At 39.0% G+C, this 55,714-nt stretch overlaps 2 protein-coding genes and 1 non-coding gene across 4 annotated transcripts; 2 read left to right on the forward strand and 1 right to left on the reverse strand.

Annotated features, from left to right (window-relative positions):
• Positions 1 to 1,658: 1,658 nt before the first annotated feature.
• LOC143888391 (uncharacterized) lies at positions 1,659 to 18,320 on the reverse strand. Its single transcript, XM_077392785.1, has 3 exons — positions 17,858 to 18,320; positions 3,689 to 4,201; positions 1,659 to 2,100 (listed from the first exon to the last, which is right to left on the reverse strand). The coding sequence occupies exons 1-3, from the start codon at positions 18,080 to 18,082 to the stop codon at positions 1,867 to 1,869; spliced, it is 972 nt and encodes a 323-aa protein (XP_077248900.1). The 5' UTR covers positions 18,083 to 18,320; the 3' UTR covers positions 1,659 to 1,866.
• Positions 18,321 to 22,384: 4,064 nt separating this feature from the next.
• LOC143888392 (putative ADP-ribosylation factor GTPase-activating protein AGD14) lies at positions 22,385 to 43,663 on the forward strand. Of its 2 annotated transcripts, none has more exons than XM_077392786.1 (12): positions 22,385 to 22,723; positions 35,152 to 35,213; positions 37,795 to 37,882; positions 37,963 to 38,024; positions 38,111 to 38,207; positions 39,211 to 39,882; positions 40,340 to 40,498; positions 40,578 to 40,697; positions 40,782 to 40,868; positions 42,643 to 42,769; positions 42,847 to 42,892; positions 42,979 to 43,663. In XM_077392786.1, the coding sequence occupies exons 1-12, from the start codon at positions 22,628 to 22,630 to the stop codon at positions 43,031 to 43,033; spliced, it is 1,671 nt and encodes a 556-aa protein (XP_077248901.1). In that variant the 5' UTR covers positions 22,385 to 22,627; the 3' UTR covers positions 43,034 to 43,663. The 2 variants fall into 2 exon arrangements, with proteins under 2 accessions (XP_077248901.1, XP_077248902.1); XM_077392787.1 differs by having other exon boundaries at positions 38,123 to 38,207.
• Positions 43,664 to 50,323: 6,660 nt separating this feature from the next.
• LOC143888987 (U1 spliceosomal RNA) lies at positions 50,324 to 50,484 on the forward strand. Its single transcript, XR_013254617.1, has one exon. It is a non-coding gene; the product is annotated as a U1 spliceosomal RNA (small nuclear RNA).
• The last annotated feature ends 5,230 nt before the right edge of the window (positions 50,485 to 55,714 follow it).

The raw sequence follows: 55,714 nt of genomic DNA on the forward strand, positions 1-55,714 counted from the left end.
TATTCATTTAATTCATCCGAGGTGGCTGCTCTCTCATGCAACATATCCTCAGCGAAATGCCTTCTGCAATGGAGGTTTTAAATGACATTGGATAGTATACTGTATAGACAGTTATAACATTTTTAATAGCTAAGGTAAAATCTACATTTATAAGTTATTTAATAGGTAAGTGAAAATTTACATTTATAAGGTTTTAAATGACCTTGGTAGCCTTTCATATTTTCCAATGATTTTTTATGAGCGTAGTGCAAGTTGAAACGAAAAACTTAAAGCCAGCATTTGGATTGTCTGAATCACGAATCAGAATCAAGTCATCAACACCATATTTCGATTCCTATCCAAATTCTCCCTTAGACGGAATGAAAAATAAATTAATTAAAATTTTAATTCCAAAAAATTCTCATATATATTCCATTCCAACAGGGGTGGAATCAGAATATTACCTTTTGGGGCGGAAACAGATTCCATTCTTTCCCCCATTTAATTCAGCCCGGGTGGCGGGGCCCTCATGATTCTTCTTTTTTTAGCCAAAAATCGTAATCGAGCGGAATAAGAATTGGGTGTCGATTCCAACACTTGATTCCGGCAAACCAGATACGACCAAAGAGCTACATGACTAAGAGGCCATCTTCCAAGGAGTTTCACGGTGGGTTTACCCAACAATACTAGTGGTTAAGGTTCTTAACATATAAGTTCACCCAGCTGAGGGTTCTTAAAAAGTTAAAATAAAGAGCATGTTTGGCAGCTAAGGTAAAAAAAATTAAGGAATCCCTTCTGACTTGTGTGAGAAACAGGCACACAGGGCAAGAGGAGAGATTTATGCTATGTTTGGCAGCCATGAGAACTTTTTCCATGAAATATTAGTTGAGGAGGGCATGAGTAAGGAGAGGATGAGAAGCAGCTGAAAATAAGGGATAAGAAAAAACTTTGCTCAAATAAAGTTTTTTCGCCTCAATTTTCAGCCACTTCACGGGGTCACCTGACTCATGCCCTCTCAATTCAAGGGATGGGGAGAGAGAAGCATGGTTTTAAATTTCGGCTGAAATCTGAAATTTTGGTTGAGACCGAAACCGAAATTTTGGTCATTTCGGCTGAAGTTTCGAGAATTCAAATTTTTTAAAATAATACGGTGTTTTTTGAAATTTCGGCTGAAATTTTGTGATGAATACAATATTGTTTTTTATTGTGTACCAGATTTCGGCCGAAATTTAAAACCATGGCGAGAAGAGCATGAGCTAGGGATGAAAAAAGGCAATTAGATGGAGTTCTGTACTCGGCAATTGGATGGACGTGTGATGAAAAAGATGAAATGCAAATAGACACATTCAAAATTTATATTGACTCCTTTTTCCAACATTTTTTGTCAATCTTTTCCTAAAAGTGACTGCATTTCAACCTTTTGTTTGGCTTTTCATCAAATGAAGTCATTTTCTGGAAAAGAAAAACCAAGAGAGGGTGAAAAATGCTTGGAAAGACCTATAGCAAAAGTACCATATACATCACCCAGCCTCCATGAACACTTCAATATTTTTAGCATCTTAGTAGGTATTATTTTCATCTCCCAACTTTATTCCATGCCTTTGACCATGAAGGTTTCATCCATTCCAAACATCATCTTTTCCGTCTCCTAGCCCTAGAATCACAAAAAGCACAGTAACTAAACAAGGGAACAACTCCACCTTTCTAAGTTTACAGTTACAATTGCTATCTCCTCCAACCCATTTCAAAACCCTCTGAGACAGAGTAAAATTTCACATAAGACAAGCACAGCCCCATGTACAACCACTGCTAACACTAGCACATTGACCATTGAAGCAAAATTGTTCTTAAAAAATTGAGTATAGGATTTTAAGATATCAACTATAACTAAATAGACTGACCACCTTCTTCAACACCACTCTCTTCACTGGACTCACCACCAACCTCTTCATCATCCTGCTGGCTTGCTTCTGTGGGCTTTGCAAGACCCGGGCCCGCTGATACCTTCACCATTGATGGGCGCAAGAGCCTGTCTCCAAGTTTGAACCCTTTGCGGAATTGTTGAAGTATAATACCTTCTTCAAACTCAGCAGACGACTCCTGCATGATCGCCTCATGAAGCTTTAGAAGCAAATGAAGGGTTGTTAGAAACTTAGGATGGAAAGTATATCAGCAACTCTCAGGACCTGTTTGTTTTAGATTATGGCAACCGATTGTGGACTCCCCAACCGATTATTGGACCTAAAATTGAGTGCAATCTTAGGTCCAATAATCGGTTGGGGAGTCCACAATCGGTTGTCATAATCTAAAACAAACAGGCCGTCAATGTATGACAAAAATGATAAGTAAAGATTAAAAAAGATAGGACTGCACACATATTATTACGAATGACACAATGGTCATAAAAGTCGAGTATATAGAACTCAGTGGCAAGTATATCAGTAACTCTCAATGTATGCAAAAAATGATAACTAAAGATTAAAAAAGATAGGGCTGCACTTAATATATTATTTCAAATGACACAATGGTCATAAAAGTCGAGTATATAAAACTCAGTGAAAAGACTTGACTCAATCAAAATACAACCGATAAAACCCAAGAAAACCTTTTTTTTTGTAGGAAAGCTGGGATTGAACATCAGTGATCAGACCTCTTGGTTGAAGAACAAAGCCTTTCACCAGTGAGCTAGAGGCTCAACCCGTGGAAAACCTGAGAAAACTTGGCCAAGCACACGAGGAATTAAAATTTTGATCAATTACTAAAAAAAAAAAAAAAACTGATAAAAAACTAGAAAGCTCCAAAAAAAAATAAGAATATGACATTCCTAAACACAAAACAATCATTTACTCAGTCAAGTTCCGAACTGAGTTCCGAATTGGAGTTGGGCAGTCATCCATTCTAGTTCAAGTTTCAAGGTTCTAGACCTTGCCACTTTGTATGACACAGGTAAGACATTAGTCACTCTGCCAATCAAGGGAATTACCACAATTGTTTTTTTGAAATGAAAACACCACAATTGTTTTTTCTTTCGAATGACTTAGTACCCTTAAATACACTATTTATAAGTAAAATATAAAATACTGTGCAATTATTTTCATGGTAGAGGAAGTATTAGGATCAATATAGGGAATTGACTCCACACTCCTTGTGTCAATAACATTAATCCAATCTTTACTTTATACCATTCTATTTTGCTTTTAAAGGCACCTACAATTCACAAGATGCTCTCAAAGGCCAATCAGGGAAGTGGTTAATAAATGTGGAGTGCCGTTATCGAAACAGGGAGTTTGAATACCATTTCTGTAAATATATGGTGCTTTGAAATGGGTTAGTCTGGTTGGAAAGGAACAAAAGGAGGTATTCCTGTATTTTTTAAAAGCACATGAAAATAACTATTTTCACATAAACCCCTTCAGTTCTTAGTGACAAAACAAAAATATAAACCAAACAAAGTAAATCTACACTAACCCAGCATTTACAAAAGAATAACTGGAGAATCTTTTTATGGTTGGGTATTCTTATTCTATGAAAAATCCTAGCAAGTTTGTCAAATTTGAAGTTCAAAGAAGTTAATCACATAGATACATATTTGGCATCCTAAAAAGTTGTGGAGGATCTCTGGATTTTATCTTTTAAAACTAGAGTTCTAATTCGAAACATACAACAGAATAATATCTACCAAACCTTGTAGGGAAACAGAAAAACTTACCAGTGGGTCAAATGCGTTGCCAACAGTCTCCACAGGGATGACGCCTAGTGAGCCCAGAATCTCAACGAACTGTTTATATATGCTTTGGTAGCTGTTATTGATTTTCTCTTCTCCCTCTGTCTCTACTTTAATCTGAGCCTTAGCTCTTTCAAAATTGTCCAACACAGGCAACAGACTCTCAACCACTTCTCCCTGCACATTTGTCACCAATGATAGCTTTTCTCTTTCGGTCCTTTTCCTGAAGTTATCAAAGTCTGCACTGATCCTAATAATGCGATCCCTTTCTGCTGATAATACGGCAGACAAAGTAGTGACTTTGTTTGCGAATGATTTCTTCTCATCTTCAATGGTTAGAAGAAAGGTCTCTATCTCACCAAGTGTGGATTTGTCATCATTTGCTAATGCCTCCTGATATGATTGTAATGAAGCCATTATTACTGAAACCGGTTTTTCTTCTGCATCAATAACTGCCCCATTGTTCACGTTGTCAGCAATTTCATCATCAGAACTTCCCTGTTAAACAGATTTATTAGCATCAAAAGGTCAGAGACATGATTCTCTATTTTTTATTTTTATTTATTTACTGGAAAAACATGATTCTCTAATACAAGCGCGGAAAATACATAAAAGTATAAAACACAAAAATAAAAATAACAACATTGTGGAGACGTGTTTCCGGAAGATGTTGTAAGCCCCCAATGTGATGAATCATGTAACAAAACAATTCATATATTGTTTTCGTTTCTTTCTTTTTTTGGAAGGAGAAAGGAGACACCCAGTAAAGTTTACTAAAAGGGAGAAAGACTGTCATAGGAAAAGTATATATGTCAAGCCAAATGCCCACTACAAGGCTTTGTTTGAGAAACCCGTATCCTTTAACTAAATTCCCTCCTCTCCTACTATCCCATTCTCCTTTTGTTACGATTTCTTTGTAAGAACGAAGTATAAAGAATTAGACAGTTGAAATAGATACAACCTGGGAAAGGTAGGATAACAAAAATCTAGGGATTGCAAACGAATGGTAGGGAGGAAGAGATGGCCATAGAAGGTCATCGCAAGACATAATGATCAGCTAATTTGCTCTAAATTGATGAACACAAAAGAGGACGTGGGGTGGGGGGTTACAAACTGGATGGAATAGAAAACTGAAAAATTATGCATTAGTGGAAAGTCACTGCAACGGAGAGGTGGGTCTCATAATCATATCAAGCATACCTACCATTAAACCCCTTTTGGTTCATTGTTACCTGCTTCTTAGAAAATCATATATTCTATATTTCTCCAGAAAAATACATAAAAGTAAAATATATCAGGAACTTTTGTTGGGGGACTGCCTATCTGACATCTCCTCTTCTCATTTCTAGTTATAGAATCGAGAATGATTGCAAGCAACATCTTTTACTTAGTTTATTTTTGTGAGAAAAGAAAAGATAGATAGACGGCAATGTTTTTCTTTACGCCTCAAAAGAAGAATTGCTCAAGCACACCAACAGCATGGTGAATGCTTCAACGGAAAACTCTTCCCAGGTCGTTCTGGAAACATACATGCTGAAGGAAATGAGACAAATATGATGATGTAAATGCAAATTTCAACAGCCTCCAAGAACTGTTAGTACTTGCATAAGAAGCTGCAGAAAAATTGGGCACAAATGGATTGTACTCATGGCATCATGGTAACCATCTACATCATCCAAACAGAGCCTAATTGAGCCCGCCCATGTCAAAAATTTCCAAAAACTTAACCCCCGTTATCATTTTGGTTAACATGAAATTGGTGAATTTTATGGGATTTTTAGAAATCATAGCCAACGCTTAGAAGTCAACTACGTTACTTATTTCGTTTAGATCACCGGAATGTATATGTGATTGGTTTTTTTTTTTTTTTTCTGAAATAAACTTCTTTTTTTTAATGGTGAAAATTTTATTAGAAAAAAGCAACGACCAAGACGGTCCAAAAAAGAACAACAAGAACTTAAAAAAGTACAGTGAGGAGCCCTCAGGACAAAGTAAGGAAAAATATTGAGGGAGGAAATCAAATATTTCCACTCCCTCCCTCTCAATACCCTCCTTGGCTAACCTATCGGCTACCTCATTGGCCGAACACCTGACATAATAATAGGAGATAATGGCATTACCAACACGATCTTGAGGTCCATCAAAGAATGGTGCAAACCACCAAGGAAAAGGGTGGTTTCCTTTGAGCCATCTAATCACATTTAGTGAGTCCCCCTCAACCACCACTTTATTAAGATCTACATTCTCAAGAAACTTTATTCCTTGATGAATGGCACGCACTTCGGCTTCATAGACATCTGCAAGGCCAATGGGGCCCCTGAATGCCCATCTCACTACCCTTGAACGCCAATGGGACAGGAATTTTCGGATTTGTATATGTGATTGTTCTAAATTGGAAAGGTTCCTGATTGAAAAGATGCATTTTTGGTTTGCAATAAGTAACTCGTACTCTTGCAGTAGGGGAAAGATCTCAAATTTGATGCAGAGAGTAGAAAGTCTAATTTCAGCAGTTTTGTGGAAAGTAGCTTGTCTAGAGTTCATACATGAGCATCCATCTACAGTTGTATGGTGTATACAAGTTCTGGGATAGAATTATTATAGGATTGTGCATATATACATTTTATGAGAGTGTATATAATTCAAAGGGATATAATTACCTTTATGCCCACTTGTAATTAAGTACAGCTGAGAAATGATTTTCAATTATTATATAACAAATAGAAGACAAGTCGCGAGGAGTGACTCGAACTTTTTCCCCACAACTACTCTCTATCACAGCAAGGTTCATCGTAAGTCGTAACAAAGATCTAAGCTGCTAGTTCATGAACAGGAAAAAAAAACTTTTAATGATAGATATCTTTTGTTAGTTAGAAATAATACACGCATGCAGTCGTGGGAATTTTTATCAGATCTGTTGCGTGTGGTTTAGATCTGGGAGTTGACTTCAGATCTATCCTTCGAGACTTTTTCACAACTAATTGTCGTGAGACACAAGGACTTTCCTCCATCTGTTCATAAGTTATGATCATAAAACCCTATGTCCAATTACATAACTTCTTCATGGAGTTTGGGGTTTGTTAAAGGTTGTCTTTGAGGATTACAACTCATCTTCGATCTGTTTATGATCGGATTCACATGCTTCTAATTCAAATACTCTAGGATTTATGAGAAGTCTTTTCGAAAAATGATCTTGTGACTGAAATTAGTATGATTTATGACCTATTGAGCACTTTATGAGATGTTTTTGAGGTCTTGATACAATCTATTGCGAAGGGATTTTGTTTGTCCCTTTGGAATTGTTAGTTTTTGACATAAATGGTTGTTTCTATTATAGTTTAGTGGTCTAGCATGGCTTTTGCAAGTGATAGATTTGATTCCATTACCATCAGGTTTGATGGAACTAACTATACCATGTGGGAATTCAATTTCCACATCTTCATAGAGAGAATATGACCGATAGGAATCTTTATATTGTGGGCAGCTGCTGCCCGTTGATGCAATTCTGTAGTGCAATTTTTCTGTTTCTAATAAAGTTATCTTTTAAAAACAGAAAGTAGTGGGTGCCTTGACGTGTGACCATAGTTAGCAAAACGTGTTTCGGCAAAAAAAGGGGACGGAAAAAATTTGACTTTAATACGTCATTGGTTCAAAAAAAAACGTAGTAAAAAAACAGAAACACAAGAAAATGAGTTTAGAATTTTGTCATTTACAAAATATGGTGGGGGTAAAATTGGAAAGTTGGAGTTTTAAACGGAGTTTTAAACAGCACACCATTAAAACGTGTTTTTTTGAAGAAAAAAACTCCGTTTAAAATGGAGTTTTGCTAACCATGCGCGTGACAAGCGGGCAACGGAACAAGGGCAATGCAAAATCTAGGTTAAGATACCATGGGTGCAATACAAAATCTAGGTCAAGATCCCATGTGATGGGATGCAAATCTAAGTCAAGCTAACTTCAAACATCTTAAACTTCTAAAGGGCATAACTTTGTGCCTAAGTATGCATTCTAAGCCATCTATATCTTGCTTAAGAGATGCCTTTGAAACCTAAAAATATTATTTCAACATATTTTCCATATTTAAACATATAAGCATCATTATTAGCTAGTAGAAGTTACCATGTTGAAGTTGTAAATACCCGAAAAAACCCCTAAACGAAAATTCATTTTCTCCTATTAAGAAGGGCGTTTTTTTCCTCTAGTGTTTGGCTTTGATTAGGGCTTCTTAAAGAAAGCCTATAAATACATCTTTTTGGAGTTTAATCAAACCCTAAACTCGTTTTGTTCAGCCCCAAGAGAGGATTATCGTGAGAAAGAAAGAGGAGATCGACTTTTGGAAGAAGAAAGCGAAGATCAAGGTAAGAACTATGTTCTTTATTGATTTATATTATTAGAAACCCCAAAACAAGAATTTTGTGATCTTAAAAAGATGAAAGCGAAGGTTTTATTTCGTTTAATATGTGCCTTAGAACTAATCTCGGTTTCCTTAGGATTCGCTTTGTTATGGAATCCCTAACGAGCCCAAGATCGGATCATTTTGTTTTTTAGAAAAGTTTATCCTGAACGGTCGAACCAAAAGGTTTAGATTATTTTTACAATAATTATGTGTCGATTCGAGCGTAAAATTAGATTAGTTGGATTCCTCTCGTCGATACGAATCCAACGGATGCGGCCACGCACGAATCGGAGCTAAAACGAGAAAGTTTGGTCCGTAGAAGTTTTGGTAAAATCAGGGACGAATCTGGAATTATCGCAAAGAAATTAGGAAACTTAAAAAATTCATAACTTCTTCGTTTCTTGTCCGTTTTCGACGCTCTTGTACTCTACGGATGTGCCGGAAGCGAGTACTTTCTGTTAAAAATATGTAAGCCCAAGGGTACATCCCTCTCTTGTTTTGATGATCAACAAACACAAATTGATGGCAATTTGCTAATGGCTTCTCTATTGTTGTGATTTAGACAGGTTTCATTCATGTCAACACTTGAAGCTAAAAAAACAAGGGCTAGTCTTGGAGAAAGTCAAGTCTTGGTGGTCATCCTTCAAGTCGTATGCTGTATCAAAGAATCAAGGAAGCCACAAGTGCAAGAATGTATTTGAAGGCTATCTCAAGACAAGGAGAAGCTCATGCAAGCGCCCAACAAGATTGAAGATCAAGAAGACTCAAGATTATAGTTTTAGAATGCATGGGAGTTCTCTTGGCATTTAGTGTTTGAATGTTTTGATGTTTTCAAATCATCTTTAAAACATTTTTTCCTAAGTGCATTAATGCATTTGAGAACACATGTTTAAAACCCAAAGACCATGGCCTAAAGTCCCTTAAACAAATATTTCAAAACTAGATTTTTAACACAGAGCCGGTCAACCGGGATAGGCCGGGCGACCGCGGGATGCAACCTGGAATTCCAGGACATCTCGAATTTTATCGGGCCAGTCGACCTGGTCAATACGGTCGACCGCGGAATGATTTCTCAATTTTGAGAAATCATCTAGGTTGGTCTCGGCGGACTACCGCTACCCCCTCGATCGACCGCGGAACGTTTTAAGGCAAAATAATTTTTGGAAACAGATTGCCCATGGCGGGCGACCGCGAAGGTCCGGTCGAGTGAATAAGTCTTTTTCGAGCCAAAATATTTTTCAAACAGGTAGTCCTCGGACGGCGACCGAGGTGACCCCGGTCGCCCGCGGCGGTTTAGCATTTGAAAATAAAAAAGAGGCACCCGATAAGTGCGGGCGACCGTCGTGGCTCGGTCGACCGCGTCGATTCGGCAAAAGAGTCGTTTGAGCCTACCAGTGGTAGGTGCAACTACCCCACCTACCCAGTTTTATTACGGTTTTGCCATTGAGGTTTTCTAAATGAACTATGAGTATTTAAACATGAAGAAAAATCTCATTTCACACCTTTTGAATCATTATCAAACCCTAGAGCTTTTCTCTTTCAAAATCAAAAGGATTTTTCATCAAATCTCTTGAGCATTCAAACTTGCATTCATTTCTTGCCAAGAGATACTCCCATAAGCATTTAGTTTCAATCATTGGAAGTCCTGTGAGCTTTGAGAGTTGTATTCACCTTAAAGAGGCTTGAGAGCTTTTCATTTTTTTTCTTCCTTCTTCTATTTGTACTTAGAATCGCAAAGAGGAGTTTCTTGCTTCCAGGCCGCGGTGCAACAAAGAAGAACGTCCTTGGAGGCGGAGTTGTAATACAAGGATGTGTCCCCTTGTGGAGGTGGTGATCGCTTGTACACACTTTGTGAGGCAGCGTTGAGGAGCCTTCCCATAGTGGATAAAATCGCAAGGAAATACCAAGTACTTGGGTAGTGGAATAGGTCAAGTTGTGACCGAACCACTATAAAATCATTGTGTGGTCTCCTTGCTTCCTCTCCTCTCTCTTGTGGTGTGATTGGTAATCTCTTTCCATTTTCTATTTGAATATAATTTTGAACAAGGGTTTGGAATAGAAAATTTTTAAAACACCCAATTCACCTCCTCTTGTGGTGTTGCCCATTGGGATTTCAAAATAGTTTCAAAAATTTTTGGAGACTATATTGAAGATAATTCCAAAATACTAAAAAGAACCCTATGACAATTTGCCGATTCTTTTTCGAAGAGGCACCAAATGGTGTCTTGTGTCAGTAGGAGTATATATATGCCTGATAGGAGAGAAATTAATGATGAAACTCATGGAGAATATTCATACTCTTGATTGTAGGTAATTAAGGTGAATTTGAAAAGGAAAGCATTCGTCATTGGAGGTACGAAATTTCGTACTACCTTAGTGCTGCGATTTACCATTTGAACACTATGTCATTGTTGATTGTGAACCCCAAACTTTCTGGATTTGTGGAGCCATTGATAAACTTTAGATCTCTATTTGGGTCTTGCATGCTTAACCATTTTCCTTGATTAAACTCTATGGAATCTTGCTATTTGATATACACATTGGATGTATCTTTCATAACTTGGAACTTTTATGAAAACCTTCACCATCTCCTCATACTATGAACCTTTGAACTATTAGATATTCTCCACTATATGAATCCATTGTGAAACACTCACTTCGAACTTTGAACACCTCCCTTTGGACTATGTGAACTTTTGACACCTTTTGAGAGGCTTAGGTATTTGTGTGAACTTTTGGACCCGCACCAATGGGGATAGTACGTTGGCTTTTGGGGCCCGTCAGTAGGTCTATATACTAACCCTGTCGACAGGTATGTGAACCTAGGAACTAGTTCCAACACCGTTGGCGGTCGGTGTAAGCAATAACACTTTTTGGACCCGTGGGCAGTCAGAGTGAAAATAACTTGCTTTTTGGACTAAGCCGATGATCTAGGGGTGATATCGAACCCATATTGATTTCCTTCGGTGATCCTTTGAATATTGTGACCCCTTTTGTTGTGACACTTTGGCCTATGCGATTATGGACCTTACTCCTCCACATTGAACTTGTCTTAACTATCTCACTTGTGACTTATATCATTTTTTTATTCTGTTACGGACCACTTTTTATAGCATGCATGATCCCACTCTTGTAGTGCGTTATTAAGTATTGAGCTTTCAGCTGACTGTGGTTCATTATTTTTCAGTGTTTGATCCTCGTGGAGCCAACGAAAAGAAGCAGGAGTGATCTCTGATTTCTGATTATCATTACCTTCCAATACTTTTACATTTGTTAGACAGTGAGTATTGTTTAGGATTTATTGAGACTATGTCATTTGATTACGTACTTTGATTTTTATGGGATTAAGGGTTAGATGAGAGGTTTGGAAAGGAATTGAGATTTGATTATTGGATTAATGTAAGACATTTAAATTCAGTTATTTAGATTATTGCAGATGGTTTTGATATTTGTTTTGCTAGCCTTGAATGCTTGTGAAGCTTGCTTTGCGGGTGTACGGCGTTGTCGCACCCGTAAGTCTTGTGTTGTGAATATGTGTGTGTGCGTGTGTGTGTGTGTGTGTGTGTGTGACTTGGGGGTGTGACACAAGTCATTATTTATGATCCCATGTGATGCAAGGCAAAATCTAGGTCAAGTTAACTGAAGGTAACTCCAAACATCCTAACCTTCCAAAGGGCAAACTTTATGGCTAAGTATGCATTCTAAGCCATATATATCTTGCTTCAGGTATCTTTGAAACCTCAACTCAACAACTCAACAAAGCCTTTGTCCCAAGCTAGTTGGGGTCGGCATCTTTTGAGGGCAAATATGATTGAATCTAGAAAATACGTTTAAATAGTATCTTTGAAACCTAAAAATACTATTTAAACGTATTTTCTAGATTCAATCATATTTTCCCTCAGAAGTAGCCCAAAGTTAAATAAGAGTATCAGTGACAAAATTTTGGAACTTAAAAAAATAGATTCTAATTTAAGCCTAAGGAGTCTTTGGGTCTTTAAGAAACTTACTGGGATTGTAATGAATGGCTAAGATTTGGTGAAAATGAAGGGTTTGAAAGTGGTTGACAGGTTGTTATAGGGACTACATTATATACTTAGTTGGTCTTTTGATTATCATGGTCGTTTCTTAGCATTTGCTGGAATTTGAGCCTTATCGCCAGAGTTGATCACGATGTCATCTTCTTTTATGAGATTTCATTGGTTTCTCTACTTGGTTTTCTTTCTTGGACATATAAAATTATAAATAAGCATTATTATGCCGAATGGAACAGTTGATAAGTTCATTTATTCCAACTTACCAAAAAAACATGTCCTTCGGGGATGGAGAGGTATACCAAACTGCAGTTGGCATTGCTTGAGGGTTGAAGTACTTAGCACTTACACCATGTCTGTCTATGAAGCATGGGTGCGGGTGCGGGGTGCGAGTGCGGGTGCGGGACGACACGGGTACGCGGGTACGTGATTTTCAAAAAAACTTGGGTGCGGGTGCGTTCGGGTGCGTTGAATATAATAATATTTTTTATTATTTTATTATATATTTATAAAAATTAAAAAAAATTAAAAAAAATAGGAAAGCAATCAAATAACAATAACATCACCATTCAACAAAAAATAAAAATTCTAATATTACTCTTCATTTCATACGTGATTAAGTTCATCATTAAAGCACCAAAATAACATAAAGCACCAAAATAACATAAAGTATCAATGCATCATCAATCCTAGAAGTCCGTCGCCTCATCTCCAATATTGACAACATCGTCCTCTACGTCGTCAGTAAAAACAATGGACTCCAACTCCGGCTCATCCAAAGAAAGACTAGCAACTTCAAGTACCCCTACATCCTCGAAGGAATCAAATGTATCTTCACCTATGTCCCACATCTTTGTCTCTCCTTGCTTATATTGTGGAGTTTATCTTGAGAGAAGCCGAAGATTGTTATGAACGAAAACCAAATCTTCAGCTCGTTGTGGAGTTATCTTGTTCCTCTTGAGAGAATGCACAAAAGAGTAAGTGCTCCAATTTCTCTCGGCACAAGATGACGATGAAGGTTGCATAAGAATCTTCAAAGCTATGCTTTGAAGCATTGGGGCACATGTACCATGGATGGCCCACGACTCATGAGGCTTGATAGTGATCCGTTCATTGATGGAATCAACATCATTGAATAATCCGGACTTCATGGAGAATTAGGCGAACTTCACATTAGCTCTCGTGCGGTCCGTGGAATTGGTGAAGTACCTCTTGAAGCACTTCATCCTTTCGGTATAAATTTCTGCATCCTTATGTGGAGGCACCCGACTTGAATCTTCACTAAGCCATTGCTCACTATAATACCTTTAAGAAAGAAAAAACTAATTTAGCTTCAAATTTCAAGTCAAAAGTTAGAACTTAGAAATAAACATAAATAGTTAATAATCCAAATAAATTTAAAGTCACCTAACCTTGGATTCAATGAATGACCCAAGCAATGAAGTGGAGTGTTGCTCTTGTTCCAACAAGCAACAAGAATCTTGTGCACCACGTCAAAAAATTTGGACTCTTCTTCTTTCCTCTTTCCTTCCTTCCTATATATCGCCGCCCTTTCTCTATCATGGTATCCCACAAATCATAAACCAAGTGAAGGCAAGACATATCCGTGTCACACTCTCTAAGCATATCATAGATGGGGGATGTAAATGCGAGTATGTAGTCGATAGAATCCCACCATACGTCATCTAACACCTTCTCTTTTACAAAACTCGCTTTTCCCATGTCTTCCTCCCTATAACAAGTCCATTTGTCGCTAATAACCATGCTTGAAGACCTTGCTTTAAGAGTTTCAATCTCTTAAGCATAACAATAACACTTGCAAATCGAGTCTCCGCCACGGAAAGCAGCTTCAAAGTGTTGAACTTGTTGAATATGGCTAGTCTCAGGGAATGATTCATTATGAAATTCTTAATGATGCTAGCATCTCCCGAAACATTCGTTATCCAACTACATTCGTCACATGTAACTTGATTTGCTTCCACATTCTTCGCTGCACATATGTTCTTCAAAGCAAGGTTGAGGGTGTGCACCACACATGGGGTCCAAAAGATGGAAGGAAATTGTGCCTCAATAAGTTGCCCGGCCGCCTTGCACTTTGCGGTGTTGTCGGTAATTACTTGGACAACATTTTCATGCCCAACTTCCATAATTACTTCCTTCAACAAGTTGGTAATGAAATGTCTGTCCGGAGGCAAATAACCAGAAATTGGATTGTTGGCCGTATAAGAGTATGAACTCGCATAGTGTGGGTTCCTTGCTAGGTGAAATGGCAAGCCACCGGAGTAAAGAATCCGAGCAATCTCGACATGTAGGTGATCGCGGGCCGCCATGTTAAATGCCTTTTCAATAGCACTCACACTTCCACTTGGACCACTTGTCTTCCTCCTCTTTAGATCAAAACTTGGAGGGACAAACATACTACTTGGGCAATTCAATGATCCACTACTTGATGATGGCGGCAATGGCACTCTCTTGGGAGCATTTTGCTTCATAGCCTCCTTGCATTCTTCCTCCAACCTTTGCATTCTGAGTAGGTCACTTGCTTTCACCTTAGGACACGCTCTGATTCCTTGTCCCGATACCTTCAACAAGTGCGCTCTAACCCTTGTGTAGGAGCTATTCCAACTCTCATGACAAAAATTACATTCTCATCTCATATTCCCTCCACCCTTAGGATCTTTATCAAATCTAGTGGCATACCTCCATAAGGGCTCCAAGAGGTCTTCATCACTAGAAGTAGAAGGTGGTGCATTTGTGGCTTGGGTGGCGCTACTATCCCCGGACGAAGACATTCTATTAAAAGAACAAACACAAATTTAGTAAGCAAATAAGCTTATTGGACTCCCAATCGGTTGTCATAAGACTCATAATCTTATATCTTGATGGTCTAAACCCTAAGCCCCTAATTGTGAGCCCAAATCAAGTTATTGGAGTCAAAATTAAACATAATTTTGACTCCTAAAATCAGTTTTGGGCTCCCAATCGATTGTCACAATCTTAAATTAACATGGCCCTAAAGGGTAAAGGGCTAAAGGCTAAAGCCCTAACGACCTAACCCCTCTAATTGAGCCCTAAAGGGCTCCCAATTGAATGTCACAATCTCAAATTAACATGGCCTAAAAGCTCACAATTGGAAATTTGGGATTTCGGGCTTTAGGCCCTAAAGCACTAAATCCCAAATTCCCAATTGTGACCTCCAAGCTGAAAATCAGTTTAGGGCTTCAAAATCACAATTCTATTTAAGATTATGCGAACCGATTGTGAGCTCCAAATTGATTTTTATGTGACTTACAATCGGTTAGGGCTTTAGGGTATTTTTTAGGACAAATCACAAATAAAAATAATGCAAATTACAAATAAAAACAAAGGAAAGAGAGTAGAGATACAAAAAAAATAGTAGAGAGAGATACAAAAAGAAAGAGAGAAGTAGAGAGAGTACCTTTAAGTAGGGTTAGGTTAGGGCTCCGACGGTGGCGGAGGCGGCGGTAGTTGCAGGGAGAGAGAGGAGAAACCGAGAGGGAAAGGAGAAAAAGAGAGAAGCCCGAGAGAGAGTGAGAGAGGAGAGTTGCAGGGAGAGAGAGAGAGAGAGGAGACGCGGAGAGAGAGAGAGAGAGGAGAGTTGCAGAGAGAGAGGGTGAGGGACGAGACAGAGAGAGGGGGTTTTAAAACCCCTTTTATAATTTAACACCCCCCCCCCCAAATTGTTATTGGCAGCCCTCTTTTTTTTGTTTTTTTTTTAAACACTTAAAACGTGTCGGGTGCGTCGGGGTGCGCACCCCAAGCGCACCCGACCGTCAAAATTTTTAAAAAGAAAAAAAAGGTTTTTGAATCGAGTACGCACCCGAGCGCACCCGATACGGGTACACGGGCCATTTTGAAGCACCCGTGCTTCAGAGATGTCTGTAGCAAGTGTACTTGCCTTTTGACATAAACCCCATAGCATAATTGTGACAAAAGCTTATATCCGAACATAACCAATTTCGGTCCATTGTTAGCAAAACTTCATTTTAAACGGCATTTTTTTGAAGAAAAAACGTGTTTTATTGGTGTCGTTTAATACTCCGTTTAAAACTTTTACAATGAAAAAACTTCGTTTTTTTTTTTAGGCAAACGTTTTAAACATATTTAAAAAGTGTTTTAAACGTTTTAACCACGTTTTTTTTTTTTTTGCCAACTTTACAATTTTAGCCCCACCATATTTTGTAATTTTGTAAATGACAAAATTTTAAACTCATTTTCTTGTGTTCCATTTTTTTTTACGACATTTTTTTTAACCAATACCGTATTAAACTTGAAATTTTGCCGCCCCGGTTTTTTGCCGAATCACGTTTTGCTAACTATGTTTCAGACTACCTAAACAATAACCAATAAACATAAGTATTATACTGATGATTGGCACTAAAGGGGATGTAGGTATATCAGCTTATTCTTGAGTGTTGGCTTGGGCACTATACCCAGAATCAGTGTTTAAAAACGCGGATTTGACGCGGAACGCGGCCAAGAAAAATCCTTGTTGACTCGGCGCGGACGCGGCCAAGAACGCGGTTAACACGGTTGACAAGGTCATAACTCGGGAGAGTCAAAGGAGTTTATTGACTCTGTAAGGCAAAACGCGGAACGCGGATATGGTGAAACGCGGAATGCGGCCGAGGTAAAAAGGAGTCGACTCGGGCGAGTTCCTTGCCGAGTCAAGGAGTTTTTAAACACTGCCCAGAATCAGAGGTTGGCTGTGGTCTAGGCTAGTGTGCCAGCAATGCCCCTTGGGACCCAAATCAGAGATCAGTCGTGTGATCCCAAGCTTCGGCTCGGGCACTAGGTGCCATATCAGAGGTTGGCCGCATGATCATAGGCCTGCGTGCCCCCCAACACCGCAATGGTGCTACTGAATAAAGATAATGGTTGCGCCTTTCCCATCACCAATCGGTTTTGAGATAGTAGGTAAGGCCACGATCCTACATTGAGAAGTTTCGGCTTCAATCATATGTTTAAAGTACCAAATTATGGTATTATATGGTTGGAGAAGAAAAAACAGATGCAGGACTAGAGAATGCTGGTAGAATATACTTTTTGACTAGCAGCATGCTATTTATAGAAAAAAACTAATCAAGTCTTGAAGGTTACCTAATTGCAAGGGATTCAACAGTTCAAAACTGTACCTCAGAAGAGGCATTCGGGTTTGATGTCAATCAGTGGTCTAGGATATGTGCCTACAAACCCATGAAAAGGTTAATATCGTCTAGAACTATTTGGGCATCATTCTCTTGAATAAAGTGCTACAAGCTACATTTGAGATAGATAATAGCAATAGTAAGTTGGTAAGTTGGTAACTAAGTCATTGTCAGGACACTCCGATGCAGTGATGTCCTTTGGTATGAGTGGCTTGGATTATTGAGAGAACATTTGGTTCACTTTGTCTTTCAAAGCTATTCTAATTACAAGAAGAAATGAGAGAAAAATTGGGTTTAAGAATAAATAAATTAAAACCCAAAACTTCAATCCAATAAACAGACCCTGGTTGAGGAAAAACACAAACACTGACACATAACATGGGTTACTATTAATTTCAGCTTAATTAACTTCAAAAATGGCAAAAAATCGAATAATTCCATATGGATTTTGCAGCAAAACAAAAACCCATTTGTTTTTGCGTGTACTGCAAGCCAAAGAAACAACGAAATAAAATATATGAATTCAAAATGGCATAAAAAGGAAGAAAATGAAAGAAAAAACCTGGGTTTCTGCTTCTTCAGCTGTGTCTGTCTCTATAGCTTCTTCATAGGCAGCAAATGGCAGAAACTTGGGGAGCTGAAGAGATTTTTTTGAGAGAAGGGAAACCTTTTTTTGTGGGGGTCTTATGCATATCTGTTTGAAAGAAATGCTTAAACGCTTTTGGTGTGTGAAACTGAGGCCTGATGGAGGGAGGAGAGGAGGTGGACCTCTTAGGATTGTGGCCATTAGAAAGTAGAGAGAGAGAGAGAGAGATTGAAGAAAATCCTCACAAATTGGAGGGGAAATTATAGAAGGTTCAGGAAAATGTTATTCCATTGGCATACATAAGCACCGAGTTTGATACGGTTTTGGCAGTGATCCAAGCCATTCATTTGTTGGGGCTACACGTGACTAGGCCCTGCCTGGAAAATCATAAGCAAAATAAAGAAATAACGTTAGGGCATGTTTGGACATGGGGGTATTTTTTTTCTCTCATAAAAAATGGATATTTAAGCTGCTGTTGGATCAAATATCAAGGATGCGATATGTTCGGTCCGTGTGCGTGGACGCGTGTGTGATGCGCATGAAAACTCAGTTTGAGGGGTCGACGATCGAAACATTTCCATTCCTTAAGCTTGGATTTCATGTGATTGAGAAGAAGAAGGGAACGGCACTTCTTCCTTGGACTCCTCTATCTTTGCACAGATGGAAAAGACCTTTTTAGTACAAATGCGACGGTAAATGTGTGGATGTCCACATTCAGAATGTGAACAACATGTCACGCGCAGAACGTGAATGGTTCACAATTGGTCAAAACGTCGATGCGCGCTAAACGCAAACAATGTCTCGATGCACGCAGAATGCAAACAACTTTCAAGTTCGACCGACCATTCGATTTGGCTGAACAACAAACAACAAAGGCAAAATGCCAGCACGAGGGAGGGTTGAATTAAAGAGAAAGACTCACCTGGGAAGATGAATTCATTGCTTCCTTAATTTATATAAAAGTTGCAGCTACAAAAAATAAAGGGCACAGTACTGAAAAAGTAAAGATAAAATGTTAAAACATGTTTGTATTTGGTTCTACGACCTCTTCCCTGGAGACAATTGTCTAGTAGTATAGCTTTATTCGGATTGTTCCTCATTAACCCACGTTCTCTTGAAGGAAATTTTTCGGTAAATACCCATTTCAGACTCCCTTATTTGCATATCATCCATTCTTCCAGGTCATTATCATCCACCTTCCCTCGAGTGACAACTGAAGTACCACTTCTTTGACTGGTTGTTACTCAGCCACTCGATCACGCTCGACCGATCAGGTTTAAAGATAAGTATAAGTATGAGATAACTCCTGATAATTGTCTAATCTTTTAGATTCCACTATTTGCACGTTCTCCCACTCCTATCAAGTGCTAGCTCGGTATAAAACTTCATTGGCTCGGTCTAAAGGAGTCATCATTTAATAAGTCGGTCTCTCGTGACAGATAATGCCAAAAAAATGGGTGTAAACACGATGATGAGTACACCTTTGCATCGTATAATTTCTCCCTTTTATCATACCCCATTAAGAAAATAAAAATTAATAAGAGGTTACTTTAAAAACTTAAGACCGACCTTTTCTACCATTGTAATTGGTGGTCTCCGTGGATAGAGATCTAGCATTTGAAACTCTAACACTCGTAATTCAAGTTTATAGTTTATTTTCACAAGCATCAATTTCATTTTTTGGTAGGGCAACAAAGAAATGGGCTATAATATATTTTATTCAAATTTCATTGAAATCGATTACCAAGACAATGTTTCTAAAATCAATTTACCAAGTTTAGATTACATCCTTCTTTTTCCAAGGAACAATTAACACTTTAAAGCCATGCATGAACTTTTTTTCCCCTTGGAATATTAGCTTACCCAACGGTGAGGGACGGTGGGAGAGGCATAGATACTAGAGGGACACACTGAGGATAGCGCAGGATCGGGAAATGAAATGGTCTACACAAATATGCTCACCTTTTTCCTTATTTTTATCCACTTCTCACCCTCATCTCGATCTCTCAAATCTGTCTCCTTCTCCCGCCTGCCTACCCATTTCCCACCACTTGGAGACACTAATTTATCATAGAAAAATTCTTAGCTGCTAGACATGGCCTTAAAAAAATAATAAATCCAAGGTCTGGTTAACTAATTTAACATAGGTTTTAAAATTCTCATATAGAACTTTCTCCTAAAAAATTGCAATGTAAAAAACTAGGAAGAGCCGTTATTTTTCTCCCAACACACTAGAGGGGGGTGTCTCAAGTGAAAAAAGGGGCGAATATGTCATTTCTCTTTTAAAAAGATAACATCCAATTAAGAAAACATTTAATAAGAGAAGGAATGCCATTGTCAAAATTGAAGTATGGAAATCATTTCCCTTTCTCTGTCACTAGACTCAATCTTCATCACACAAGTGGCAGGCATAAGCAAATTGGGACCAATCATATGGTCCATCCTATCAAAATGGCCCAGTGTCCATTAGGGGTGGACATGGTTCCGGTTCGAACCGGGGAACCGAACCGAACCGGCACATTTGGTTCGGTTCCAGCTATATATGGTTCGGTTCCGGTTCTAAAAATTTGGAACCGGTAGATATTCGGTTCGGTTCTGGGTTTGGGATCCCGGAACCGAGAACCGACACTACTTAGGGATTTGATAAAATCAGTCCTCCCCCATTTAATTCACCCCTCTGTAACGTTTTCCTTTGCCTTTAAAATTTTAACTCACCCCCCTTTTACCGATTTGTAGTTCATAACTTCATATATAATTTGATAGGGCCTATTTGTAGTCCACATATATAAATGTTATCCCAACTTTGATATGCATTGGATATTGTATATTAGGAATTGCCCAAAACTTTGATACGAATGGTATATACCTGTTTGTAGTCCATATATACATGTTCACATATAATTTGATAGGGCATGTTTGATAGGGCCTATTTGACTGTTTGTAGCTTGGTTGGGTAAACCCAGAACCGAACCGAACCGAACCGATTATATATGGTTCTAGTTCGGTTCGGTTCCAAACTTATATGGTTCGGTTCTGGTTCCAATTTTAGGGAGCCGATTATATATGGTTTGGTTCTGGGTATGCCCCAAAACCAAACCGAACCGAACCATGTCCACCCCTACTGTCCATGTATCATCATCACATCAATTGGATGATGCACACCATTTGATTCATGGACTCTTTTAACTTTTCAATTTCAATTTTAGACTTCTCATTTTCACTTCTTCGATATGAGATTTTGTGATCATTATTCAGTCACAGTGGGCCTAATGCATATAAAATTATTTAGGGCGGATTATAAATTTTGGTAGTCCAATAAATACTAAGGCTGCGATTGGTTGCACAAAGTCACGACTTTGGATTTGGGATGCCATACCTCGTTTGATGGCCAATATTGCTTGAACTCCCAGAAGACATCTTGGGTAAGTATTGCATGTCTACTAAGGTGGCATTTTGTCCCATCCTTATAACTTTCAAACCAAATTCTACAAAAAATATGAAATTTTGCTTGAAAAATTGTGAGAATGATGCTCTCTCTCTCTCTTCTTTATCTATGCCAGATGACCAAACAATACTCACCACTATTCTCAAGGTAATTCCAGACAAATCCAATGCGTATCCTCTTGTTGACTACTTATTTCACTTCTGTCCGAGTCTATGCCATGCATCCAATCGGCAACACTTCGCATTGCTTCAAGCAGTCAATTCCCCAAACACTCTCTCTCTCTCCCTGAATGATCCCAGCGGGTTCTTTTTATTTTTGTTTTTTCTCATTCCCTACACCTAAAAAAACACAAAAACAATAGTAAGGCTGACTAGAGATTTTTGCACTACCATGTTTTTATAATGTGATATTCTTCACCGTCCAAAAATCAAGGGTAATGATATTTGCACTACCATGTTTTTATAATGTGACAAACTCACCTTGTCTGTTCCCATTTTTGCGTAAGGAAGGTGGGACTGTTGTCTTTTCCCTTCTATTTAGCTGTCTAGAGATTTTTTGTGTATTTTAATCACTTTTGACAGCTGGTTAAATAAGAAAAGACAAGGTGAGTTTGTCTCATTATCAAAACATTCTAGTGGGAATATTGGTAGCCAGAATCAAAATTTAAATTTAGGGAATTGCTAGCATCCATCGGAAAGGCTTTTCGAGGCTGGTCTGACGTGCAACAGACCAGCCGCGAAAAGCCTTTTGTGATGGAGCTTAGCAAATCCCTTAAATTTATATTGAAATAAGAGAGAGAAAAAAAAAAAAATCCCGGTGAACTGCGTTAGGGGGAACAGTCCGTCACCATAAGCGGACAAAAATACCGATAAAAAAACATGGGATTCCCATTTGTAGAAAGGGCGAAGATTTTTTCGCCCGCTGTTAGCGTGATTGGACGTCAAAAAGCGTTAAAAGTCTGCAACAATTTACTTTACAAAGGGGCGCATAATCCTACAGGGGGTGAAAATATCTTGTAGAAATTCTTTTAGGTGGATATAAAAACCTCAAAATCGAGCTGTCTCACGAGTTCGAATCCCACGAAGAACACCTCAAAGGCAGGCTGTTTTTTTATCCTTTCTTTTATCCTTTCTCCTCTCGTTTTCAAGCTCCCCAAACCCTAGGTTCGAATCTGAAACCTTAGATTCTGATAAAAAGATTTGGATCGTTGGACCAAAAAAACCTCATAATCTCATGGTTTTAGGGCTAGATTCTTGAAATCATTCGTTAAGCAGACTCGATTTTTGATTCCTTTCGAGAAAATGAGTAGTAGAAAGGAGGAGGAGAGGAACGAGAAGATTATTCGAGGTCTCATGAAGCTTCCTCCTAATCGCAAATGTATAAACTGTAATAGCTTGGTAATATTCTTTTCTTTCCTTCTTTTAAAATTTTTTTTTTTTAGCTGAATATTGCTGAGGATTTTGATTTCTAGGGTTTTATATGTGTAGTTTGATGTGTGCTAACTGGGAAGATGATAAATAACAATACCAATTTAAAGAATTTTCCTCATCTTGGGGGAATCTCTCTCAATCATAATGATTCTGAAAATAAGAGATTGTTCAGTATGGTCTCTAAATAACTGACTCGAATTCAAATAACAAAATAAAGATGAATAGAAGTAAATAAAGATAAATAACAGAAAAGGAATGTGCGCAACATTCCCCTCTTGAAATGAACCTTGCCCTCAAAGTTCAAATTGCGGATAATGCTCCTTCAGAGTACTCCAGGTTTCCCATGTAGCCAGTGTTTAAAAACTCATTTACTCAACTCGGAACTCGCCCGAGTCGACTCCCTTTTACCTTGGTCTCGTTCCGCGTTGCACTACATCCGCATTCCGCATTTTGCCCTACTAAGTTTAAAACTCCTTTGACTCTCTTGAGTTATGACCGCGTCAACCACGTCCTCGCCGAGTCGACAAGAATATTCGCTGTGCGTTCTGCTTATCATCCGCTTTTTTAAACACTGCATGTAGCACCCTCAGGTGCACGGTTGGACCACTGAATGAGCACTTGAGTAATAGCTTTATTATTCTTTTTCACACGGTTGGACCACTCAATGAGCACTTTAGTAATAGCTTTATTATTCTTTTTCACAATGCGTCTCTGGAGAATAGCCACAGGCTCCACAAGAAACTGTCCATCATCATTAACTGCTGGTAATTCTGACTGTGCTAGTATATGTTCTCCCAACCTCTACTTGAGCAAGAGACATGAAAGACAGGGTAGATTCTTGAAGTTGAGGTAAATCCAGCTTATATGCGACAGGCCCAATTCACTGGAACAACTTGTATGGCCCATGGAACTTGGATGATAACTTCATATTTCTGTGTACAGTCATTGACGACTGTTTGTATGGCTGTAATCGAAGAAACACCATATTACCCACCTGAAACTCCCTTTCCGAACGATGAAGATCAGCTTGTTGTTTCATACAGTGGATTGCACGGTGTAGACTCTCTCGACGGATAAAACTACCCCTTTTTGCACTTGCTGGTCTACATTTGCTACCAATGTTGCTCCAGACGTATACAACATGAGGGGTGGTGTGCATTGGCCATAGACTACTTCGTACGGAGTTTCCCGAGTCACTAAATGGAAAGAAGTATTATACAATCATCTGCCTAGTAACCATCGGGCCCATTGCTTTAGTCTATACCATGTGGTACACCTGAGATACTTTTCCAAACAACTGTTAGTAACTTCAGTGTGACCGGGGTGATAAGCTAAATTCATCTTTAATTTGGTGCTGTGGAGCCGGAAAAGTTCTTGCCAGAATGTACTCATGAATATCAGATTCGTGTCGCTAACTATAGAAAGAGGCATGCCATTAAGTTTGAAAATATTGTCAAGAATTACTTGGGCCACAATGGAGGCCGAATAAGGGTGGCTCATGCCAATGAAATGTGCATATTTTCTCAGACGGTCCACTACTACAAGACTGGCACTCTTACCAATAGAAGCCGGTAGCCCTTCGATAAAGTCCATTGAAATCTCTGTCCAAATGTGTCTGGCACTTGTAAATGCTAAAGTAGGCCTGAGTAAGCCACCGACTCCCCCTTATTATGCTGGCATGGTTTGCACTCAGCAATGAATTTCCATACGTCTCTCCATAAGCCCTTCCAATAAATGGAGCGACTAGGGCATTTCACGGTCCTATGATGCCTAGGGTGTCCTCCTGCAGGTGAGCTATGCATTTCATGCAACATCAATTCACGTAGTGGAGACGCACTCCCAATAACCAGCCGCCCCTTATACCATAGCTTGTCTGCTATCCAGGTGTAGCCTTTCACGGCCTTAGAAGCAGCAATCTTCCCCATGGGTGCCGCTCCCAAGCTAGAACTGTGATTCGGCGCTGCTTAGGAAGGAAACCGCTCCTATGACGCTCCCGAAGAGACGGAAACCACTCCCATGACTCTCCCAACTTGCTCCCATTACTCCATTAGTCCCACCATCACCAATTTCCTTGCATCAAACCTCTTCATTTGAGCAAGCACAAATGCATCTTCAGAATGCACGAGCAAGGGGTGCAGGAAAATGAAGATGTTAGAAATTACTACTTTTTAATGTACTTAAATTTTAATTTAAAAAAATGTACTTAAATTTTGAAAGATACATTTAGAAATTACTAATTTTTGATGTATTACAATTTTGAAAAACATATAAAGAAAATATTACATAAATGCCATGGGAGCGTTTATTTAATAATTTTTTTTCCAATCACAAAAAAAGAAAAAGAAAAAGATGAAGACTCCCATGGCGCTTCCAACCTTAAACTCTTCTAGACTCCCACGCTTACCCGCCTCCGCCCCCGCACCCGCTTCGTGCTTTTGAGTTCGTTAACCACTGTTGCTGCATTGGAGTACTCACCAGCTGGCCTAATAAATAATTTAGACTATGGTGGTCTGTTTGAATTTTGAAGTGTCTTCCAATCAGACAGGGCATCCATTTTCCTCTTGTAAGTAGAGAGGACTAGATGTTTGGGAGACAACACCCGATTTTTTTCCATCAATATTCCTCCAATACTGACACCCGAAGCGTCACTTTCAATGCTGTACTCATCAGTGAAGTCGGGAGCGCTAAAACCGGAGTTGAGCTCATAGCTTTTTTAAGTTGACCGAACGCAGTCTCAGACTATGCAGTCCACTGAAAAGCCTCTTTCTTTCTTGACCATGTTAGTGAGTGGCTTGTTGATTTTGCCTAATCTCTCATGAGTCTTCTGTAATACGCAATTAAGCCTAGAAATCCCTCAAGGCTTTTATAGTCTTCAGTTTGGGCCAATCAAGCATACACTCTCGATTTTTGCCAAATATTTAGCAACTCCCTCATAGATTATATGCCCAAGATATTCCAGCATGACTTGCGAAAAGGATGCTTCGATCTCTTGACAAATAAATGGTGTTGTGCGAATAGTTGAAAAGAAGCCCTGAGGTGCTGCATATGGTCTTGTCAGTTTCAACTATATACCTGTTGAATAACATGTAAGGGTAGTTTAGGCATTACATGTAGTGTAGGGCGTATTGTAGTCTTTGTACACTCTTGCCCTATTTGGGGCCTATATATACATCATATACATGAGAAGCTCCCTAGTGGAGACTTCCGATCTTCTCTACTTCTCTTCTTCCTCCTCTCTTCTAACCCTAATCTCATTTCTAACATCGTATCAGAGCTTTAGGTTTGATCCTCCAAAGCGGGTAGAAGAAAGAAGAAGAGTTCCTCTATCCACGCCATTTCATCCCTCGTATCTCTCTCGCATGTCTTTCTCTCTCGCTCAGGCTCTCTCTCTGTGTTTCCCTTCTCTCTATTTTTTATCCTTTTTTTTCCTATCTCTGTGTTAGCGCAACGATTATTAAGCGCAACGATTACTAATCCCTTTATTTTCTCCCCTAAAGTCTCCCATCGTATCTCTCTCTTGTCTGTCTGTATGTGCGCACTCCCTATTTTGTTTCCCTGATAGCCCAAAACCCTATTTTTTCTCCGTGTTGTGCGACCCACTGCGATTACTTTTTAATTGCATGTTGAAACCCTCCCCCTTCGATTAACTCTATGCGATTGCTTAATCACAAGTTGTTGGTTGTAGAGTTTTCCTAATAACAAACCCTAGACCATGTGATTATCTTTCACCATGCGATTATATTTTTTTGAAAGTTGACAAATTTTTTTAATATTAAGATTGCAGTCGTGACCAGGAGTCCCATCCTACTTTACAGAATATTAACAAGTTCAGGCATACCCGAGCCAATTCGAAATACAGAAACTGAAATGACCTAACCTACTACTCTCTTCCTTTCCACCACCGTTTGTCTTTACAGCTCTCATAATTGATTTTGTACCGTTTCATCTGTATCTTTTTAAACTTTACGGGTAAAACAACTTTTCTAACAGGGACCAAAGTTGCACCCTAAACTTCTAAACTTGAAGATCCAGCGCAACCCTCCAGGAGGGACTAGCAAAACTAGGGTACCCAGACAAGAAAGTCTAAGCGAAAGACAGAATCTCTCAAGCCATGACCATTGAATATTGTTCTGGGATTAGGCAGATAATTCTCAATGCTATTTTAGACATATTAACTATCCGGGGTGTTCCTTAACAGGATTTGCCATCTACGAATTTTATCAGTGGCCTTCCATGCTTAGGGTCTTTCGACAGATTCTACCTCCTCCCCTATATTCCTCCTTTAAATCCTAACTGATCAAAACAATAGTAATCCTACCTGTAAACCTGAGCCTCACCATGCGATTATATAATCGCCATGCGATTATATAATCGCACCATGTTCTTAAACTCTAGGTCTTGTGATTAAATGAATCTTGTCTTGTGATTATGGGCTTTCATGCGATTATTTCATTCCATTTCCAGCGATCTTAATCGCTAGTACATATCTTGCCATTACTCCTCTGTCTTGTGATTAACATTAACATTCTCATGTTGCGATTATTTCATACTCCTCTCACGTGCGATTACTTCTATGTTATTACTCCTTTTTTTTATACATGTGATTACTCATTTTTTGGGTCTCTTTCTCTTCCGTAAAACTCAAACCCATTTTCCTTTGAAATAAATCTCAAAAACAAAAAAATATCAGCTTCTTTCCTTATTTGTCCTCAACCTTAGATATACAACCTCAAATCCCTTATTCCTTCCTTCCTTTCTCTTTTAAATTCATTTGGGAAGAAATCTTCTTCCCAAATCCCTTTTGGCATCCTCCACAACCCTAGATCTACTCCCCAAAACCCCAAATCTCAACTCCAAATTCCTTTATTCTTCTCTTTTCTATATATTTTTGGCTTGTATGGCTTTTTCCTTCAACTTCAGGGTGCCCACGAAGTGATTGATAAAATGTCTGAGAGGGGTTTGATGCACTGATATTCTTCTTTTTTTTGCAAGTTGTAGAATGCCTTCAACTTGAGGGGGAGTGTTTTCATGTAGCCCTTTGTGAGTTCTTTGTTGTCTTTTCCTGAGGGGGAGTTGTCTTGTTTTTTCTTGTCTTGTTGTCCTAGTGTTGTTGTGATTCCTTTTGTTCACCCTTCTATGGTTGCTTTGTCTCCTCTTTGCATTGTCATTTATTCTCTTTGATGTATTTCACCATTCTTGGTTGTTAGTTCTCCTTCGCATTGTTAGTTGCCTCTTGGCATTATCAGTTCTTCGCATTGTTAGTTGCCTCTTGACATTATCAGTTCTTCGCATTGTTCTCTCCAGGCGATGGTGTCCCTGTCAACCTTGTCTCACTAGATCATGGTTTTCCTATGGTTAGTTCTGTTCAGGCGACGATGTTCATGCCATCGACCTTGTTTCCAGATTATGGTTTTCCCATCGTTGGTTGCTTCTCTTCAGGCGATGGTTTCCCCGTCGACCTTGTCTCCAAATGATGGTTTTCTCATCTTTGGTTGGTTATCTTCAGGCGACGATGTTCATGCCGTCGACCTTGCCTCCAGACGATGGTTTTCCCATTGTTGGTTATCTTCTTCTATTGATGTGGTGCCGCTTAGCCGGCGTTCCCGCTCGTGGTGCTTCGCTATTGCTCATGTGTGCACCTTTGGTGTACCTGTTTTGGTCGATGAATCATTGCTATTTCCCTGAGGTGCCTCCGTTCGATCCTTCGTGGTTTGCAGATTTATTTGTCGGGCTCTTATTCATGGGGAGCTGTTCCTTTTTGGTGGTTGTTGACCTCGACGATTGTACTCTCATGGTGGCCGTTGTCTTTTATTATTACGCTTCTCATTATTTATTCACCGGACACTTTCGAAAAGCATTCGGTAAGCCCACCGGACATTTTCTCCCTAGGAAGGAATATAGCAAAGGGAACCTACACCTGTGGATATAGAATCGAAAGTCTGAAAGATCTATACCAAGACATTATAGAAGCAAGCTATATGGTTTTTGAAGCTCTGCAGTGGTTGGAGATAGATAGAGATTGCTGTAGGAGAAACCTAGTGTTATTAAGGAAATGGTCAGAACTTACCATCTCCCAAGTCTTTGCCGAGAAGCCCTCGAGAACAAGATTTACGGGCAGGGAAAATAAGCGAGAGAATATCAGAAACTCTCCTTAATCGTAGAAGGCAGTCTGGAAATTGGAATGAAAATCAGGGTCCATTTCATCCAGAAAATTAGATTTGCGGAACCTGTGAGTATTATAATTACGGCACTCGTAATAGATGCCAGAAGTGCGCACAACACAGAGACAAGGAGCTGGAGAAGGAAAGAAGAGTCAAACCAAGACATGATAAGAGTGAGATATTTGTTCCGCTTGACACGGGAGCTATGGAGAAATATTCCGAAGTTGAAATAATAGGCAAAGAAGTGGAAGAACGCAAAAAGGAGCTGAAAAAATGCTTGGTTGCAAGGGCGATGCCAAAAATTTTGCACAAGGGGGGCAAAAATTATAGTAATTTTTTTTCTCCAAACAAATGAAAGCAATATTATAGTTTCCAAAAAGGGGGTAAGTATAAAAATGGCAAAGTTAAAATTTTAAACTTATTTTCTATCTTAGGGATGATTGGAAAAGGGGGCATATTTTTTTAAAAAGGGGGTAAATATAAAAAGATATTAAAAAATAAAGGTATATTTTTTTTCCAAAAAATTAAGGGGGGCAATTGTCCCCCTTCCCTTTCAAGTGCCATCGCCCCTGCTTGGTTGGATGTATGAAAATCGGCGCATGGGACCTTGACGAGGTATGGAGGTGGGCTATTAAAGAATGGGATCTACCATTACTACTAAAACCACTTGTCATTAATAATCAGGAGGTTCTATTTAGATTTGACTCGGAACATCAAGCATTGCAAATTCTACGTAGGGGGTGATGCTCTGGGTTCTTATATAGCTTCCTTGCATGCATGGAACCCAGCAATACATTCAGGAGCCAAAACAGTTTGCTTAAGGTTTTATGACATCCCTCTCCACGCATGGTCATTAACAACTGTTGAAACTTTTGGAAAACTGTTCGGTCAGGATTCAAGTTCAATTATCAGGGAATCATGATTATTGTGTGACCTTTGTCTCAGTAAAAGTTCTAACTGAGTACTGGATGTCGGTTCCACCATTTATTAAGTTAAAAGTAGATAATAAATTCTACTTAGTTCAAGTAAGACTCATGCTTGAGGTAGAAATTGAGGAAGCCTCCTCCAATCGACTAGTCAGCTAGGAAATAATATCACCGGTCTTCTCCCTCCAGCACTGGACGTAAACGTAGCCGGGGAAGGCAGATTGAGGCAAGGATAGGAGGGTCAGAAGGAGCCGTTGAATTCAAAATTCAAATTCCAACCCACCCAATCCGTAGCTGAGACTTCACTAGCTGGATCCCTTAGACCAAGGATAGAGTCTGCTAAGGAGGCAACATTAAATGCTTTACCATGCGTAGCTCCCTTTTAGGGCCACTCAAACGGGGTCGGTCCATATCGTGGCCAGGAAAAGCTCGACTCTCATAAAGATGCTGTCTCTAATCATAAGACGAGTAAGGATCCAGGCTAGGAATAGCCTCGAAAAACTCGAAGTTTGGTTTCAAAAAGCCTTTCCGCAGTCAAGATCGCAGAGCTTTTGAAAATAGTCATCTAGTCTGGAAAGATGTAATCGGTTGGAAATCGTATAACTTCCGTGCGGGTAAAGTCTCCTCTTTAAGCCACCTTGATATGACCACAAAATATCCCAGAGAAGTTAAGAAAGGCGGTTTTGCTTTTCCCAAGAAATGGCAGGGACAAAATCTCCAAATAGAAAGGATCAAAAAAGGAAACGTTTTGTTTCATCTATATTAAAAATGCTAAAAATTATGAGCGATCGGGTGATCTGATGCTCTCAGAAGAGGAGGAAGGAGGATATAAATTTAATAAAAGGAAGGCACATCATCAAAGAGAAAAAGGGAGAAAAAAAGGGGAGCTTTCATGATGTATCCCCGTCAAGAAGCGAGATTGCAAAAGAATTCAAGAAACTCCAAATTGCAGAACTTAGGCGGGCAACCAAGGTTTTAGAGGAGAGAGGTAGAAGTACTGGAAAAGAAGGCTGCAGCTCATGCCTAATCAGCAACATGTTAAGGAAAAAAAATATGCCGGAAAGTAAGGATCTACTGGAGGAGAATAGGGCTGGAAAAAAGGCAAAAGAGAAGGAAATAATCTCCCAGGACTAAGAATCCAAAATGGCAAGAGATTCATTGGAAGTGGATCTTAGTGGGAAAATTAAGTTTTGCATGGAGATGGGAGATAAGATATCAGTAGAAGTAGGGTTGGAAACCCCTGAGGAAGAAGAAAAGGAGTTGAATTCTGACGAAGCAATTCTAGAAGAGGATAGGGAAGTTGCATCAGACGAAGAAGAAATTATATTCTCTGAGGAGTTTGACAAAATGTCAAAAATGGGGGATCATTTGGGAATAGGATACCGGAAAAATCTAGAAGAAACAAAGAAAATGTTCTTAGATATTGAAAAGAGGGATTCTGGGCTATGAAAAGGTAAAACCCCAGGAAGAGGCAGTAGGGAACTTAATGCCCTCAGAAGCTAAGGACCAGCTCATCCTTTTGTCGTTTCCTGTGGATGTTCTGGGTATTGATGGAGGGAACCGGTACAACGGCTGGCCTTATCCAAGTTGCAGTTTTTGGAAAGACTTAGATGAAGTTTGCTCGTAGTGGAAGGAAATGCTACTACCTTTCTTAGTGAGGAATAGGAAAGACTTGAAATCCTATCAGGGGAGTCGTACTTGGCTTTTGTGTACCTAGCTTTAGTGTTTGTTGAGTTTGTTCAGTTTTCCGGAAAGAAAATGTAAAGGAAAATGTGAAGGAAATAGCGTAGCATAAAGGAAAAGGCTCGTAAACCTTATAAGGGCTTAGGGGCCTACTCCTTGGCCTCACTGCATTGGTCACGTTGGGGACTCCTGGTCCCTCCTTATTGTAACCCTCGTAAAATATTAGTAATATATTCTTAATTGTTAAAAAAAAAAAAAAAACCAAGCTGGACGTGTGAATGAGCTTATTGTACTTTTTGTCATTTTTAGTTGTTTGTTGTAGTTTCTTTGTAGCAAGCTGGAGTTCCATAGTATATACAGTCTAGCTTGCTGGGGAATGATGAATAACATGTAAGGGTAGTTTAGGCATTACATGTAGTGTAGGGGGTATTGTAGTCTTTGTACATTATTGCCCTATTTGGGGCCTGTATATACATCATATACATGAGGAGCTCCCTACTGGAGACTTCCCATCTTCTCTACGCCTCTTCTTCTTCCTCTCTTCTAACCATAATCTCATTTCTAACAATACCAATATATCATCGAAAAACACTAAAACGAACCCAACTAGTGTCAGGATTAGACTTAATCAATTTGAGCCCAGTAGATTCTTTCACCTTCTTCATGAAAGGTTTTGAAAAGTTGAGGCTTCATTTGTTGTGCGCTCGGATTTGATGATAGCCCGACCAGATATCTAATTTAGAGAAGATTCAGCATTGTATAATTCATCAAGTAATTCATCTATCACTAGAATTGGGAATTTATGTTTTATAGTTAGTTGGCTAGTTCAAGGCAGGGGTGCAACTTGGGTCGGGTTGAGGCCAACCCTAGCCCAACCCAAGATAGCATTCCCTCAACCCTAACCCAACCCAACCCAACCCAACCCAACGCGAGCCTCGGGTTGAAGATGGTCAACCCAAACCCAACCCGCCTCTAAATCTCTCAACCCTAACCCAACTCATCTTTCCAAATCGGGTGGGTTGGGTTGAGTAGGGTTGGGTGGGCCAAATAGAAAAATACAAGAAAAAACATAACCCTAAGAAAATCACGATAAAATAAGAGGACAAAGGTTTGGTTCGGGTCGGGTCAGTTTGCCAAGCCGTCAACCATAACCCAACCCGAAATTAAATCGGGTTGGCTTTTCCTAACCCAACCCAAGGAAATGCCAACCCAAACCAAGCCAAAATCGGGTTGAACTTGTCGGGTTCGGGTTGAGCCTGACCCAAGTTGCACCCCAAGTTCAAGGCTTGATAGTCTACACAAAACTGCCATGAATTGTCTTTCTTACTCGCCCAAAGAACCAGTGAAGAGAAAGAACTAGAGCTAGGCTTAACTATTTTAGCTTGCAACATCTCTTGTATTAACTTTTCAATCTCTCTGTTTTTCTTCATATATGGATATTTATAAGGTCTGACATTAATGGGAGAAGTACCTGGCAATAGAGGGATTTTGTGTTCTTGTGAACGTTCCGGAGGGAGGTCATTGGGTTCACCGAAGATGCCTTGAAACTCGTCTAACAACTTGGCGAGATCTGGATTGTCTACCATCTGGTTTTCTTCGACCGTGCCTGCAAAGATTTGGGCCCAAACCCCTTGTCTTTCTTTAAAATATTTCCCATCTTTGATCAATCCATCGGACATACCTCTCCACTCTGAGTGCCATGTAGAACATGTTGTTTTTCATCAACCTGTAACTCCATTTGTAGCTTAGCAAAATTCCACACCATATCGCCTAGGGTGGTCAACCAATGTATCTACTGAGGACAACATCGTATCCTCCCAAAGGCAACAATCGCCTTCAATCGAGAATTCTGATCCTTGCATAAACCAATGGAAGTCCTTGTACATTGCTTCGCTGATCACCTGCTGCCCATTGGCCACGACGACCTGTAGTGGTAGTGCCTTTTGAGTACTGTAGCCTGTTTGTTTCGCCACCCGGGGATCCACAAAGTTGTCGGTACTCCTAGAATCTATCATAATCAAAACAACTTGGCGCTTAATGTGACCCCGCATGCATCATTTTTGGCACCACAGTACGAGTGAGGGCATGAATGGATATTTGAAGACCATCTTCACTATAATGATTTCCCTCATCCAACTTCCCGTCCTCATCATCATCTGAGCCACCCTCCTCTATTAGGAATAACTGCCTCCTTTGACATATGTGGCCAAGTGTAAATTGTTCATCATAATTAAAACAAAGGCCCTTAGCTTGCCGTTCGTTCATCTCTGCCCGCGATAGACACACATACGCGTGATTATGGATGAGCCTGTATTGTCGCTGGGTTTTGATCTTGGTTTGGCTGTCGCTTGTGTTTGGAGGGATCATTCTTCACGTATGTGGGCCAAGTTCGTCGAGACATGGCTTTGGCATTATCTTCCTGCAAGTGGGCCAATCCTGGAGCTTGACTGATCATAGCAGGTTTAAACATCTGTACCAGTGCATATTTCCTCCTTCAGCCTGTTTACAAAACAGCTGATAAAAAAACTCTTCACTCAAACTTGTGGTTCTCGTTTCAAGTTCTTTAAAGCTTCTTGATAATCCTCGACAGTGGTGGTTTGGTGATACTCTGTCAATGATCCTGTAAAGTCCTCTAGGCTGTTGGGGCCGAAGCATATACAGAGAGCTTCAATGAGTTCGTTCCAGCTTGCCCTCCTTCGAGTATGTTCGAACCACCTGAACCACAGCAATGCCTGTCGTTTCATGTGTATGGACGCAAGCGTAACTTTCTGCTCCAAAATTTGATTGTAATAAAAAAACTGTTTGACCCGATACACCCAACCCTATGGGTATTCACCATCAAATTTTGAAAAATCCACCTTGCTGAACTTTGTTTCCGCAGGCCCTTGTGAGAAGATGCTGCGCTGGGGTTTGCCGTGCGTGGATCCCTGTTGTTCTTGTCTGACCATGGTGCTTATCATATTTCAAATCCATGGCAGCTATCTGATTCTTAATTTGTTTAAGCCCTTCTTCCTATTTAGTTGCCCTGTCTTTGAGTTTGGCAATTTTAGCTACCGGTTTCTTGGACTCCTGTCCTCTAGTCCCCTCTGCCATGTCGCCCAATACTAGGTAGCTAAGAACCTGGCTCTAATACCAGATGATGTGTGCTAACTGGGAAGAAGATAAACAGCATTACCGATTTTAAAGTATTTCCCTCATTGGGGCAGAATCCCTCACAATGACACAATGATTTTGAAAACAAGAGTTTGTTCATTCCCAAACACCCTAACCAGCAGTTTCCTATTTTACTGCAACCTTACCTACAGATGACACTGATCCAATCCAACGACTTCCTTAAAACCAGCTACCAACTTGACTCCCTATTCGATATGCCTCTAAAATAACAGACTTTAATTCAAAGAACAAAATAAAGATAAATGGCAATAAATAAAGATAAATAACAGCAACAGAATGTACACAATGTGGTTCTTCTCTGGTGATGGAAACCAAAGTCGTGGTTTTTATACTTCAATTCATCGGAGCCTCGATTCATTTTTTTGTTCTGCTTTCTCTTGTTTTTACTTCTCTGTTGTATGAAATGTTCTTTTCTTTTTGAGAAAGAATCATTGTTTTTTTGTATGTGCAGGGCCCGCAGTATGTTTGTACAAATTTCTGGACCTTTATCTGCATAGCATGTAGCGGAATACAGTGAGTAGCTTTTCTTTTCGTGAACATCTCTGCTTTTTTATTATAGCTCTCTCCGTTATTTATATTTATTCTGTGACAGTAAGACATTCAGTTCATATCCGAGTCACAAAGAAGGGCTGGAATAGTGAACTTTAATTACTAAGATTATACGATAAGAGTCAAGATGAATAGGTGGCTCACACTTGGAGTGCTGAATTTGGTAATAACTTCTTTAACGGACCAAATTGGGTTGGCGTAAAGATGAATTATTGGGGAAGTGATCCTTTACTCGAGTTCTGCTCAACGCCATGCTCTTATATTTCTTAGTATTTGGACAAGCTTTTGGAGCAACTCAGAGAAGATGACTATCATTCCCCATTCCCTGAATTTGGACTGATTATTGCATGAGAGATGGACGTTCACACATGCTAATATACCACATGTGCTGTGCCACATGCCACATGACATGCGTATTGGGTGTCCACTCTATGTTGATGTTTTTCTTTTAGTTGTTTTTTATTATTTATCTTCTATTTTCGTCATTTTATTTGTACCCTACTTTTTAGGGGTCAAATCTCATCAGTTTGGTGTGTTTTTTGTATTATTAGAATGGTTTTTCAATTACCTATCTAATGGGCCCAAGATCACATGATTTGGATGTGATTTGAGCAAGTTAAGAGTATTTTTAGGAAGTGGTATAGGTCTATTACGGGATTACTATTTTAGGTAAATTTTTAACTTTATTTAGTTTGCTTTGGATTAGATGAATGGTTGAGATTAGTTGCTTAGGTCTTATGTTATCTTCTAGGGTTTCTTTTCTTATAAATAAGGAATTAACGTTTTTGCAAAAGAAGCTATTGAATATTGAATAAGGGACTTTTGAATATTGAATAAGGAATTAACGTTTTTGCAAAAGAAGCTATTGAAGCTTGAAACTTCTTCTCCTCTCTTCTTGATGGCTTGGAACCATTCTTCTCCATCCCCTCTCATCTTCTCAGTTCTATTATCTTCCCAAATCAGCCATAAACAAGTTAGTCATTAGTTCTTTAATTTTTTTGTGTGCTCTTGAGCCCTAAAATACAAAAACCCAAAATTCAAATATCTCCTACATCGTTTAAGATCTCATCTTTGAGACTTTGAAGGACTTTATTTGGGACTAAACCTCGGCCAAAGCATCCAAGATCCATAGTATTAAACCCCTTTTGTAGCCAATTGAAAATTCACACCATTTTCAAGATCACAAGTTTTCAAGATCATACCCTACGAACCATTAGCCTAAATCCCGGAATTACAGATTTGTCCAAATTACCAAAATACCCTTTTGGCCTAAATTGGACAGATTAGACTCAGTTCTGTTGTTGCAGAAATTTATTACTATTTTTCATTGGATTATTACTGATTTCTCATCAAAATGAGGTTTAATTCATACTTTTTGGTACTGTTTAATTATTCTACTTGGTCGCACGTTTAAAACCCCATTTTGGGCTAATTTTATCCTTAACTAGTTACCCGAAGGGCCCTTTAACTGTCGACTAATTTGTTTAAGGTTTATGTCATGCTAATTGTGTTCTTTCTCATTATTTAATGCAAATTTTTGCCTCAATATTGCTGCTGTCCGCCAATTAATTCTGCCTCAAATCAACCCTAGTTAACCCGTAGGTGTCTTATGCCTCTTAAGAGTTAGCCCTAAACTTTCCTAGAATCCATTATCCCATTAGGAGTGTAATATTTTTCCCTCGTTTAGGTATTGTCTTGCATCATGGACTCTTTGACTACTTCACGTGGCCATTACAAGAAATTTGAGATCATGAACATCAGCTTGTGACCTTGACAATATTAGGAATCTAGCATCCGATGTGATGTTTCTTTTGATCACACAATGAGATCTAGGATGTATTATCTAAAGAGTGTGTCTCTGCTCCTACTTTGATTTTGTTATTGAATTAAAGAAAGGATGGTAGATATATAGAGTATGTGTTTATGTTTACTTTTTGTTCTTTTCCTCTTCTACTTTCTTCCATCTTTTCATAAACAGAAGCCTGAAATGGGTCGGAAAGCCAAAGTGTTCCATTCTAGTAGGAAAAAAGAATGCCAGCTGAGCTTGAGACAACTAAGGTATCCATATGTTCTGATGTGTAGCAAATTTTCAGTGCCTTGCTGCAAAACACAAGCTGATAGTAGTCCGAAGCTTTTCTTCTCCCAAAATGATGGTTTACTACAATTAGATAGTGGCTTATCTTTTTTTTCTGAAATATTCGACCTTTTATCCAGTTAAACATGTTGTCAGGCATATCATTTAGCTAATGACCTTTCTTTACCCTTCTGGTATATTTATCATTCTTGATTTTAACAGCTGCTTAGATATTCCCATTGTTGTTAAATGTTCTGACTGATGATTCTTCTTAATAATCTTACCTTTTCTTTCTGAGTGAAAATGTACGTATTAGATATTTGTATTCACTTCTATAATTGTTGACGACATTATTCTGGGGGTTGACCTTTTATATCCTCACTCATATGCGTCATTCTAAAATTTTACACTTCCGTAGTTGGACGTCTTAATGTGACTGCTATCCTTGTTGGTTCTTGTTACCTTTGACAGTCGAGAGTTTACCCACCGTGTGAAGTCTGTGTCCATGTCTAAGTTTACCTCGCAAGAAGTTGATTCTCTTCAAAGAGGTGGCAATCAGGTATAGGATCAGTTGACTTTTTATTTGTTTGATAGCAGATGTGTTTCTAACTCTAGTGCTCATGAGATATTTCATTATAGCGTGCAAGGGAAATTTTTCTGAGGGATTGGGACACACAAAGGAGTAGGTTGCCTAATAGCAGGTGAAAGATGCCTTCCCAGCAATTAAGTTTTATGTTAGCGAACGTGTCAGTTTTTTTTTTTTTTTTGACCTATTGTTTTCCTGCAGCAATGTTGATAGAATTCGGGAGTTTATAAAGAATGTCTACGTGGATAAGAAATATGCTGGGGGAAAGATGCATGACAAACCACCGAGAGATATGCAGGCAATCCTTTGATACGCCTATGCCTACACACACACACAGGAAATGGTTTGTGAGCAGCTGCTTAGATAGCTTATCTGAGCATGGATTTTAAAAACTAGGGTTGGCCCACATTTTGAGGGTGATCCTAAGCATTCATTTGGAAGGCCCCATCATGGATGGGTTGTGTACCAAAAATCAGCTCCATTGGATCATCTTAGGGTGTCCATTTGTGGAGGTAAAAATGGACAGATACTGTTTGTCCACAAATCTGCCAATTTTTCCCTCCACAAATGGAAGGGTTAGGATGATCCAATGGAACTGATTTTTGGTACACACCCCATCCGTGATGGGGCCTTCCAAATGAATGCTTAGGAATAGGATCACCCCTCACCCCCAAAATGTGGGCCCACCCTTGTTTTAAAAATCCATGCTCAGGTAGCGAAGCTACCTAAGCAGCTGCTCCCAAACCGAACCGAACCGAACCGAACCGAAATTTGAATCGGTTTGGTAAAACCGAAACCGAATTTTTGGTTCGGTTTGATCGCCAAACCGAAATTTGAATCGGTTTGGTTTAACCAAACCGAATTTTCGGCTCGGTTCTGGTTCGGTTCGGCCAATTTTGCCACCCCTATATATATATATATATATATACTTTCGCTGGCCGGCTGTTGCATGATAGAGCAGCCACCTCAGATGAAATAAATGAATAAGACAAAATCTGAGCCTATATGGCTGCTCACTCATGCATCTGACGCTCCGCGAAATTTGTTCTGCGATGGTCCCTAGCAAATCCCTATATGTATATATATTATATTCATGTTGCATTTTACTACTTACTGGATTATGGCTTTCCATTCCAAAGTGACCAACTTAGCAGCAGCAGGGTACCGTGGGTTCACTTACTTGCTTACATAACACCCCCCTTCCCCACACCCACACACACTTTAAAAAAAAAAAAACCATGAATTAACATAGATGTTTTTGCATACACTGGATTAACATATATGTGTGCATATGCTGACAGAATGAAAAGATCCATGAAGATGACACAAGACGAGCCAGTTCTTACCATTCCTATTCTCAAAGTCCTCCTTATGAACATCAATACGAAGATCGGCGTTACGGAAAACAAACCGGTGTGCTTTCTAGAAAGCCAGGTTCAGATCGAGGGCATTACGAAGGGAAGATATCTAGCTTTATTTACAGTTCCAGTCATTTAAGGGAGCACATTTTTGAGGACAGGTTTGCCGATGACGGTTCTGGTACAAGAGTTTCTGACTACTCAGTTTCTAGCGCTGGTGATCCGTTCAGATTTGATGCCCAATCACCTAATTTTCAAAGGGACACTGGGTTTAGTAGTCCTCCTTTGCATCCTGTGAGGGACATCTTAGTTGAAGATGCACGGCGCCAAACAATAAGTAATGTTCCTTTCTCATCAAATGAAGGATGGGCTACATTTGACCTACCTCAACATGCCACTTCTACTCCTGCAATAAAACATAACCCCACTGTTATTATGCCTACTGGTGATGGATTACCTAAGGGAAACCTTGAGGCACTTTCATCTATAAATAACATCGTACAGTGGCCATCTATTCAAACTTCCACAGCTCATGCACCTTTTGCATCAATGTCTGATCAATGGCATGAGAGCGTCCATGAAGTTCAGGCACCTAATGGTCCAACAAGCTCCCAGGTATGCAATTTTGCCATCCAACTGAGAGGCTTTGAATATCATTCCTGGATTCCATTTAATTAACTTAAAACTTGGTTGTTTATTTTGCATGCATGACAAACTTATGTAGAAGGAACGTCTGCTTTTTCATGTACTCATTCTGTCATCGAAAAAACCGATTAAATAAAATAATTTAAAAATATATAAAAATGTAAAAAGTTTAGAATAAAAAATTAAAAATATTATGATATTTTTTAAAAAGAATATCATGATATTTTATTGCGGTAAATGAAAATTTCGCTATATTTTTTAAATTTTCGGATTATTTCGAGATTTTGTTGTTTTATCAAAATATCGATATCGCGATAAAATCGCTATATTTTGAAAATATTGGAGATGTTTGTGACATAGTACTCATTTAGAGATGACATGCCATGATTACAATGAATCTGATTCATTCAAATGCCTTTGTGAGCAGTTATGGAAAGCTTTTGACGATTCTACTGGAAACCTTTCTGAAGCTTCCTTTGAGGGTCTGCTACAGGGGAATGAACCACAATTTCCAGCACATATGCCTCCTCTGCCTGATATACCTTCTACATCTGGTGACCAGTTTAAAAGCTCTAATATTTCTGAGGTGCCACTCTGACTGTTATAGTGTACAGGAGGATGCAGCTCCGTGATCTCCATTCTAATTGTTTTTATACCATTTCCAGGGCTTGAGTAAAGAAGGGTTTCAAAGTTCAACCATAGAAAATAGAGTTCCTGTCCATAGTATACCATTTGACAGTGTTGCCCCCAATTCAACATTTCCTCCATCCTTGCCACCGTCAATGGTTTGTACTTATCTCTAGCTTCATGTATGTTTTGAGTTTCTATTTCTTTGTCGGTTTAAAATTGAAATCATCATTTTTTCACAGGGAGGAATGTTGTCACATACCCATGAACGGAAATCTACAAATCCATTTGATCTTCCATATGAATCCAATTTGGAACCAAGCAATATGGTAACACGATGATCATACCTATATAGCCGAGTTATGGAATATAGTTTTTTTAGAAACTTGGTGGAATGATTGTTTATTAAAGAATTTATGCTTAACATAATCATGAATTGTCAATTTAAAAAATAAAATAAAAAAATCATGAATTCATTTTTGATTTATTTTCTCTACGTTCCAACAGCTATGATTTCTGTTCTGCTCGGTCAAACATTTATGAATGATTTGATCAAATATGGTATTCTGATGCATAATTCTTGTGATAAAACTGTAATTGTCTTTCTGGTGTTAGACACGAATACAATTTCGTGAGAATCAAAACTCTTGAGCATGACTTGGTAGGTTGAAGACTTCACTTGGCTAGTCTTCTGATTTTTCCAAACTTACCCATGGGTGTTTATGACCTTTTAAGTAGAATTAATGCCCATAGTAATTAATGATTAATGAACATGGGCTAAAATATCGTTTGATACAACGCAGTCGTTGATTTGTTGTGTTGTCACTCATGGAAAAATGCAGGTATATTGATTCAGGCTAACATGTATTTAGAAAGACTCAAGAAACACCAGTGCAAATACATAACAGGCTCATTTTTTTATTAATGAAGTATCAAATGGTGCAACATTCAGTGCAAATTCGGTGGACTTCATAGAGTATGCACCCCAATTATGGAAACTTCACGTCCCTGTAATGGTGTTTTCATTTCAATAAAGTAATTTTATCACTGAAAAAAAAAACATTCAATGGGCGTTTGGTCACAGATTATTCAACAAAATAAATTTCAATAAAGTAGGAGGTTTAGCAGTTCTGCCACCTTTAAACCTATGTTTCCCGGATTCTTTTTAACTGGCACAGTACACGTGCCGGACACATCCAATTTCTACACTTCCAGACACTCCATGGATTTCCTGTGACACTACTAGATCCCATTTATCAACATGTTTATGAATACTACTAATACAAATTTACAATTACCATGGTTTTGACTTTTATCCATCCTAGTATAAAGTTTGTTTACATAAATAATAAACCATACTTGGCGTATTAAAATTCCCAATATATTACCTGTTATATCAAATATTATTTTGTACATATATCATTTAGAGTTTATTAAAATATTTCCACGAAACCTTTTTCTTGTGGTTTATTGAAATTGATGCTTGGTACCCATATCCATGCAACTTGATTAGCCATGTATAGTGTTCTTTTCCAAGAAGCAACGGTCAATTTAATGGTTAGTGATCTCGTATATTGTGTCACATATTTGTAAACTTAGAAGCTATGAATGGTCAAAGTTTTAATGCTAAGATTGTCTCAATTTTAAATTTTGCCCTCTTGAATTTGAGTGATTTTCAAAGTTGCTGGTGTGTCCCTAGTGGTACCTTCAATTTGGACGATTTTCTCCCTGGTATAAATATAGGTGACATGCTCATTTAGGGCACGCCATGGATATTACTTCTAAGGACACTGTCGATGCTTTCTCAATCCAAAGTGTGAATGCTTTCTCTTTTCAGTTGGTAGTCAATTCCATTGCCGACTTGGAAAGTTTGGGTCATACACATAATAGTTCTTTGTTTGCTCCATTTACCATTTACAATGTTGATACATATATGTGTTCAACAATTCTAACATGACCTAGCTTCTTCAAAATTGTTGTTCCAGTCACCGTTACAAGTAGAAAACTGGAAATGTTAGCTTAATAAATTGTCAATAAGAAATGGAAATGGCAGCTTTACATGGATGCCACTTATATGCGTTCTTTTGGGGGATGCTTTTGCAGTTCTTGGATATGAGCTCTTTGCAAGCAGCATTACCCAATTCATCAGTACCTGCCTTCCTTGGTGGCTTAACACAACCATGGTTTTCTCCGAGTTCTGTCACACCATATATTCCTTCCGTACCCCAAGGTAAATTTTAATCATTATTTCTGGTGGAAATTATTTTTCTTTTCAAGTTATTCTGATCTTCCACATAAAATCCTTAGGAGGCTTAGCATACATGTCAGGACAAGCCCCGAGCTCTCAGCTGCCGTAAGTCGCTTCTTACTCCCTCTGTAGATCTTCTATTAATGTCAGTGTTAGTTCCCTCTAATATAATAATATGGCCAAATTTGTAGGAATATCTCTTCACAAGGCCCTGTTGCGTCTCTTGGTGGGAATCCTTTCGCATAGGAAGATGCAAGTGTCTTCATGGCAAAACACGCCCTCTTCATCAGTGACCGACGGTGGTAAAGCTGACGACGACCCATTATTGCCTTTCTCTTCTATATGTTAAAATCCAGCTTTTGGGATTCATTCCTGTATTAATTGTACGATAAAACAAGGGAAGTGATATTTACGCCCCTTTTCATCACCAGGGACACCTGGCGCCAGTGTATCAATGACTAAAGGAGGGCTAATGTACCTGACGTCAGAAGAAGCCAGTGGCCTTGATTGCCACGCACACTGACGCTGGGTGTCCCTAGTGATGAAAAGGGGCGTAAATATCACTTCCCTAAAACAAGTGTTTTAGTATCCCTTCTAGAGTTCTAGTTCTTTGGGAGAATATCGGGTTGTCTGCTAGGGAAAATTAGGAGGACATCTCGAAATGGATAACAGCCAGGATGTATATGATGCGAGAATTTCAGTGGTGTAATCATTTATCGCTGCCATTATGGAGGGCTGGCACCGTATGTTGTCTAGCTTTTTCCAGTTTTCCTAAAAGTGCCACCAGTCTACTGAGGAAGGTATGCGATAATATGTAGTTTTTAAGTGTTTAAGATTGCTCATTCTCCTTACCATTAAAAAAAAAAAGATTGCTCATTTTCCTCGTGAAATTAGCTATTTCATTTATCTATATATTATAGGCAAAGGTATCTTATTATATACAATTTTGCTGGGTGATGTTTATTCCATTGATTTGAAAGATAACCCACATAAGTTTGAAGTGGCCAAATCGCTCTTCATGACCATGTTCAGAGTCTTGATGGCTTCATGACTTTATTGGGTATATGATATGTAGCCCAAGCACAAAATTGTCAGGTGGACTCTGTGCAATGATGGATGCCTGTGATCGGAATTGTATTTCTGATTTATTATCAATAGATACCGACTAGTATTATAAACATCCCATCAGCACAATAGTTCAATATGACTGTTTTTGTTTTATCCTTTCACATTGCATGCTAAAAAACTGCTAAAATTTCCACTATTAAGACCCAAGAAATATAGAATTGACTGTTGAGTGTTGTTTGAAACAAAATTTCTCATTCTCTCTAGTTGGGAAGCTTTCCCTGAGCATTGGCAATGGTATTATTTTTCCACTTATTATATTCCCTTAATTTTTACAATTCTGGTCTTCTTCATTATTGTGATATCCTATGGTTCCAATTCCCTTCTCTGTTTCTCTAATTCTCCTTGGTTACTCTCTGAGGTTGATCTTATAATATGCCATTTCATTCCTATATCTATTAAATGAAAAGATGAATAACTTCTTACAAAGTGTTGCATAGTAGATGACTTACTATCGGTATTCACAATTTCACAAGGGACGGGATTCCAAAAAAACCTAAATTATGACTGAACTCTATAAAAAATGAAGCTAAATCTACTGAAGTACTGCAGAGGGGAATTGATGAATTGTATCAATATCAGTATTTTCTTGTTTATATAAGAAGTTAAGGATCTTTTCTTTATTTGTTCAGTATAGATCAACCTGCTCCAATTTGAGTGAATGGAAGAAAAGCTAGGCCTAGAAGGTACAACCCTGTGCAATTAGGGATGCCCAATGACTCAAGAACAGTCATATTGGGGGTGGTACGCGTTCCCGCGGCCCTGCCAATATAAATTGAAGCTTTTGTTGTTTCATTGGATCTTGATCGTTGATTTTCCGTAGGCTTGGTTGCCGGTAACGTATATCCCATCCACACAATGAGATCAGCCAGAATAATCATGATTTCATCTGGATTGTTGATTTGATAGGCCTATTGGACGATCTAAAACACAGTATAAGGAGTTTTAAAAAAATACTTGACCTATAGGATTGATCTAAACCATTGATTTGTTGAGCCCCAACATAAATAACCTGTGCCCTGAAGATCATATTCATAGGATCATCCTAACCCTCCAATCCATATAGGGTGACACATCATAGAAACCTCTATAAATGAGAGGGTTAGGATCATCCTATGAAGAAGATTTTTGGGGCATGACCTATTTATGAGGGGTCCAACAAATGAATGGGTTGGATGATCCTCTCATAAACTGGGCCAAGATAAATAGGGGGAGTGAAAATATCATTTCCCAAATAAATATCATGGAATATTTATTTTCACCTCTGTTCACTAGCTATGTTTGCCTAGAAATGAGTTGGAAAAAACCTTTATTTTTCTATCAAACCGTGTCTAATGTAAGTCCTGTCGCTCTTCATGGAAATTTTCAATTTTATAAGTTTCCCCATGTAGAATCTTTGTCGACTGAGTGGCAGTTGCATTCGGGATTTTGTTGCCCGACGATGGAAAGTCAGGTTTCTTTTAATTTTCTCTTGTTATTGACGTCTCGCCTCGTGCCCTCACATCTCTCCTCCTCTCTTGAGGGAGCCTCCTTTAGAGTCCAATGGTTCCCTACGATTACCAAGAAATAGTATGTCAACCCTATATCTTAGGTGTGAATAGACGCTTGAAATTTATACTTTCTGGATCTTGCTTCGGAATGGACACTGTTTGCAAATAGGTTTTTTGGGTTTTTGGTTTTTTCAGAGAGGTTTGCTTGCGTTTCTTGATTTTTTCACCATCATTTTTTCTATTTTTTTTAGAAATGGACACTTCCAGTTTTTTCAGTATTGGTTTTGGTTTATTTGGAGAGGGTTGGTTGTGTTTACTGGTATTTGTCCATTATTTTTTTTCAGGTTTCCTCTACAATCGCTAAACACCAATCTCAGAGGATTTCCTTTGCATTTGCATCCTCATTTTCATTTCCTTTTTCAGTGTAGCGAAGCAACTAAAAAGACCCTAATGTAAGAGATGGGCGAAGGGGTGGGAAGACAGAGATATTAACACTCGATGAGTAACAAGCGCATGGGCTTGAGGTAGAAAAGGGAAAACAAAAAATATTTTTTAAACAAAGATTTTTTCCTTTGTTTACCAGCTGAGGGAGCGGGGGGGAGGGGAAGCGGGAGGGAGGGGAAGCGGGAGGGATTTTTTTCTTTATGAGTTCGAAAAGGAACACTCAATAATAAATTTTGTCGGCATTGATCTTAAGGGCAAGGAGTCTTTGTAACATCAAAACAAAGATCATATGGGTCACTTCACGGTAATTAACTAGTATATGCACTCGATCACTATTGTGTTCTACATTGTACCAAATTTGATAAATAAGAACACAACTTAATAACTATAACTTAAGTGGTGAACTCATAAAATTAAGACGTCCCTTTTGGGAGATAGTTAGGTGATGAACACTAGGTCTGCAACTCGGGTCGGGTCGGGTCGGGTTTTTTTCCGGAAAACCCACGATTCCCAAACCCGGCCCTACCCATGATAAATCTCGGGTCGGGTCGGGTTTTTTCACGTTGACGCAATTTTTTAAGGAAAATTCTTGTTTGGCAAGGCAACTCAACTCATAGAAGTAGAAATTACACTCACAGTACACTTGAATCAAACAATGATGTAATTACACTCACATTACACTTGAATCAACTCAACTCATAGAAGCAGAAATTACACTCACAACAATAACAGTGGGTGCGTGGGTTTTCACTTTTAACTTTTAACTAACAATAGAAAAAAATGACATACTATAACTTATGTAACTCGGGTTGGGCCCCTTCAAATCCGGCTCGACCCGAGATTCATGCGGGCTTTTGAATGCTCAACCCTGCTCGACCCGAAACCCATGAAACCTGAACCCAACCCAGGCTATTTTCGGGTCGGGTCGATGCGGGTCAGGTAAAACCTGGCTCGAGTTGCAGCCCTAATGAACACCAATTGGATGGCGAGCTCGACATTAAAAAAAAAAATGGATGGAGATCTTAATTTTTGGCTCAAACACAACACATATGGGGGATAAAGGGTTGCAAAAATAATATCAATTGTGACTTAATTATTAGTGGGCATAGGATCATCCAATCAAGGTGTTCCTGATGGCATCTGAATGGGCCTGGGGCTGCCATTCATATCAACGCATCTGATCGCATCCACATGGCACACATGGGTCCAGAAAATGCCACTTAGGTGTGAGCCTAATAGCATCGATTTTCCATTTATGACTGAATAGTTTTTTTCCATATATGACAGCCAACTCATCACACGTGTGCTATGTGAAAGAGAGCCCATTCCACACATGCAGCCGTAGAGTATTTCCCACCCATGATTTTCTCATTGATGTTAAGTCCCACATCGGAAAACAAGAAGAAACGCAGTAAGAGAAGGCGACTATAGAATGAGCAGGCTGCTACGTAAAAAAGCGAGAATTTATATGGTGGCCGACCGTTAAAATTACAAGGACAGGGTGGCAAAACCCTGTCTTTTGATTTTCATCGATTTTTCATCTAAGTCAAACCACCTTTTTTGACTTCCCACTTAGATGAAAAATCAAAGGGCAGGGTTTTGCCACCCTGCCTTTGTGATTTTGACGGTCGGCTACCATATAAAAACTCATAGAAAAGCGTACCTTTCTCTTTTCTCTGCCTTTTAGCTAACAGTTTAATTAATATCTGATAGGTGGGGCCACATGATATTAATCTAATTTCTTTTGGGTTAGGGCCCATGATAGGTGGGGCCACATGATATTAATCTAATTTCTTTTGGGTTAGGGCCCACCTTAGGGACTATACGCATGCTAAACCAACAGGGGGGCCCTTTTAGTAGCGGTAGAGAAGGGGCGCATTATTGGTTTCACATGATTTGCGTTTACCTAATGCTGCCCTTCTCGAGGGAGCCCTTTTAGGAACGGTAGAGAAGGGGTGCATTATTGGTTCCACCGTTTCAAGAAGGGCTCCTCTCAGTTTAGCAAAAACGGTAAAACAAAACGTAGAGATCGGCTGTAAGATTGCCAATCAATGGCCAACACATGGCATTGGGAAACTCAAATGTTGGAGAGAGTCAAAGGGTAATTCAAAACATCTTCTGGAAACTCTAGAAACTAGACGCCACAACACAATAATCATGTAAACCTAAAACCCTAGAAACTACAGACGTCACAAGTCACAACAAAATAATCTTGGAAACCTGAACATGAAAATCAACTATAAGGCTAAGAAAATGGCAACCCAAGAGGGTGATGAATTGGGTTTTAGAAAATTTTGGACTTTTTAAAAATTAATTAACAAATTAAGACAAAAGAACAATTTTCACAATTCAAACAAGCAAAATCTAAGTGGAAATAAAAGATAGAGAGGGCGAGAGAAGGATTGCACTATAGATTTTTATAGTCGTTTGGTCCAAACCCGGACCCACATCCACTCCACCAAAGACCATTTGTGGCTTTTATGGAACTGATCTTAACTTGGGTGAAGATCAAACAGCTACAAAACAGAGATGGCTTCGCGTCTTCTCCACTTGCCGTTGGAGATGTTCAGTGTCTCCCCACTTGCCGATGAAGATGGCTCCACATCTCCTAACAGTTGCCAAATATTAACAAGAAAATTAAAAAAACAAAGAAAGCCTCACAAGGCAAATACATTACTAAGCCCACAACAAATCTCTCAAAATGATTTACAAATTGAAGCCTAGTCTAATCCCTTCAAGATTCACCACATTGAAGCACAAGGTGTTAATCACTCTTTAATATTGCTCAAAACATGTTTTTGAGTGTTTTAAAACATCCAAATTGAGAGAACACCCATTTTATAAAGAATCAAGTCAAAACTAGTCGTTTTGGGCTCCCCCAACGGCATTTAAAAAATTTGGATCTCCAGGTTTGGATGCCCGAGCACTTTTTCTGGAGCCCAAGCAACAACGCTGGAATTTTTCTATTTTGTGTAATAATCTTAGAAAATTGACATCTCTCGTTTCTTATCGGATTTCGATGATCTTGTGCTCTATGAAAAGCTAAAGGAGAGTACTTTATGTTATAAGTATTTTCAAAATTATTTGAAAATTATCTAAACCCATGGCCCATGGACAACCAACCAAGTGCCTTTCTTATTCTTTTTCATTTTAATCCCTCTTAGGCACTTGGGCTTTTTGTCCACTTGATTTTCCTTATTATATTAAGTTTTTACGGCCACTTTGGGTACCCTTGAGTGCCTCAACTTGGGTTTCATTTAGGTATTAGATTTATACAATCTAATACAAGACTATGACTTTGAGTATTTCATTGATCTTCAATCTTCAAGTCTTGATCTTCTTCATTGATCTCCTCTTCTTTCCTTTGTCTCACTTTGGTCTTCATTAATAGTTCAAGCCTTGATCTACACTCCTTGACTTTTGTTCCTTCATTGAATTCTCTCTTTAACTTAAACACAAAATTCATAAGTAAAAACATAATGAATCAACTAGTGTTTGGAATCATCAAAATAAGATTAGAAGAGATTGCCAAGGTTTTAACCACTGGCCTAATAATTTTCCTCTTTTTGATGATGACAACACACAAGGTGATATACCAATAAAAATAAAGATTTAAAACAACATTCAATTTCTCTCCCCCTTCGTCATCAACAAAGAGATTCCCCACAAGGCATTACTCCCAAAGTGGGTCCCATCTTCTATTGATCTGAACCGTCTTTATGATATTGCTGCTTTGGATTTGTCTCGTCCGAAAAAAAAAACACGGCAATTATGCAATCCTAGCATCCAATAAAATGTTTTTGAGGTGCTGAATGTGAACTGTTGCTATACATAAGTTTTTGACGTCCATATTTATTATTTAACAGTAAAAAATCCACATCAGTTGATGTTTAAATTGCATGATTAACTTAATTTTTGGGTCATTAGGAATTCAAATCAAGGCCTACCAAATGAATCATTCAAAATGGGACCCACTGCTCAGTAGTGTGTGCCCTCGTTGTATTCCAATGACTTCGTGCTTGATAAAAAAAAAAGGGAAGGCTCCAATCATCCAATTAGTAAGAACTTTGGATTCCTAAATAATATATGGCAGATCACATCCATTGGTAAGGTGCTACTTAAATCCAACTTCTGCCAAGTGATTTGTGGAGGAGTGGGCTATTGGCGAAGATTTAATGGGGCCTTCTAGATGAATGGTCCTGAACTTGTGATGGGCCCCACTAGTAAGGTGTTCTCTCCCAGGGGAAGTGAAATATTCGCCCCCTTTTCTTCCCTGGACCAGCCCTCTCTTGCGTATTTATGAGTAGAAATTTACACTACAACTATAAGGGGTGGCCTGGTGAATAAAAGGGCCCAATGTATCATTTCCAATCCCAAGCAATAAAAAAAACTTGGGAACTTAGTACCACATCGGATGTGGAGGTAAATGAAAGGGAAGTAGGAGTCTATAAAACAGAGAAAAGAAGTAGGGTGAAGCATACTTACCTGGACGGGGTCTATCGGTGATCAAGAAGGCCGATTGCCTAGGGCAGCTGCCTCCATTGCACTTTGGAGGAGAGTTGTTCTACCATCTCCCCAAGTGGGAGAGTGGACGTCATAATTTGTGATAGATGGGGTACGCGTTCGCGCGGCCCCTGCCAATAAAATTGAAATTTTTTGCTATTGGATGATTGAAGCTTCACACATTAACTTCGTTTTTGCTATTTGATGATTGAAGCTTCACACATTTACTTCGTTTTTGCTATTTGATGATTGAAGCTTCACCGTTAATTTACTTCATCAAATAATTTAATTAACATCAAATGATCCACAACAAGATTAGCTACAATTTCTGAGTTTGGTTAATGAGGTTCCCATCCCCATAACCTGCCAGCAAGAAATCAACGGTTAGGACTTCTTGCATTCTATCATCTTGGTCTTAAGCACAATCAACGGTTAGTACTTTGTTTGGTTCTATTATATTGGTCTTAATATCGATCTTTGTCCTGAGAATTATGCTCATAAGATGATCCTAACCATCCAATCTATATAAGGTGACCTCTATAGATCAAAGGGTTAGGATCGTCCTATGAAAATGATTTTTGAGGCATGCCCTATTTATAGTGGTTCCAACAAATGAATGGCTTGGATCCTCTTATAAAGAGGGCTCATCGCCCACGGTACATTTTAAAAATACCTGTGGGATTTGCTAGGGTCCATCGCAAAGGCATTTCACGGAACGTCTGTTGCATGAGAGAGCACCCACATAGGCTCACTTTTCATCGGATTTTGTCATTATTCATCAGGTGGCTGCTCTGTCATGCAACAGACATTCCGTGAAATGCGATGGAACCTAACAAATTCCATAAAAGATCATAAGGGACCCATATGGTATTGGTCCCACTACCTAAACCCAACATTTGCCAAGTATTTTGTAGATGGGTCGACTGTTGGTTAAGATTTCATTGAGCTTACCAGATGAAAGGTGCTGATCATGTGATAGGCCCCAACTTAAGTAGATTTAGTAGATTTAATTCGGATGATCTCAACCATTAAGAGGTTTAAAATGTATGATCACAACCTTTTGATTTGTTGAGGATGTACTATGCCATCCATGTCATATTAAGAGTTAAAGTTCATCCTAAGGGTGGGGCCCAACAAATGAATGGTCTGGACCATCAATTAATAGCATCAATTAATGGGTGTCCTCATGTATATGCAGACAATTTTTAAAAACTCTGGTTAGGGTTCCTCATTAAATTGGCTATAACGGTTTTAGGACTAAGAGATCAACCCTAGGATACAATTGTTAGAGTTAGTGCCTAAAAGCCAGTACATTTCGTATATATTGTCACATTAAAATTTTAAAGGAAATATTTCATGACATCTAATGGGTAATAAATGATTGAATATGTGTGATGTGCTTGTTTTTCGTCACATATTCGTCATTAGGTAGCAAAGTAGGAACACCATGCTCGAGGATTTACAGATCCTAGGGAGTAGGGAGATATGGTATCCTGGTTCTTTGCAGACCTTAAAGGTTTCTGGTTGGGGCCGAGATTGGGCATCTCCTCCTGTACACAATCAGCACCAGTCTTACCTACATGCACATGTCGTGGACTGGCTTATCTCAGTCACTTGGGTAGTGGACCCTAAGCAAGAAGAGTGGGTGCGACAATGTGATTGCGCACTAAACAGGATCAAGCTAGAATAGCCTGTAGACAGCAGTTAGTAAGGCTATTTTACCAGACATGACCCTTTACATATCATTAGACTAGAGGGGTCATATTTGTTTGTGGGCGAGGCCTAGTTCTTGGTCTATCTAACCTTGGTCCTTCTATGAATCACTAGAGGGTAGTACTGGATTCTTAGACAAACCCACGAGGCTAATAGAGAAACCCGACTTGGAATTCTCCGCCCCAATTACAGGGATATCATCTACAGTTTCGTTCAGAACATTAGGCCTATAAAATAGCTTGGCCAATCGAATTTGATAAATGGCTTATCAAATGTTTTATTAAAATACTTGCATGTTTTTTAAATGATTTTGCAAATGCATTTGCAGGCCCTAATTGCTTGATTGGAAGGTATACTGTGAGTGGGCCCAGGTGGTAGTAATTGTCCACTCCCCATAGGACTCAACTCAATAGATGTGGAATGGAGAAGGGACTTGCATATATTAAATGTGATTAGGGATATGATGATTTGACGGTCATCTTCAGGGTTACGTCTCGATGGAGACCACTGATCAAATGCGATTGTAGTTGTTAACTACGGAACAAGATCACATTGGGGCCCATCATTGGGTTTTGCAGGATCAATTGTCGGATCCCTGTAATGTTCCCACTCACAACTCGAATGACCAATTTATATCCTTTGGATAAAGGTCCCGCATTTACTAGATTGCACGGACGGACTAGATTCGTCGCATTTGATGCGAGGAAAAAGATCTACGTAGTTCCTTTAGTGTATACACACCGTAGGACGCATTTGGAATACCCAAAGAGTTAATTGTTAACTTAGGGTTATTTTGAAAATTAGAGAATATTATGAATAGAGATTTTATCTCATTTGATGGGAGGAAATAAGTTTATTTAATTAGAAAAATTAAATAAGAAATGTGTATTTAACTTATAGACCTGTTTTACTAAAACAGTCATAACTCACTGTCCGTTTGGCCAAATTAAGTGTGTAAACACTCATTGGAAATATCTTTCAAAGAGCTACAACTTCTTAGTTTATGAATTTTCTAGATTCTTTCATCTATTAGTCCAAAAATGAGCTTGAAAATCAGTTAGCAGCTTATAGCGGGAAAGTGGAAAAAGATAGAATGCAAGAGAGATTCTTGGAGATTTTTTAGGAATTTAATTTGAGCCAATTCAGAACGTTTTTCAAATGGGAAAAAGGTGTTTCCACTTCTGGAAAACACTTCCAAATTAGTATTAAAGATTTCCAATTAAATTTACTTCTTTTATTGGAAAAATTAAGAAGCTAGTTTTCCTATCAAGCAGGATTTAAGGAGAAATTGTAGGAAATTAAATAGGGAAACCAAACTAAATATATAAAACACAATAGGGACGTTTTCTATATGGATTGGGGCTAGGAAAAACATTCTCCCACTCTCCAATAACACCCAAGACGTTTTCTCTCTTTTCTTCTAGTTCTAATCTTCAAGAACAAATATTAAAGCTCTAATATGGGATTTTTCAATTACTAGTCTAAGATACTGATTTCAGTCAACACTGAAACCGAATTTGGAAAAACTCGAAATGATACTAGATTTCGGCCGAAATTTCGGTTTTTTGTATATTTCGTCCAAAATTTGGAGAAATTCAACCCAAAAATCTCAAATTTATTAATTATATAACATTTTTCCAAAATTTCGACCGAAATTACCAAAATTTCGACCGAAATTACCAAAATTTCGACCAAATTTCGAAATTCAGGCCAAAATTTCAGTTTCTGTGAGGGCCGAAACACATTCCGAAACTAAAATTTAAAAAATGACAAAAACATTGTACTTTTTGGGCATGGTTGGCAACCCCAAAAATAAATATCGGGATATATCTGTTCTCCTCTGTTCACTTGCTGTCTTTGCCTGGAAATGGGGTGGAAACAACTTTTATTTTTCTATCAAACCGTATCTAATGCCTGTCAGCCTCTGTGGAAATTTTCAATTTTATAAGTTCGCCAGGAATCTTTGTCGACTGATGAGGCAATTGCATTCCCTAGTTGGGGATTTCATTGCTCAACGACAGAAAGCCGAGTTTTTTTAATATTCTCTCATTATCGAGGTCTTGCCTCTCGCTCTCACAACTCTCCTTCTCTCTTGATGCTCGTTTGAAGACTAGTTCCGTAGAGCCTCCTCTATCTATTGACCGGTTCCCTACAATTACTAAGAAATAGTCTCTCTCTCTCTCTCTCTTTTATGTCTCTATTTCTTCTTCTTTTTGTTTAACCCTATATTTTGGGTGTAAATCGACTCTTGGAATTTCTGCTTTTTGGTTTTTTCTTAGGAATGGACGCAATTTGAAAATAGGGTTTTTGGTTTCGTTGGAGTTTTTTATTTTTTCAGAGAGGGTTGCTTGTGTTTCCTGGTTTTTTTCCTCCATTATTTTTTCTGAGGAATTGACACTATTTCAGTTTTTTCAATGAGGGTTGCTTGTGTTATCTGGTGTTTCACCAATCAATTTTTTGTAATTTTTCGCTACAATTTCCTGACAACTAAACACCCATCTTAGAGAGTTTCCTTTCTATTTCCTTTCCATTTGCAACGTTATTTTGATTTCCTTTTCCAATCAAGTGAAGCAACTGAGAAGACCCTAATGTAAAGAGCAGGGCAAAAGAGTGGGGGATAGAGATTTAGAGACATGGTGAGTAAGAAGAGCAAGGGCTTGAGGTAGAAAAGGGAAAACAAGATTCATATTTTAAACAGAGATTTTTTTTCTTTGTTTACCAACCCAATCATGGACTCTCCTCACTCACGGTTCTCTCAAGTCTCTCTCACCGGTCCTCTCTACCTTTTGTCACCTTGAGTAAACAAATATTGTGCGAATTTTATTTCCGCGGTTGTCAAATATGCCCTTAGAGTAACTTGAAGTATACTTTAATCTTTTTTTTGCAAGAAAATGCATTTTGCGATGGAATGCATTGTTTTTTGAAAAAAGTCTCTTCAGTAGTTTGAAAAGGAACGCTCCACAAACAAATTTTGTTGACAATAATCTCAAGGGCAAGGCATCCTTTTAACTTGAGAACAAGATATGGGTCATGTTAGGCCTAAAATCGGTAACAGATGACAATGACGTAAGAGCCGAGCTGGAGGACCCGAGAAACCGAGGTGAGGGAGCTGAGTAGCTGAGCCCTGCGTAAAGAGCAAACGAGGTCGGAATGACCAACCCGGAGTGTTACTTTGGACAGGCCCTTCGACACTCAAGTCAGTATGAGCAGGAGTGCAGAGCGAGTTTAAGAGTGGTGGGTGAGAAGTCATTGCCCTTTTTATGAGCTTTGGAAGCCTTTTTATAGAGGGAAAACTGGGGTAGTTGGGGAGTTATTACTCCAGGACAGGTGTCAGCCAGCTATAGGTTCGAGCTCACCTACTCTATTGTAATTACCAAACTACACCTGCTGACGCGGGGTCTGCGGTGGGCCATCCTCGGGCCACGTGTCGACAGCTAATAGGCTGCTGTTTTTATACCCCATCAGTTGCCCCCCAGTTCTCCAAGTCATTATGGTGACTTGGGGAAGTGTGGTGAGTTACATCTCTGATCGGTGGGAGTCAGTCCGGCCTGGGAATCAGTCCGGAAATTTGTCAGTCCGGCCTGGGAATCAGTCTGGAAATTTGTCAGTTCGGCTTGGGCCGGACTGATTTTTGTCGTGTAGCGAGACGCGT

Source organism: Tasmannia lanceolata, unplaced genomic scaffold (genome assembly GCF_043159265.1).
Source record: "Tasmannia lanceolata isolate RefF3 unplaced genomic scaffold, GAP_Taslan_0.1 ptg000012l, whole genome shotgun sequence".
In the NCBI taxonomy this organism is placed as follows: domain Eukaryota; kingdom Viridiplantae; phylum Streptophyta; class Magnoliopsida; order Canellales; family Winteraceae; genus Tasmannia; species Tasmannia lanceolata.

Bases quoted from the DNA above. Each gene is read 5' to 3' on its own strand.
- LOC143888391 (XM_077392785.1), bottom strand. From the start codon at position 18,082: ATGGCCACAATCCTAAGAGGTCCACCTCCTCTCCTCCCTCCATCAGGC. The intron at 4,202-17,857 runs GTTTTTTCTTTC...TCTGTTTAACAG, and splicing joins CTGAAGAAGCAGAAACCCAG to GGAAGTTCTGATGATGAAAT. The intron at 2,101-3,688 runs GTAAGTTTTTCT...TTGCTTCTAAAG, and splicing joins GCAACGCATTTGACCCACTG to CTTCATGAGGCGATCATGCA.
- LOC143888392 (XM_077392786.1), top strand. From the start codon at position 22,628: ATGAGTAGTAGAAAGGAGGAGGAGAGGAACGAGAAGATTATTCGAGGT. The intron at 22,724-35,151 runs GTAATATTCTTT...TTGTATGTGCAG, and splicing joins GTATAAACTGTAATAGCTTG to GGCCCGCAGTATGTTTGTAC. The intron at 39,883-40,339 runs GTATGCAATTTT...CTTTGTGAGCAG, and splicing joins ATGGTCCAACAAGCTCCCAG to TTATGGAAAGCTTTTGACGA.